This window comes from Phalacrocorax carbo, chromosome Z, assembly GCF_963921805.1.
Source record: "Phalacrocorax carbo chromosome Z, bPhaCar2.1, whole genome shotgun sequence".
Classification (NCBI taxonomy): domain Eukaryota; kingdom Metazoa; phylum Chordata; class Aves; order Suliformes; family Phalacrocoracidae; genus Phalacrocorax; species Phalacrocorax carbo.
In genome coordinates, this window is record NC_087548.1 from 39,844,707 (window position 1) to 39,914,255 (window position 69,549).

Here is a 69,549-nt window from a genome sequence, read left to right on the forward strand (position 1 = left end):
GGAACTTAAGGTAAAACAGGCAAGCTCTCTTATTCATGAGATATATATAACTTCATTTGGAATCACACTGAAAATTTCCTACAGGGCAAGGCTGAGAATTCAAATCATATACATTTTGGATTTGGGTTTTTTGTTTTGTTTGGTTGTGGTTTTTTTTAAAGGGACAGTGCTGTATGGCCATTCACAATGTGTGTTTTGTATTAGTAATCATGAAAACATACAAGCCAAAGATCCATCCATCATCCCTCCATCCATCCATCCATCCACCCACCCTACAGTTATCTCAAAAAGTGGGTTCATTCACACAGTGTGCAAAATGTCAAACTACACACAGAGCAGAGGTATTTTATTTAATTCATTTTTGTGTAAATATTGGTGCTAGGTGGTAACCCATAAAGGAAGCACCCCGCACCGAGACACTACAAGGCATTTATGCAGTTAAATGTGTCAGTCACAGCTAGTATTCATACACCTCAGCTAATAATTGGTTAATTTCTTTCTCGCTTGAACTTAAAGGTATATCTCTCTTTTAATTTACCACACAAACTCAGAGAGTAAGAGACTGTTAGAGGTGGGAGTGTTCCTGGCCTATGAGCATGATTTTTAGTGTTATAGTGAGGATAGTTCACCTAAAAGACATTTTGTTTTAGTTCTTATGAATATCCTGATTAGTTGTTCTCCCTAACTATACACTTTACCACCTGTTCTCACAGAATCACAGAATGGTAGGGGTTGGAAGGCATCTCTTGAGATCATCTTGTCCAACCCCCCTGCTTGAGCAGGGACACCTAAACCAGGGTGCACAGGAACGCATCCAGGTGGGTTTTGAATGTCACCAGGGAAGGAGACTCCACAACCTCTCTGGGCAGCCTGTTCCACTGCTCTGGCACCCTCACAGGAAAGACCTTTTTTTCTCATATTGAGGTATAACTTTCTGTGTTCCAGCTTGTGCCCACTGCCCCTTGCCCTGTCCTCAGGCATCACTGAAAAGAGTCCAGTCCCATGATCCTGACACCCACCCTTTAGATATTTATAAGCATTGATGAGATCCCCCCTCAGTCTTCTCTTCTCCAGGCTGAACAAACCCAAGTCTCTCAGCCTTTCCTCATATGGGAGATGCTCCAGTCCCCTGATCACCTTGGTAGCTCTCTGCTGGACTTGCTCAAGCAGTTGCCTGTCCTTCTTAAACAGGGGGCCCAACACTGGACACAGTACTCCAAATGTGGTCTCACTAGGGCTGAGTAGAGGGGGAGGATGACCTCCCTCAACCTGCTGGCCACACTCCTTTTAATGCAGCCCAGGATACCGTTGGCCTTCTTGGTCACAAGGGCACATTGTTGGCTCATGGTCAGCTTGTTGTCCACCAGCACTCCCAGGTCCTTCTCAACAGAGCTGCTTTCCAGTAATTCAGCCCCCCGCCTGTACCGGTGCATGGGGTTGTTCCTTCCCAGGTGCAGGACCTTGCACTTGCTTTTCTTGAATTTCATGAGGTTCCCCTCGGCCCAGCTCTCCAGCCTGTCCAGGTCTCGTTGGATGGCAGCACAGCCTTCTGGTGTATCAGCCACTCCTCCCACCTTGGTGCCATCAGCGAACTTGCTGAGGGTGCGCTCTGTCCCTTTGTCCAGGTCACTGATGAATATATTGAACAGGACAGGACCTAGTACAGACCCCTGGGGAACACCACTAGTTACAGGCCTCCATCCAGACTCTGCCTGACTGATCACAACCCTCTGAGCTCTATTGTTGAGCCAGTTCTCTGTCCACCTCATTGTCCACTCATCTAACCCACACTTCCTTAGTTTTTTTTTATGAGAATGTTATGGGAGGCTCAGATTCTTCTGAGGCGGGATGTTTCCTTTGATCAGTCTTTCAGCTCTCCTCAAGGATATAGCTGTAAAACAAGTGCTTCCCTGTTTTTCAGTTCTCTTCTCTGGCTGTCCAATTCTGTTTTGCCAAGTTCACATGGTTCATTATTATGGCTTAGCAGAAAAATTTAAAAATTCCATTTTCTTCAGAATATTAGTTTTCTCCCCTTTGAGACTAAGAGACTTTTTTCATGAGTCTCATAAGTCTCACTCCTTTTCAGAAGCAGTATATAATATATTACTATCGTACTACTAATACATCCAACAAATATACAACCATAATTTTAACAAGCTTTGCAACCTGCTAGTAAGGGAGAATCCATGTTTATGTAACATTTTGTTTAACTATCTGATTTTTCTTGAAGCCTTCAGGTCCTGGCTTGACTTGCCAGTTGTTTCATTCAGACCAGTTAGTCATCTAGACTTCCAGTAATGTTTGAGATGTGAACACAATGATGCTTGTCACTTAAATATGTATCTGCACAAACTCCATGACCATGTAGTAACATCCAAATGAAATTACTTTACCCACTGTTATTGTATTATTAGCTATTACATTTTCAAAGGTTATATTTAAACCTAAAATTAAGATTCCCTAACCTGGGGTTTGTAACTAGTTTTAGTAGTGGAAAACATGCAGTCATGCAATTAAAGTGCTGCTATTGTGGATTCTCCCAAATAACTCCCAAATTGTAGGATTTAATTTCCTTTACAGATAACTACTAAATATGTAACTATCATCTTGGCATAATTCGATTAACAACATTTTTCCAAGGGTGTTCTATAACTATCCTTATGGGAAAATAGGCATTTCATCTCTACATACACAAGTCCTTTTCTTAAGCACAGTTCATTGAGGGTCTCTGGTCAATTGAAGTCTAAGATCTCCATTAGCGTGGAGGTCCATTTATCTTGATCAGGCCTTGGTGCCCTTTATAACTATGTATAATGAATCTAGGAATCAATTCCTTCTACCTTAACTGCAGTGTAAGTCTTCAATAGTACAGGATAGTGTCCTTTCCACTTTTCCTTCAGCGGTTCATCTTTCCAAGTTTGTACGTAGACAGTGTCTCCTGGCTGGAACGGGTGGACTGGTGTGCCATAGGGAAGAGAAGCCCTTTGATTTAGACACCCGTGTAGTGAAGACAAAGTCTGTGAGAGAGAAGTCAAATATTCCTTGATGGCAGCCTGTCATCTTCTATGCATTTGTTCTCCCTTGATGTTTAAGAGGTCTGTGGGATATGCCTTCCCATCTACCATCTCAAGGGGGCTTACCCCCCTCCTTAACCCTAGGGGTTATCTGAATTCACAAAAGAGCTAAAGGTAAGGCTTCTATCTATATAAGGTGTGCTTCCTGGCAAAGTTTAGAGACTTGCCTCTTGAGGGTCTGATTCAGCCTTTCTACTTTCCCACTAGATTAAGGTCTCCAGGGGGTGTGTGATTCCCACTTAATCTGTAAAAACTTGAAAATTCCCTGTAATACTTCTGCAATAAAAAGAGGACCATTATTGAAGGAGATGTGCTCTGGAATACCAAATCTAGGAATAATTTCTTTCAATAAAATCCTAATCACTTCTCTATCTTCATCGGTGCGACAAGAGAAAGCTTCTGGCCAACCAGAGGAAGTACCTATAAAATCACCACTAAATATTATTACTGATAACATTCAGGTATCGCTGAAAAGTCTATCTGCCAGTATTCCCCAGGAGTTATTCCTTGTCTTATAAGTCCTTCCATAATCTTCTTCCCAATTTTGGGGTTATTAGCACAACAGACAGTATTTTTTTTTCATTACAATATCTGCTAGAGTTTGCATCTTGGGCCCAAAAATGCTTCTCTTAGCAGTTAATACCATCACATCTGCTCCTGTGTGCATTTCTTGGCACAGTCTCATAAGTAATATAATTTTTTCAGGAACCAAGAATTGTTTCAGTGGCATCACCCACAAACCTTGATCATTTTTGGAGCAATCCAATTGTTCTGCTAACTAGTTTTATTTCTCAACCTATTTTGGTGACAATAGTTCTAAACGAGATCCTGGAATTAAGGCTCCTTCAAATTTTGGCTCCTTCAGGGCTCTTTAGCTGATGAATCTGCTTTTCGATTACCTTTTGTAATTTCACTATTTCCCTTTTGGTGAACTTTATAATGTATTATTTCATCCTCCTTTGGTTGGGAAACTCCTTGCAAAAGTCTCATAATTTCTGTTCCATATTTTATTGGAGCCTCTTGTGAGTTTAATAATCCTTTTTCTTTCCAAATTGCCCCATGTCCATGTACCACTCCAAATGCATATTTGGAATCAGTATATATATATCAACTTCTTTCCTCTGACTCAGTTCCCCTGGCTTGAGTCAGTGCTATCAGTTTTGCCTTTTGAGCAATGTATTACCAGGTAGTGCTCTGTTTTCTAATGTTTGAGTATTTGTTGTCACCCCATATCCAGCTCTGCATTTTCCTTCTAATAGGTAGCTTCTACAATCAGTGAAAAGCGTTAGTTCCACATCAAGCAGAGGCTTATCCTGTAAATCTGGTCTGCTGGAATACATTTGTTCAAAGGTGGTTAGACAATCATGTTGTAATTCATCAGACTCAGAAATTGGGAGTAAAGTGGCAGGATTTAAGTGCAGGTTAGGGAAAGTGTGACATCATCTTGTTCTAGTAATACAGCTTGATGCCTTGCTAACCTAATTGGGGAAATCCAGTGGTGCCCCTTGTTTTCAAGGAGAGATGGTACAGCATGAGCTACAAACACTCTGTGGGGTTTACTGCTCCTTCAGGAAACAATCTCGTAGCTAGCAGCACTCTTCCTCTGCTTCTCATCATACACCAACATGCAGTAATATGGCACTCTGTCCACCTCTGGTGTTAATCCAGTCATAATCCTATAGAGTTGAACTGTTTCAGTTTTAAAATCAAATCTAGATTACAGCAACAGGCAGACCCAGCTTCCATTTTGCAGTCACAGTCTGGCAGATATTTAAAATACAATCTCCATCCTTGGCTGAGACTTTGTTCAATGAAGTATAGTCAAGTGAATTTTTTTAAAAAACACTGTACTGAAACTGCTTGAAGAAATGTGTTGTATAGATATACAACAGAATCACTACAGTATCTCTCTTCTAACCTTGATCTCAAGGTTTTTTTGTTACCTTTTGGAATAATTGTATAGCAAAGGCTGTTAAAGACCTGGAGGCTTCTTTGCAGAATTATTTTGGAAAATGGTGTCATGGCTATCTTGATAATTTAGTTTCTTTTTTCTGACAAGGCTTTTTAAGATAAGAGAGATTCTCAGATTAGCCAACTCCAACTGAAAAATAGGGAGTATGTTTGGTGTTGAGTATAAAAGCAATTTTATGCAAAAGCCCTTTTTTACAGTTCCATGATGTTTGCAATTCATAGAAGCAAGGAAAAAAAAGGAAGATACTTTCCCACCAGCTGAACTCAGCCATCATGACAATCCTAGACCAGCTAACCAGGAAGCACTGTTGCTGCTCCAATTTTGCAGACAGAGCCACACAAGGTGGTATATCTGAGTACACTTCCAGTAAACAGGGTATTTCCCTAGCAAACATCCCTTTATTGCAGGGACCATTTAGAGATATATGTATTAAAGATAATAAAGGTCATTTATAGATGAGATATCCCATTCTTCATACTTTCATAGTGGGGCAAATGACGTGGAGATCAGTCAGTGATCTTTCGCTGAGAGAACATGCACTGTCCATGCTGATGTACATACTGTAAACATCAGAAGTACAGAAAAACAACTTTTGGGGGACTCACTGTCAGTGTTAGGCATGATTCCTCACTGGACAAGCAAACCCAGTATATGTCTCCAAATGAAATAAGTTGGTGTCCATTGCTGGTGGGAGGTTGCTCGACTGGGCTGGGGGTAAAGGGTTCCTTCTGCTGCTGCTTGTCCCCATCCTGCCTCCCTCTGGGCATTACCTCTGTCCTGGCCTTCCCAAGTTAGACTTCCCACCACACTGGTGATCCTGGAGACACTTCTCGGGTTGGGTACAAACTTGCTGGGCACTGACTGACCCCATGCTTCAGAAGTGAGCTGGACAGCTCAGACAGACACGCCACTGAGCTTCATGTGTTGAGGAGCCAGCATACACTGGGCTCCCCAGACACACAGGTGCTTTTGAAAGTCTTAACTTGCATATGGAGAACATCCTTTGGACTTGTTTGGTCTGCTTTTCTCCAGTTTGCTGTCAGAATTGCCATGTAGATAGGATATTAGAGATAATCTGCTCCATTGCACAATGACTGCAGTTTGAAGTGAGGATGAATTATGAGAAGCTTTGCCATTAGCGTCGTGTTATGGAGTAATGGAGTTATTTTTGCAAGGTAATTCTGTTTGGGGAGTTAAGGAGGGAGTAAAGCTGTGAGAGATGACAACCTCAGAGTCTGCGCAGAAGTGGTTACTTAACTTCTAAGCCAAGAAGAGGGAGGGAATGTAGAATTTATTTCCTGAAACTGGCCGGCCCCACTGAAACAATGTTGCATTCTGGTTTGGCCCCACTTCCATAAAACTGTTCAAAGGAATGGGCCTCTGTTAGAAGTGGAACACCACAGGTGCTAATGAGAGTGCTCCTGCACTCTGCAAACAGCAATTGTAAAAGCGAGGAACCAAAGCAGGACCAAAAAAGAATGAATTGACCAAGTCAAGGCTTTAATTTTTTTTAAGGTAGCACAAAAATATATTTGATTTTTTCTAGAAGGTGAAGTTAGACTTCACTTGGTTGTCTGCACAAGGCTAAGAGGGCTGTTTAGGTTTTTAAAGCAAATCGATTGTGGTGCCTGGAAGATTTTCTAAGCCTTATGCATTGACATGTTTGAACTTGTAGCTGTCTTCTGTATCAGGAAAAAATTGCTAATAAAGAAGTTAGTGTCTGAAAATTATGATTAAGACACTTTTAATGAAAACAGTATTTCTGTTTATTAATTACTATCCACCAGCCAAAGGAAGGACTTTCTCTCTTCATGTCCACTCACTCAAACTCTCATCAACTTACTCCTAATTCAGGAGGAAAAGAACTGGTAGTTCTGGTTGAGGATTTTTCTTCCGCCTTTATTCTGCTTGAAATTAGGAAAATCTTCAACTACAATTCTTCAATAGCTGCTTACTTAACTGGGAAATACCTATCTAAAAATTAAATCTTCACTGAAAGTTTCAACCAACTCATGCAAGCAGCAATAACTCCATATTGTAGTTGCATCACCAGCCATTATAAACGTGGCACTTATTACTAAACAACACTGTCACCTTGCTATACATTTTCTTACTTAACTAAGAAACAATCTTGAGAGGAGAACAGAGTTTTCTTTTACTATCTTTTACTTTACAGTTCTTTTTTCCTATCTGATCAACCATGTTAGACAACCAATTTAATCCTAGACCACATTGGCGATAGGCAGGGTCTGGCTGCACAAAATGATGGAAGGCTAAAAATGTAAGTCCAGATATGTGGAGAGATATATTATCTTTTATTAGATAAAAATCTAGCAAATGACCAATACAAATGTCTGCCATTTGAGAAGAAGTCCTGCTGTTATATGTTATGTAAACTGTCAAGAACTTGCAGAGAGAAATGATTTTCCAATGTTACATCCAATTCCTAAAAAGTTACATTAAATTTCTTTACAAAACATGACTTGCTGCATCTTCATGCATTTAAGGTAACAATATTTTCCTCCATACATAGTTTACTTACATGATGGACTGTGCCCCTTACTGCAGTGCCATTTCCAACACAAGAAGAATTGTGGATCAAATCCAAATATTCCTTGAAAAAAGTCTGCTCTCAACATTTAATAGAGACTTAGACACTGACTTACCCATTTTAAAAAGAACTAGGTATATTCCTACTTAGAATATCTGACAAGACACCATTATATTTACTCTGTAATGACAAATATTAGTTTTGCATCATTTTAATATTAATTTTATTGTACATTTGATATTAATACTAGCACTAAATCAGAACTGCATTGTGAAAGCTTTCATGTGTATTTTTATTTCATGCTTTTGATTTGCTCTTTAATTATAAATGCTTGCCTCATAATTCACGGTACAAACATGGTGACATCATCAGTTATGATTGTGACCAGACATTTGATTTTGACACTTTTATGATTTTCATTGTGTTAAAGAAGAGTTCTTGACAGCTGAACATTGCTGGTGTAGCTGATCCTGTCACCACATTTACTGCAGTCAAGGCAAGTGATTCATGAGGTCAATTGTGAACAAAAATGAACTTTCTGCCTGCTATTTCTCCCCTACAAAGTCAAACAATAAAAAAATGTATCATTTGTTTTAAGCAAATCTTAGACTTTACCTATAATGGTTCAATGGCAATTAGCTTTCAACAGAGAAAAACATTAATGCCCACCCCCAAGGTCATGTTTTAAATGTAGAAATACTGTTCTGCTGTTACCATAGAAATTGTTTAAGATCACAATAAATATCATTGGGGAATTGAGGGAAGATTTAACTGATGCCATTAAATTTCATCGTTCATCTGTGCTTTCAGTGCACAAAATACCCTCAGAGGCAAAAAATTGCCAAGCCTCTGTTCACTGAGAGTGTCCTAACAGGGGACCTATGGAATGTTGTGACAATGTAAAGTTGTGTAGACTGTGGCTGTTGGATAACATACGGAGGTGTGGAGAAGTCTGGTCAGCAACAGGAGGTATGTTCTCCCTTTTGGAAACCTTCAGTGCTGCAACTCCCTGAGAAAGGGCTAGGAAAACAGAAGCATGGTTGGTAGCCGTCTTATCCAACTCCTCTCTTCCCACAAGTCTTGCACCATTGCAAGATGGATCCTTCAGCTCAACATTCCTGAGATTTTGCTTCAGGGATGAAGAGGAGTTACAACAGTTCGTTAGTTTGGAAAGAGTTACACCCCAAAATCTACCTCATTTCAGAGTTGACATCTCCTCTGGAACAATAGCCTTTCCACCAAGAAAACTTCACCTCAGGAACATATACCGATATAGCAGCTTTTCAAAGCAGTTTCTGTGTGACCAGTTTTGGCAAGCAAGGTTGTTATCGTTTGTGAGCAAATACCCTCATGAATCATCACATTATAGTGAGACTCCACAGGCCCATGAGGTCTTCTCAGCAGAAGCAAGTTTTGTTCTAAGTTTCTACAACTGCATAAGGCGTCATAGTCAAAATCCCCATTAGCGCAGTACAAAATTTTAAAATGCCAGCTCCAGAGAACTTTAGATTTAGAAGTGAAACTCCCACTGATTTTTGTAGTCTGGATTTGACCCAAGATAAATGAACAATTCCCTGATTCTCAGAAAACTTCAGTACTTCCAGAACAAAAAACTTATGAAGTGCTGTTCTATGAAGTACCGGACAGACCTTTAGTACTAATTAAAACAACATGCTGGTGTGGATCTGAATGCCTTTATGCACATGGCTAACTGCCAGAGATTACCAATCAGAGTATGAAATGAATTGTGAAAGGAATAAAAAAGGAGATGTGTTTTCAGCAGTGGCCAATAAGTAGTTTCCAGATTTCTATTCCCAAGCACTTATGATTGCAACTTGCCCTGCTCATGACCACCCTCATATACAGACTTCTCCAGAACAAAAACATCTGTGAAGTGAAATGATCCAGGAGCCACCAAAAGAGGAAAAGACAAACTACCTGCTCTCTACAAACTCAAATGTCACTCTTTGATTCCAAATATCCAAATCCTAAACATCCAGCATCTTATAGGCATTTTTTCCAGAGTCTTCAAGTACCTAACTAATGAAGAAGACTTTTTTTAAATATAGGCTCAGATCTTTGTTTCAAAGAAAAGAGTTGCTTAGCATGCATTTTACCCCTTAGTGAATACAGCAACTAACTTTTAGTGAGAGGCAAACATTTGATCAGATTGATGCATATGGATCCCCATGTGTTTGCTCATACATTTTCTTACAAATTTGTTCAGTCTGTGCCTAGAAAGGTGTGTATCGACAGTTTTACAATAAGTTATATTTTTGGCACTCAGACCTGAGGTTGCTGCAACACGGAGACAATTCAGAAAGCAAACTCAGAATGCAAATATAATGGGTCTGGCTGGGATGGGATTACTTTCCCTGCAGCAGCCCGTGTGGTGCTGAGCTTTGCATTTAAGACCAAAGCAGTGTTGACAGCATATCTGTCTTTTGGCTGTTGCTAGACAGTGCTCACAAAGGGTCAAGGCTCTTGCTCTTCCACACCCTGTCCCCCACCAAGAAGTAGGCCAGGAGTGGGCAGGAGACTGGAGGGGACACAGCCGGGAGAGCCGACCCAGCTTGGACAACGGGATACGCCATACCATATGACATCATGCTCAGCAATAAAAGCTGAGGGAAAGGAGAAGGAAGGGGTGCATGTTTGATGGTGTTTGTCTTCTCAAGTAACTGTTATGCATGATGAAGCCCTGTTCTCCAGGAAGCAGCTAAACATCTGCCTGCCCACAGGAAGTGGTGAGTGAATTCTTCTTTTTGCTTTGCTTGCATGTGCAGCTTTTGCTGTCTCTTTTAAGCTGTCATTATCTCAATCCACAAGTTTCCTCATCTTCCTTCTACTTTCTCCCAGGCTGCAGGAGAGGGGAGAGAGCAAGTGAGCGTCAGTGTGGACATTTGGCTGTTAGCCAAGGCTGGCCCACCACAGTAAATGAGCAGGTGCTTATTGAGGTGGAATTCAACACAGGAAGCCAAATTAACTCTTTTTCATCTGCTCTTGTTCTCAGATAACTGAAGAGGAGAGTAAAAACTTTGTTAGCCCTGATCACACCTACTTTGAGGTCCTGCCAACTAGCAGCTCAGCGGTGCTCCTGAGAAGCTGCTGGTGAAAAAAGTATTCCTGGTGAAATGTCATTTGGTGGCAATATTTTTAATTTTCAGGCTTCTTTCCCTCTCAGCCACTTTACACCAGCTTTCCAAGACTTCTGAGTAAATTCATAAGCTCAGCTTAATATACGAATGTGTCATCCTTTCTTTGGTGTGATTGATATGTGGTTTGCGCAGTCTTGGGTTTTTTTTTTAATTCACATGACTGGGGGCCAGAGTACTGAATGAGCACTGATTTTTGAAAATTCAGTATTTGCCTGCTTGTGATATTGCAGCTGCAGTTGTGGAGGCCAGGCTGGGAAGCACCGCTTTTTAAGATTTCCCTAAAAGCAGGCTCCAAATTAAAAGCAGAATTCCCACCTCAGGTGTTGGCTCCTCCTGAGCAGCTTGCTAGAAGTGCAGATCATCCTGGTCGCAGCTCACTGCACAGATCAGGGCTAGTTGCACCCCTGTGAGATAAAAGCTGGCCAGACAGCCCCAGGGTATATAAAAAAAGTATTTTTGAGATACCCAGCCCAGAGCCAAGCAATTGCTCGTGGTTTTTAAAGCCATTATCACGATGTAGTGTGAAGCCAACTTCCAAGCCAACATATTCACTTTGTTGTAGTGACACCTGGTGTTGTAAGGAAGCTTTTTCGAGAGAGAAACGTGAGCACATCAGTAAAAGCAGCACCAGAGAGGCTTGCATCTTTGCTCAGCCATTCACCACACATCATTGGCAAGCAAAAGTGCTGATTTTTTTAACACATGGGGTTTTTCAGCACTGTTTTCTTTGTTCCACATTTATTAAGTGAAAAAAGAGCTAACTTCCTTTTTTGTTTAGATTCTTAGTCTACAGAAGGCCATACCTCTTATTTGTACATTGACTATAGAAGTCACATGGTGGGAAGCAAAACCAAATGGGTAAGGCAGTGGAGAAGGATGTAATAGTTTTGGGGTTCTGCTGCTAGTCTCCAGCTGACACTGTAGCTCCTATGACCTCATGCATCTACCCTACTTGATCTATGCAGTATACTCTGAACATCAACTGCCACAGAGATTTGGGGCCTTTACCTATACTGGAGTAGCAAAGCATTCCTGTAAAAAAACCACACACACACACAAAAATACCCCACCCCTCAGTCAAAATAAGTCAAACATGAAGCCCAGTGGACTATCCTGATGTTACATCAGTTAGGGAAGATATATCTAACCACCAATATACTTTACTCAAAACCAGTAATTCAAGCTCCCTTGTAACACTACTTACATTTAGGAAGGAGCAAAGCAGTGCCAGCTGTAGAATAATGCTACTCAGTGGTGGGGCTGTTAAAGCAGTAGCTTTGGGCAGAACAGAGCTACATCTGATAGGGTAACTAATGGTAAGCATAGCTTTAATTAAAAAACCAAAAATCTAACCAAAAATCCCACCAAGTTATAAAGTTAAAGTGATGATAACTCTGTATTTTGCCACTGTGAAGGTCTAGTTTCGGTTCCAGGAATGGGATTCTTAATCTGAATTATTCTTTTCAGGTAATTTCCATTTAGGCCACAGGAGAACAGGTACATTACAGAATAGTTACTGTCTATTACAAAGTTTTGTTTACACTCAGTAAGGCATTCGACACTGTCTCCCATAGCATCCTCACAGGCAAGCTAAGGAAGTGTGAGTTGGAAGAGTGGACAGTGAAGTAGACAGAGAACTGGCTCAGCAATAGAGCTCAGAGGGTCATGATCAATGGGGCAGAGTCTGGATGGAGGCCTGTAACTAGTGGTGTTCCCCAGGGGTCTGTACTAGGTCCTGTCCTGTTCAATATATTCATCAGTGACCTGGACAAAGGGACAGAGCGCACCCTCAGCAAGTTCGCTGATGGCACCAAGGTGGGAGGAGTGGCTGATACACCAGAAGGCTGTGCTGCCATCCAACGAGACCTGGACAGGCTGGAGAGCTGGGCCGAGGGGAACCTCATGAAATTCAAGAAAAGCAAGTGCAAGGTCCTGCACCTGGGAAGGAACAACCCCATGCACCGGTACAGGCGGGGGGCTGAATTACTGGAAAGCAGCTCTGTTGAGAAGGACCTGGGAGTGCTGGTGGACAACAAGCTGACCATGAGCCAACAATGTGCCCTTGTGGCCAAGAAGGCCAACGGTATCCTGGGCTGCATTAAAAGGAGTGTGGCCAGCAGGTTGAGGGAGGTCATCCTCCCCCTCTACTCAGCCCTAGTGAGACCACATTTGGAATACTGTGTCCAGTGTTGGGCCCCCTGTTTAAGAAGGACAGGCAACTGCTTGAGCAAGTCCAGCAGAGAGCTACCAAGGTGATCAGGGGACTGGAGCATCTCCCATATGAGGAAAGGCTGAGAGACTTGGGTTTGTTCAGCCTGGAGAAGAGAAGACTGAGGGGGGATCTCATCAATGCTTATAAATATCTAAAGGGTGGGTGTCAAGACAATGGGACTGGACTCTTTTCAGTGACGCCTGAGGACAGGACAAGGGGCAGTGGGCACAAGCTGGAACACAGAAAGTTATACCTCAATATGAGAAAAAAAGGTCTTTCCTGTGAGGGTGCCAGAGCAGTGGAACAGGCTGCCCAGAGAGGTTGTGGAGTCTCCTTCCCTGGTGACATTCAAAACCCACCTGGATGCGTTCCTGTGCACCCTGGTTTAGGTGTCCCTGCTCAAGCAGGGGGGTTGGACAAGATGATCTCAAGAGATGCCTTCCAACCCCTACCATTCTGTGATTCTGTGAAGTTGCCTGTATTTTCACCTAAAGTTAAGGAAACTCAAACAGCAACAAGGTATCTCATTCCTTGGAGCCTCCTTCCAAATCTCATTTAACATGCCAGAGGCAATAAACACTAACTTGTTGTCAGGCTAATTATGGTAAAGCTGTAGGTTTGTGATTTGGATTCGTTTCCATGCACATTACAGTTGGAGACTGCGAAGATGAAGAGAGGCAGTTACAAGCTGTGTGAACATCTGTATTTCCATACTCACAAGCTCAGTGCAGTATTTATTTCAGTCAGAAGCTTTTTCTTTTTTTTTTTTCCTTCCTTCATCTAAAAGGCATTTTGGACAGACCTGGCTTGGGCATCCTGCCTGACACCCTCAGTTATTTGGCAGAGACACTTCTCTCCGTTTAAAGACTAGAGGTATATATACATTACCCTCCCTTTTGAGCCACACGCTGCATTCTCATTAATGGCAAGAAAAATGTTTTTGCTCAGTGGGGCAACAAAGCACACTTTTAATTCCAACCTCTATAGTAGACAGAGGTCTGGACTGCCACATGCTTGGAGTGGCAGGGGACAAGAATGTTCAGTGGGATACATTTCTAAAGTGTACTGGGTGAGTGCTACAGTCCTCCTTCTGTCACAGCCAGTCAGCTGCTAATGGGATTTTTATAAGTAAGTAATGTAGCCAGCCATCATCTTTCTTTGGTCGCCACAGATGTTAGAAGTTCAGCCATGAGGATGTGAAAGGAGCAACTAATTGGATGTAGTGATCCAAAAGTGTAATCTTCCTTGATGTGGAGAAATCATGTCAGTATTACTTAAATGCAACCCAAACTAATACAAAAACTGGAAAGAGTAGAAAACTTCCTGCTGAAACGCAGTAAAAACAAATAGCTCTGAAGTTCCAGTCACTGCATAGTTTTGAGATGGCTTAATCCTTCATGTAACACTTTCCTAAAATAGGAAGATCTTGGTGTAACAGCATCAGTCTTGCTAGACATTTATGCCAAATTCCTTATGGTCTTTTCAGAGCATAGGATTACAGTTTTATAACATAAAGAATATATTATGTCCTTTCTCCAAATAATGCAGGTACAAGCTTGTTCCATTCTGGGACTAACTTATAAGGAAGACTGAGCCACTACTGAAGAGTTGTTATCCTTTTAGCATGAGATTTTAGCCATTCCCAGAGAAAGACTTTTTAAATCTTTGTCATGTAAGTGATAGTAGATCTGCTGTTGCTAAAAGAATAGATGCAGTCTGGTTTTATAGGTTTTATTTTTCCTTGGAAATGGAAGGTTTGGGGTTATTTTGCATTTCTCTACTATAATAAAAAAATACTGTAGGGCCCTTTTATACTTTTCCCAAGACCTGCAGCTTCATTTCATTTCACATATATCTCACACACATCACTGCTTCGAAGCAAGCGTTTTGTTTTCCGGTTCTGGCATCAACTCTGTCACTGGTACTTGGAATAACCCAGACTAATCTATTGTTGCTGTCAGTCAGATGCTGTAACAGCTCTCATTCAAGCGCGCAACTTCTACAGTTCTACAGTGCAGAACCACACTGTGGGACAAAGAGACAAAATAAGCCTGAAAGGAACAAAACAGTCAGAAGACAGACTAAGGTCTATGAGGAAAGAAAAAAAAAACCAAAACCTGTTACATATGTTGCTTGCAATTACTGATTATATACATGCTACAGGTTTCACTGCTGCTGCATATGCACACTATTGATACTCTTCACAGATTCTTTTTACACGCTATGTCACACTTGCCCACACAGTATTTAGGAAACAGCAAGCATAGTTGTGACAAACTTGAGATACAGAAATGCAAACTGTCCTAAAAAGATTTCAGGTGAATGCTGCCATTCATGAACATGCATAATCCATATATTTTTTGTACAGAAAACATGGTCTGCTGTGTTGCAGTATTAAGAAAAATGTTAAAGTATTTGGTACTGCTTTCAAAGCACTTTTAGTTATGAGACTATACTAGACCCTTTTAATTTGGGTTTCTTAAGCTATATCAAAAGCAAATGAAAGTACAGATCCTACAAAAAGCAAATTCAGGGCAAATCTTAATGTGTTGGATGCAGTCTTCAGCCCGTTTTCAGATCCTCAAATTCAAGCTTATTATTGATGACTGAATTCTCAGTCCTACTCCTAGTATTACTAATAGTTGTTTTCTCACTGACTCCAGCATTTAAAAAAAAGAGAACCCCTGTATGATTTCATCTAAACTATTTTATATCTGCTACCTGCAATATGCCAAGTATTTAATTTCTAGCCTGTTACAAGTGATTTGTCTGAGAACATCCCTAGACAGATCTAACTCATTTCAAATACTAGTGTATTTTCAACTGTTTTAAGGTTTAGGAACCCAACTTTACACACTGACTCTGTGTGATGGGAGCAGGCATGCAGAGCACATACTTTCTCTTTCATATACAGTTTTGTCTTCTAACAGCTTCCAGATAAAAGGTTGGCAGAAGAATGAAGTGAGACAGATTCTGACAGTGTGCATGACCAGCTCCCTAAACATCTGATTATTAAGAATGTCTCCATGCTACTGAGAAGCCTTTCCTCACTGACTCTCTAAGTCAGCCTGATGCTTCCTATAAGCAGAGGTAGTTTTGCATTTCTACCAGTACCCGTTTACTTGTGAGAACTCCTGAACAAAGAAAACACATATAATTGTAGGGCTAGAGGGTTACGAGGTGGCACGCATTTGATTATCTGCTATACTTCCCTCTATTTTCCTTGCTAATGCTATGATTTGCATCTCAGCATCCAAGTACATGCCCATTATAGGGAGAAAACAAGCCATCCGTTTTGTAATGAACCAGTAGTCCTATAAACCTTCAGAGGCTGGTATTATTTTAGTACTTTAGAGGAATAAAGATTAATCAGTAGCCAAGACAAGAATACAAGATCCCGGCCCATGCAAAACTAGAAGTAAATCATTGGGCAATGCTTTTTGTTGCACCTGATACTTTAAAACATTTGACAACAGGACGTCTCAGAGATGCCTGTGAACTTTGACAGGTAAGATCGTTAAGGAATTACACTAGGTGGCAGAACTGTGTCCATGCTGGACTCTCCTCATACTACAATGAGTCAAGATCGTCCTAAGAAACCCTTATATATGGGAATTTGATTTTTCCAGAAACCTGTACAAGTCAACAATGACAAGTTCTGACAGTTCAAGCCTATGATAAGCATTTCCCCTTGTGAAAAGAGAATCATCTTGCATGCCTGCCGACAGTCCATTATCTAATTAATTACTGTCAGTGTCGAGTCACACTAGATGAGAATTGGTAAGACTCCTAAGGGCAACCAGTTAACAGGAATCCAACTGTGTCAGCAGCATCACTGCATCTCCTTCTGCATCTATTATTCTCTTCAGTAATGCACTCAGTAAGGACCCACTATGTTCAGTTAAATTCCTGAAACCCATCAGTCATCCTAGGTAGATCATTTAAACTGCATCTCAGTACCCTGCAGCCATAGTGGTATTATTATTTTACCTCTTTTGAAGTTTACAAATAAAAATTTGTTATTCTTTGTGAAAGAAGACATAGAAACCTTTCAAAATCTCAATTAAAAACTCTAAATATGCAACTATGCTAAAGATTTTCTCAGAAATATCTTTGATGACTTTTGATCTCCTCCCTTTTTTTAAGTTTGTCACCTCTTCAGGGTTTTACTGAAGATCAGGGTTTAAGGGGATTCTGCCCCTGCATAATCCTCTGTTCAACGAGTTTTTCACAAAAACCTCCCTTGAAAATCAGAACTATTGAACTACTTAGAAAAATAATCTTGCTGTAATTCCAAATATGCTCTACCTTCAGTCAAAATTAAACAAGAAACCTAAAATTTTTCCTTTTATTCCCATTAAGAGGTGTCTTCAGTAAAATACAAACTCCTTTTTCCTATAGGAGAAAATGTGCCCAACTCCAAGTTAGCAATTTTGCAAGCTGACTCAGAACCACCATAATACATGGTTTTAGTTGCAGCAATCATTTCCAGCAGGTCTTTTAACAGCAGTTATGACCAAAGACAGAACACTTGCCAGAATAAAAGCTGTCTTCAGAGAGGTTGGATTAACACCAGCCAGCCACTGCTGCAGCAGTGCTTATTCACAGCAAAGTTTCATCAACAGTATTATCAACTGGCCACCTAAACTCTGAACTGAGCATTAGCTGTGTGACATGAAGATGCTAACTTCAGAGGACTTTCTCCGAAGTTTGCAGTTTGCTGTTACACCTTGCATCATCTGTGTGGCACTGCTCTTCCCCAGTACTGACAGCTTGTGTCACCACTTTCAGAAGAGAATCCTTCCCCTTATTTTCTCATTATACAGTTCCTGGCAGTTCCGTGACACATTTTTATACTGTTTCAGGATTTCCTCTCACCTTTGGGCAAAGGGCTAGGCCATTACCTAATTTTTCCAAGTGGAAGAACATTTCCCATACGTATGTCACTTTCAAAAGCCAAGTTCACTTTTGATGACACTCATAGTTTCCCCTTCAGAGAGTCCCTTTCTGAAGCTAACTCCAGCTTACTTATTAACTCCCCTCTTCCCCCACAGCCTGGTCATGTGCAGTATGTGTGTGTGTGAGATACTCCTTGCTCACTCTATTGATGTCAACTGGCAGGACAACAGGTGATGTCACACCGAGCCAGACATCACTGCTGTCCTGTTGGGAGGACTTATCTGTCAATGCAACATGACCTTCAGACCAATATCCAGCCACTTCCAAACATACCGAACAACTTCCTTTTCTAGCACTGAGTACCTCTTGGTGCTTTGCAGCTTCACTGACTCTTCCAAGACAAACCATTGACCCTCTACCAATTTTAAACTTCCAAATTTCTTGGGTTTTATTGGTTGCAGTTAAGTGAAAGAACCAGTATGTTTAATCACAAAACTAGTGGTTTGGCATACAAACAACGTGTTTATAGAGTAGGTGGAGGAGAGAGATGGGTTGTTTGGCTCATCAGTCCTAGCCCTTTATGACTGCTAAGCAACCCCAGAAGGAAACAGAATGACCTGAATACTTGGTAAGCTTTAGATTTTGTCTCAGTGAAAAGCCACAACAGTCACAATTCATCACAGGAACAGAAGCAGAATGTTTTTCAATAGTTGACTGCTAGTGGCTATCACAAAACACTTAGCAAAGATCTCCCTATACAAAAGATCTACATGAGACAAATTGAAATAATCTTAGGGAATCAAATTCTTCAGCAGCAGAAGGGCAGCACAGAAAAGGAACAACAGCAACTACCAAGCAAACAAACAAACAAAAAACCCCAAACAAAAAAACCAGCAGATTATTGGTCCTTAGAGATCATTATGAAAGCATGCTGCATGTAATTAGACACAAACTTACAAATAGTTTAGAAAAGGTAAAAAGGTGTTTTAATGTACAATACAAAAGTGAAAGACAAGTCTAAATAAATAAAAGATAATAAAAGGAAAAGCTTATTCTTAAGGCCCTATGCACAGTGACAAGCACCTACACTTGTCACTGTAAGAAAAAACAGTAAGAGCTCACTGTTCTGTGACTGATTACAAGGATTTTATTGTTGTCTGTTACTGTCAACACTAAATAATCAAGTTGTTCTTTACATCAAAACAGTTCCTAGGCTATTGACTGCTGAATGTCTTAGTACTCCACATCTTGGTAACCAGATTTGCTTTACAGTTAAGGTCAACAACAGCAGCCACAGGGTGGCTATCTCCACGCAGAGGATAAAGTTTCAGTGTTTCCCCATTGAGGGGGAGGAAACAATCCCAGAGCTGAAGTTCCTCACAATTTATTTGAAGAAGGGCGTTTAGGAATCAAACTTTTGCACGCCCACTACTGCAAATTAGGCAGAACACCAAAGCAGACGTGATGTTGTTATGCAGTCAGTAAATCAGCATAGTATATTGTCACAGATTAAACCATTTAAGTACTAGGAAGTACTTCTTCAGCTTTATTTATAGAGGTAGCAGACAATACAGAAGAAATCAAGCCATTCTGAATCCCATAAAGACACTTACTGCAAATTCAGTTAAGTTCTTCCTAGAGCTTAATCCACCTTGAAGTAACTTCTAGAAAGAAATGAAAATCAGGAAGAGAGTAACTATGTAAGCATCATTACACTACAGAAGTGTTTTCATATCAGAGCAAACTATATTGGGTGTGCAGTCAAAGGAAAAGAAAGTGTGAGACCTGTTATGAGAAAGTCTTTAAAAGTCTTTTTTTCTTTTCAAAAGATTGGTAGTAACAAGGTCACAAATTTGTAATGCATGTCTATATATGGTAAATAAGCATTCACTGCTCATGAACTGTACTAGTGATGGCATTTAAGCCCTTTTTTGCACAGAAAAGAAATGACATGCATAAGGGTAATGACCATTTGGTATTTTGACCCTGTTTGGAAACTTATTGACAGAAGTCGCAAGTTACTCCTTCAGCAAACAATTACAGCTGGTTTAGCTCTTCCTTTTTATGACAAGGCTCTGTATTTACTCTAGACTTCCATGTAGCTTTCCAAGTGGCAACACAACAGTCATGTAATACTGATTTTAGAACAATTACACAAAGAGGCTTTATTCCAGAGAAAAAGGAAGTTGTTACATGCATACACAAAATAACTATCCTTAAAGATTCAATTTCTGAATCCCTTCACAAGAAATTCTGCTCTTAATACAAAAAAAAAATATTTATTTGTACAAAACCCCCAACAAGTGTCATAATACACAGTGTCAACATTTATATGCAAGGACCTTAGCTGTCAATTCAGGTCTTCAGAGTAGTTTAAAGCAAACATTGTTTTACCACTTTTGGTTGCATATGGTCTCTCATATGAAAACCTTTTAGATCTCTGTCCTTTCAAAATTCATACTTTTAAACCGTTCTTCAAGTACATCAGAACCTTCATCACTGCCTGTACTACTGAAGTTTGTATCGAAATCCAGCTCATCCTGCAATCCATGGCTCTCTTGGCCATTTTCAGTGGTCACACTCTCAGTTCTGTCTTGTCCTTTATCAATCCTGCAGAAAGAAAGAGGATGTTACCACCACCCACTTTTGGAATTTTTCTTTCAAACAAGAATGGGATGGAAGGTAGAATATCCTACTGGGGATGGAAGGGGGTGGGAGGTGGGGAGGAGGAGAGGGACAATAACTTAAAGGTACTTTCACGTTGAATAGGAAAGATAAAAGACAGTAAAGGAAAAATAGTCCATAAAAAAAAATATGTATATGAACAGTTTGACCAGCTAAGCAACTGCTGGCCAATTGTCACAAACTAATAGTTTAATACAGGATGCTCAGTGAAGAGAGAATTTAGTAAAATTATAAAAAAGAACAAAAGCCAGCTAAATATATTGCAGTAACTGTGTTCAATATCAGCCCTTGTTTAGCTTTTCTGTCCACTAGTAACTGAATCTTCAAATGACAGGCAAATGCAAATGGTAAATTGGCTTATGCGTATTTTACAGTGCTGTATACCAAAATCCATTTCAAAGTGCTTTGTTCCTAAGGAAGATATGCATTTATCCTTTGGTATTAAAATAAAGTACCTTATTCACAGTCTTTTTTTTGGCCCAGCCCCACTAACACCAATAGGTATTTCACCCCTAGTTTCAGCAGAAGAGAGTGAGGGTAATGACTCCTACTGATTCCTGTCAGGATTATTCAGAATATGGCATAAAGTAGAACAGCTTCTTGGCAGTTTCCAAACAAGCTTTATTAAAAGGGGAAGAAACCCTGCAGTACTGAAACTATGTAACCTATGAGCTACTTACGGAATTACTATTTCTTCTTCTTTCCCACATTTAGCACAAACTTCCAGTTTACCAGCACATGGTCGACAAACAATATGATAAGGATCTTTTACAGTCTTCTGGAGGCACTTCACACTGTGAAGAAAAAGAAACGATTAAAAAATATTTGTGGACACTTATTAAACATTCTGTGTTCAAAGACATGGACATACTTTTCAAAAAAGCAACATGTTACAGGCCAATTTCATATGAAACAATTGGTGTTTTAGCAAGCAGCGCTATCAAAATCTTTGCCTGTCTTCCCTTTCCTTTAACTTTTTCAGGAAGAACTATTAAAACAAGAACTGAAGAAGAAACTAAATATAAAAATTCTTGATTATATAAAAAAGTGATAAAAAAAGTATTTCCATGCATTTCAGTAGGTAGTTTTACTTTAAAAGCTACGTAACTTCTTCTGGTTTAATGATAAAAGAAAATAACAATATAATATAAAAAGGAAAATAACAATATCGTATAAAAAGGTGCATGCATTTTACAAACACAAAGCTTTCAATTCAAACACTACAAAGTCTTCCTCTTGAACTTCTCAGAGTATAAACAAAGCCAGTGCTGGACTTCGCTTTCTATGAACACAGGCCTGCAAGGAATTGTATTCCAATTAAACCCAAAGTAGTTATGTAAAGGTTTTTGGCTATTCTTTTTCAAGACATGATAAAACTCTGTAGATTAAGTCATTTCTAAAATGCTATGGATGAACATCCAGCTGACATTTCTAAAGCCTTGTTTCTTTGGATATTTTTCGAGAGCAGAACCCAGGACTATGTATCCCATTTAACACAGCTGTCCTAGAAGTCACTCTTCCTTGGCTCCTCAGGCACTCAAAAGTCTGTCAGGAAAGATTCAGCATACAGTTCTGAAAAGTGAATTTGCAGACTTGGCTAAAACAGGCTGAAGAAAAATATTGTGTTTTTGCATGCTTTATAAGGAGACATGCACTAACCAGCATCTAGTGAAACAGAATTTTTACTTGCTTTCTCAAATCCCATTCTTAAGCACTATCGCCTTCTCCCTACTACCTTCATCCAGGCTCTGCTGAGCTTTCATTATTAAGATGTGCACACCCAATTCCTTAAGAAGCTGTACAAACACAAGAATTGCTGTCGCACACATCTGACAAAAGTAAAGTCTGAACTGCCTAGGGTTTCTGGTCTTCCCTCTCTCCCAGGAAAAAGATACAGTTAGATGTCACTGGAAATACCTACTTAGTTTTGGGGATTTTTTTTCTTCTATGTTCAGTTGCATTACTTTTAAAAAAATGTCTACAGCTCTTCTAAGCTGTGTCACACCAAACACTATCAATGCAAGGTGGATAGACCTTTTTTTTAAAATACTTGTAATAATTAAGTACTTGAAATAAAAGTAAAGTAGGGATAACTTGGGGTTGTACTAACAATCATAATTTTGAAAATCTTAAAAAACTAAAAGCAAGCTGAGGTACAGAAAATTCCTTCATTCCCATCGTCTGTGAATTAAGAATTCATTTTTTCCCCATATAGTCACGCTTTCAATGACTATAATGTGTTTACTTCACCTAGAAGCTTCACCCATTGAAAATCTCCATAGTCTTGTCCCTTCAGAACAGCAGCCCACTCAACCATTCTGCTGCTGTAGGCTGGGCTAGACCATCACCTGTAGAGCTAGAATAGTCTGCAGTCCAATTTACGTGTTCAAAAGTATGATGGAAAACATCACGTATTCTGTCACAAGCAGCTGTCCTGCAATGCCACTTTTTCTATTTCCAATGCTTCTATGATTCACATGCTTTTTTTTCTTCAGAGGTAGGCAGAGAAGAAGCAAAAGAACCACATCCACCACCACATGATTTGTTACAGCTCATTACTTTTAAACAGGATGCACATAGTCATTTGAGAAAGAGTTAAAAAAAGACAAATCCCAACATTATCCATGGTGAATAGAATCTAGGATGTTTACTTTGAGAACCAGTGAGACTTCTACCTAATTTTTTTTCATGAAAGGGTGGAATTGCTTACTAAAACCAAAATATTTGTTGCATATAATTTCATATTAAAACTTAAAACTTCTTACAAGTGGGGGATATAGTATGAACAAAGATTCCTTCCCTTTAACCTACTGAAAAACAAAATAAAATACACCATCATTCAGGAAACTTTACCCATACATTTATAGAACCTCTTCAAGTAGTTCGTAAATATTTCAGAACTATGTAACAGAGAACAACACTCAAATGCAAAGCAAACTACCATAACAAACCTGGCTATATCATACACCACAGCCCAGCTGTAGTTTGCCTGAGTTCAGCATTTTATTATTGAAATGCTGGCTGTGTCTGCAGCCACAGAGGTAAAAACCTTTGCAGCTGAGCAAGTAAGAAGCAAGCAGACAGTATCCACTTCAGAAAATAAAATAATTTATAGCTCTGTGATAAGTTAAAGATATTTATCACCTTTATTATGTACTTATCAAAAAACAGCTAATACAGACCTGTATGCAACAATGCTAAACACTTATTTAGGATTATATTTTCACATACAAAAAGAGATAACATACTAAGAGGTAATGAAATACAGGTATTGCAAACATTTTGCAGGAATTGAGGCCTCAATAATGCTGAGAACAGTGTTGCTGATGAGTTTTGATATGACACAAAATTGAAGCCTTCTCCTCCTGTTTTCTATACTAGTCTTTGTGAAATACAAAAGTTAAAAGAGATGTGCAGATTCCTCTAGTGCTGACTTGCAACAAGGCCTTTGAAAATCATGTTACGACTGGTTCAGGTTTGACTTTTTGTTCAGGAGGCCACACTGACGGTTTTGGAAACTTACAGACCCACAGTTGAAGCATTTTAACAGCAAAGAAGGAAGTACTTGCTTTTCCACTGTGTTTTCTTTTTAGAAGTTTAACAAAAAGAGACTAATGGATTACAAAATTAGTATTGCATATATACTATCATTGCAGACTCCCAATTTGAAGAATCTTATACAGTAGCAGCTACTACTTGTGAGTCTCCAAAACTAGAATATTTTCAAAAAAGTTCAAACTACATTATCAGTGTATTAACACAAAGTATCGTCACTCACCATTTTTTAGGCTTTGATAGTAGTTTGTACTTGCTGAATTTTACCCGCCACTCCAAGATACCTTTGCAATGCTGACACACTCCATCATGAAGCTTAGCATTTATTTTCTGAATAAATAAAAAAAATTTAAAATAATACATTGAAGATTTCCTACTTTTGTAAGTATAATCTTGCTTAGAAAGCATTTCCGCCCATCATGTGATTAATACAGTATTTAGAAAGATGTTTGATATTAAGCATTTCATATACATTTGCTGCTAGCAATTTTCTTTAGTGGAAAGAGTGCTGAGATAGTCTTTTACCTCGACGTAGTCTTCATTGTTATTATCATAATTTTAATGTTGCTAATTGTAGTACTTTATTATATTGTTGTTAATATATTATATTTTTCTCCATCTGTAGAGATTTTACAAAACAGATTTAAGCAGAAATGACCCCTGAATTACACAGTTTTTATCCTAAGAAGACAACTCACAAGACTTTACATTTAATGTATTATTGTTCAAGCACCATTATACTATATACTTTAAGTAGTCTCAGGATTTTTTTCTGAGATCACAATAAAGTAGAATCCACACATTATTTGCAGTCAAATAATTCAATGTCTTTTTTATCATAAACTTCCCTTATGAAAAAGACATTTTTGCTCTCAAGTACCTAAGATAAAATGGTCAATTAAACTATGGTATATCTTCAAAACAATGCAAAGATTATGTTAAGATCCTCTATGACATTGTGTGTTTAGTTTGCTCAGGAATACAAAATGTCAACTGGTCAGTACTATTTGCACAAAAGAAGTTATTTTGAGATGGGAAGTAGCACCAAACCACAGTGTTACCTTAAATAACAAGCAACAAATACTTGTACATTGAACGTACTTTTATTTCTTCTCTATCTAAAAATGTCAGCAGTAACTTTATCTATCATACCAGCGTGCGTATTCATTCAGAACTTTAAAAATAGAAATTTCACAATTTAAAAAAATGCACATAGCCAAAAAAATTATACTGTGCCTTTTTAAAGACAGCTTAAAAATGGCTACAGTATCAAAATTATGTTATTAACATGGCCTAAAACACATCTATTTCTTAGAATACATAAACCTTCATTGGAACAGATTCTGCATTAAAACTGGGATTAGTTTGTTATTCTTTTACAAATGATCACGAAAGTTATTCTATGTATACAGTAGCTTCTGAAGTAATTTCCTGGTTTTATGATCCACAAGAGCTTCTTACTACTCCACAAAGTTCTACTTCAATACACTACACAAACGAACAAGCCTAGCTTTAAAAATACAGTATCTTATTCTGTTCTGAAAAATATATGTGGCAGAGGAAATGCTACTTACAAGCGAGACTATTCTATAGGACTTGTTTTCCATTGTTTCCATTTTTACTAGATTTAAACCATTCACCATGAGTTTTCCCATGGTGCAGTTAACTGAAGGTGTGGTGCTTTTTGGCTGGTTCATTTAAGAGACAGTAAACTTTTTTCAAATGATTGAATACAGACTTGGCATGTTAATAAAAAAAAAAGAAAAGAAAGAAATGAGGTTTTGCAGAATGCTTGAATATTGAATACAGAAAGCTCTGGTTCTGATGTCAGCCATGCATTATGAATTAAATTTTCCAAGACACGCGAACATTTGGCTAACATGGAAACTTTCCGAGAGAAGAAAACCATTGGTAAGTTCTCAGTAGATATCTGTTAAAGGGCTGGCAATTCAAACTGCTGTCAGCACTGACTGTGTTCATTCTTTCAAAACTCATACAATTTGAAGACAAGCCTTCCTTTCAGTGTTTGACTATCACAAAGTAAAGCTCCAAGCAGTATAGCCTGAATAAGCTTCTAATAACCTGAAAATTAGCCTGAACTTCCCAGTTCTCCTCCTTACTCTCCTGATTTGCATTTATTAGTAACTCAGGAGGGGAGAAAGTCACCAACACTGCAGTTTGTATTCCCAGGCTTTCTTCATTGTGATCAATTATTTTTAGTATTTCTAAGGCAGAACCCAACAGACATCAGAAGACTGCTTTCCAAAGGGAGTTACCTTCCTTGCTGAAAACTACCTCGTTTCCAATAATACGTCCTGACATCATGGCTGGGGACTGGGGTCAGGAGCCCTGTTACTAAGTGATGCAGGGGCAGGCTCAGCAATGTGTAATGCACTTGGAATGCAGGCAGCCACACTCAGGACTGCACGTGGCATAAACAGTGCAGAAGAACAAAATAGGAACTACTTCCACCTCTCATCTGAAGGAAATCCAAAGTTTGTCAAACAGGCAGCCTATTATAAATTCTGCTAAACATTTGCTATGGAACAAGGAAATATGCATAATTATTAATGGAGTTTTATAAAGCTCTTCCCCCTTCCAATATGCTCATCATCTGTCTCCAGAATACACAACAATCATATGGTGATTAATTCTTTTTTCTATTTTTATTTTTTATCAAGCAAACTAAAACACAGGCCATCTGAAATTCTGACAATGCCTTTTCATGTTATTCACAGTACAGATCTTTGCATGAAAATACCACCTCACAGGAAGGCCAAGAGACAAGTCAGGTCGTATAAAGACTGTACTACTGGGAAATTTTCACTTTGCTTTGAACAACAAAGTCTGCCTCTTATCTGATGCCTTCATCCCAGAATTATCCCTCCCACTATATTAACACCTTGTTTTACCACTGAAAAAGGTCTTTAGAAGACAAGTAATACACAAGAGGCTCTAAAGTAAAGTAAAGTAAAGGTAATGTGATTTTTGCTGTGCAAGTGAATTACATTATCCACAGAAAGAGAGTGAATCTCTATCAGAGATTCTATCTATCAGATTACTTCTACACAGTCACAACTGAACTGTTCCATTTTCTTGGTATGATCAACAACACATCAAATATCCACAGCAAAGATAAAGAACACTGACCAAAATGCTACCTAAAGAGTCTTTTGACACCAAATTAGGTGGTAGCTACGAAGATCACATTTATGTGTAACTTAAGATCCTGATACAGGCATAAAGATGCCTGGCCTTTTCAACCTAGTCACCCACAGGACCACAAATCTTACACCGGTATTCAAAGAAATGACAAGGTATCTGCTCAGAAGGTAACAATTGAAGGAAAGATGACAGCTTTTAAGTTTTAATTTCCTCCTTCCAACAGACACACATACAGCACAGCCTCTTCCTCCCCTTCAACAATTTCCTGTATTTTTTACTCAGTGTTGGCACTTCAAGTACGGGGTAGTGTAGTTAATCATTAGCTCAGCACATCTGAATAGACTACGACTCTACCGTCCTTCTACCAGGCTGTTGATTTTTAGGAAGTCAACAGAGAATGATGGAATGATGTAAAGCAAGCAAGCAGGGAGGTTTACAGAGTTTAACCTTGACTTGCGTTTGCCTTCTAAGTTTATTTTGCTCAGAAAAAATGCCTGATATTTAGATGTTACTATTACTGAAACAAGTTGGTAATTTACTGTGGTTTTCTACACAAAAGTCACCATTTCCTTTGACCAAAAAAAGGTATCATATCACTTTCAAAAGCAATGCAGACTTGAAGAAGCAAAGCAAGCTGTCCCTAATTAAAGACTTGGATAAGGTGGTTTTTTCAGATATTTGAAATCACCAAAGAACATTTGAGAGTAAGTTCTCCTAACAAACTGGAAGAGAAACTTCCCTGGTATCTCAGTTCCCAGTCAGAGTGCGGAAGTTATTAGTTAAATCAAAGACATACCTCTGCTGCTTACTTTTCCTATTAATATTCACTTTTCAATATCTTTTGTTCATTGCTTAATATTCATATGGTTTCACATATTAATATTTTCTTCCCTTTGCCCATTTAATAGCTTGCTTTCCTTTAAGGGTACAAAGAAACAGCAACCCACACAAAGACCTGAACAAGGTTTGTCACCTTCAATATTCCCTTCCAGCTTTTCTACCCAGCTTTTATGCAGGGAGATAGTTCTCATACACAAAAAGGTGGTAGTGCTTATGGTCTAAATTGGATTTCTTGGTGTGAGAACTACTCTGACAGGTTAGATTCTCTTCCTGTCACAGCAGGTTTTTGGTTTTGGTTTTTTTTAAGCTCATTTCCCTGTTTTGGTCAATAGCTCTTTCCTCTTTTCTTTTGCCACGCTTCCTTTCCTCCAAGGACAAGTGCAACAAGTGCTTACAGTATGCCTATATATCCTCCAAAGCAATTACAGTTATGCAATACAGACACACATAAACAGTCTTAAAGTATACAGTCACAAAATATTCCATGAGCATATCATACACACACTGCCAGGTCAACTGCATTAATGAAACAGCATCATCTGTATGCTCATGTAACCCAATATTAAATAATTTAACAACCTACCAAAAGCAGTTCAGAATGTATTAAGACACATGCACCTACACCTACTAACTTGGCACACAAAATCCCTAGTTTAAGCTAGCATCAAAGCACTCACAAGGAAGGTGTAATGATGAGGTTTCAAAGAAGCCTCACTGTCTGTTTGGAAGTTTCTAATTATGTGTGAACCTATGGGTATTTTGATTTACTGCAAGCAGATTCCTACTACTGAGTACATGCCAGTGGTCTATTCTACCATAAATTAATGCAATGCCAGTGACAGCTGTAAACTTCCTTGTCAGAAGCACAGGTGATGCTGTTTCAATCAACAAGGCTGAATGCAGCATTTCTGAATAACTACACTTCTGTGAGAAACAAAACTCCACAGGATCTCCAGCACACAACTACAAAGCAGAGTAGATCAGTGCAGACTAACAAATGTGAAACTGCCCTACATGACACCAGCTTTTCAAGGTTCTAATACACATTTCACAAGCTGAAATGAAGTCCCCCAAATAGCTTCACTTGCTCACATATTGTATCAGTGATACTTTAAATTCCATTTTCTACACAGATATTTTCTCATCTCTTTCTAAAGAGAAGTATATTTAATATTTTAATCAAAGCCTTAAAGTCTTCTTTACATCCATACTGGTTACCTAAGGATGGCTATAAAGCTAACATTTAAGGCCCTTCCGTGTTTTATTGCTATGGACTTTAAATCACATGAAATCAAAAGCTTAATCTAAGCCCTGTTCCAAATGGCCATCTTAGAGATCAAGATGTTTAGCTTTTCTCAGATCATTGACCATGGATCTGAAAGCATGCAAGTAACGAGCAAGAGAATGTACACACTTGGAAGGACTGACAGTCAACTCCCATCCTCTCCCCACAAAGACCAAAGACACACAAGCGCTCTCTCTCCCCCTCTCCCCTCCATGCCCCTCCCCGAGTTAGGTTACAGTCCAGAACAATTGTTATGCTTGCTCATCTCCCTGCATGAAAGGCAGTAACCCATGCCTGAATGCACTTCTGAACCCATAATAATAGGGGTGGCTACAGAGCAGACCTTAGCCTAACAAGCTACCCTGTGTTGCAACAAGAACAGAAACTAACCAAACTCCAATACTGTTATCTGACAATTCCAGCTGGCTGCTGGTTTATCTATATGTCCCCTCTGAGCTTCAAGTCATGATCACTGACTCAGCATTTAAGCTCTGTATCCATCTGTTCTGTTCCTACTGCCTTCTGACAGTCTTGACCAGAACCTCCACTGAAACAAGTTATTTATCTGTACAGCCAGCTGAAGAAGTAGCTGACATCAACACTATGGTAAAGCAGAGGTTCAGATTTAATAATCTCTGATATTTAGGGTAATGTGGGGCGTACTTAATGAGAGGAAAGAAATGGAGAAACAATCAGTCATTTGGGTGTAAATATGAATCACTTTGTGGTTTACCATCTTATTACAACGGAGTTCTAAATGTTCTCATTGAATGCTGTTTGCTTTCGTCTCTAGATATACTCCAGCTTCCATGCTGACTTATGTAATATACTTTACATAAAATGTATATTCATATAACATAATGTATATTCCTTTGCTCAGTGCCACAAATAGCTGTTCTGGAATATACTATGTAAAGCAAGCACCCATAAAAAAATTTCAAGATTCAGTAACAACACATTGTGTCTCACCCTGTCCTGGCTCTTCCTTCTTCAGTTCATCCTGGGATGAAAGCCTTCTAAGCACTGTTGTAAACAGTTGCTCAAATACAGTAGAGGCATTGTACTTAGCTGCAAGGGTGTCTCACCTCAAGTAGCTTATTCCAGAGTAATGCTGTAGTAAAGACTGATCATTAGAGGAAAGGCAGATGGATCTTTCAGCATGTTCTGCAAGCAATCAGATCTATTGTCTTTAAGATTAAAAAAATGGATGCCAAGTGTCAGACAGAAAGCACAAAACCTTTCAGAAAACCACAAACAACTGGATAACAACTGCCAGCAGGGAAATTACATCAATTTCCTCTGCAGATACTGCTTCACCAAGAGAAGCAGCAGTAATACCACAAATAACTACCTCAACTCCAAACAAAGTACAAGCTGAACTTACTGTAATTAATATTCAACATTGCTAATGCAGTGCACAAATGCAGCAGCATGAAAATTTTAAGCTTAAGAATTCCACAGACTTTCAAGATATAATGTTGCATTAGTCAGTCTGTAAGAATAGTAAAAGACAGGCCAAATACCTTTAAAAAAAAAGCAGTGACTTATAGGAGATCCACCCTTTTTTAGAAGCTCTGAGCCTTCTGAGCTAGTGAGGGGTAGGAAGAAAGAATGCCCCACTCCTGTATCAGACCCTGTGATCAAATTGCTACAATTTTTTCACTTCCATCATCACACCTTAAATGTCTGTGGCACACCTGATCATTCAGGACTACACAGAACAAAGATGCAAAACTATCAACATTCAGCATAGTCTGTATCTAAACTATGACATTGATCACCACTTAAACTTTGTTAGTCTAACTTCTTTTCAGATTTCCCAAATAGCAGGATCAGGCCTAGTCATCACAACAAAGACCCCCATGTACCCCTCGGCACTAGAATTTGCACGACTGTATGCCAAAGGAAAAATGCATCCTTTCCCTTTACCACACATTATCTAACCCCATAATAGGAAGCACCTTCCTCAAGTTTCTTCCCAGTGTTCAGCCATCTCCATGAAGTGACAGGCACAGACAGAAAACATTCGCTTGAAACAGAAAGGAAGAAGACAGAGTCTTAATGCCCACAGTGAATTTTGGCTACATTCAAAAGCTTTAGAAAAAAATAATTATGTATGTGAGTGCCTGGTACTGTGTACCCAGTCCTATACGATATAAAATATATAAAAAAGGGAAGAAAACCACACATGTGGGTATTAAAGGGATTACTTCCGTTACAAAACTGATGTCAGAACTTGGTTTCTCATTGAAGACTTCCTGATAGACCAACTCTCTAGGATATTTTTGTGTGCACATGTTTGTAGAGGCCAAACAAGAAAATATTGTCCTCTCAGGGATCATGCAGTGACTCACACAATAAATAACACCGGTGCTGCTTAGGGCCCAGGAATGCAACCTGTTCAACTTGCTGAACCAGTCCCACAACATCTGGAATTGAAAAAAACAAAAACAACAAACCACAACAACCCACAAAAAAACCCCAAACATTCCCCTCTGGTGCCATAGGTTTAACTTACTACTTTCTTCCCCTCCTCTTAGTTCCTTTTGACAACCCAGTGGGGTTCAGTTAAAGGCATATTGACATAACAGCAAGAGCCCCAGCTAAGCCTCCTCTAGAATGCTCATCTTGTGTTTTGTTTTATTCATGTCTTTCACTTTAGCTTGTAAGACAAAACATCCCACTTTCATGTTGTTACTGCTCAGGCACACTCTTGGTCTTCATCCTCTCCCATACTGCTATTATGGTGCCACAACTACATGCATAGAGCACATACCAAGAATATATGGTAAAACACCACCTTTTCCTTGCTTACAAACAGACAACAATGGTCTTTTGTAACAATAGTGTGAAAATATTGAAACATGATAACATGCATAGCAAAAGCATGGTAAAACAGCTAAAGATGCCTTTCTATGTAACTACTTGGAAAAGCCCCTTAAGATTTTCTTAAAGCTGTAAAGTAAACCTGAGTCTTTTTTAAGCTGTCTCAAAAGCATGTGAAGTGCAACTTGATATTTGTATGGATGATGGGAGGAGTTGTTCAAAATAAATTCTAAAAATGTCAAGATGTCTGAAGCAACACCACGTGGTCACAAACTTTGAAGAGAGCTTTCAAGAAGCCAGATGGATAATACCACAGGGAACATTCACTTACTGCACTCACTGGACAAAAGTAAATGCTTTATTTCACTCTTCCTCTTGATAATTCTTTGGCTTAAGGAGGGCCTTTCATGTTAATAAATATAATTCAAGTGTCATATAAAGTGTTTCCTTATGCAATTGCCGAAGAGGCTTATGGGCCACGTGACAGCTGACTGAAGTGGCTGGTTATGGATCACAGAATGGTAGGGGTTGGAAGGGACCTCTGGAGATTATCCCGTCCAATCCCCCTGCTTGAGCAGGCACACCTAGAGCAGGGGGCACAGGACTGTGTCCAGGCAGGTTTTGAATGTCTCCAGTGAAGGAGACTCCACAACCTCCCTGGGCAGCCTGTTCCACTGCTCTGCCACCCTCACAGTAAGGAAGTTTTTCTCATATTGAGGTGGAACTTCCTGTGTTCCAGCTTGTGCCCATTGCCCCATGTCCTGTCAGTGTGCACCACTGAAAAGAGTCCGGTCCCATCCTCTTGACACCTGCCGTTTAGGTATTTATAGGTATTGATGAGATCCCTGGTCAGCTGTCTCTTCTTCAGGTTGAACAATCCCAGGTCTCTCAGCCTTTCCTCATAAGAGGATTGCTCCCTTAACACCGCGGTGAACCTTTCAGACAGACCTGGGCCAAAGGTCTCCCCACCGCTAACATGAAGAGGTTTCCACCGCTGAACGACTCCCGTTTGGGATACCGAAGCTCTCCGGGACCGCCGGCAGAAGGCCGCGCAGGGCCAGCCCGCCGCTCCCGCGGCACCTGCGCACCCGGCAGGCCGCGGGGTACGCCTTCGGCACCAGAGCCCTCCGCCGCTCCGTCTCCACTGCCACCCTCCCTCCCGCCCGGCACCCGCGCCCGCCAGGCAGTGAGCTGCGCGGCCCGTCCCGGCCCAGCGCTCCGCCGATCTTGGTGGCGGTCCCGGTGGCAGCCCCACTGCCTACCTTGCACCGGGAACTGGTGTCATACTTGTCGTTCCTAAAGGCGCGCGCGTTCTGATAGCGCTGTGGCCTCGTGCGCGACACGTTCCCCCTCTCCGAGCTCATCCCCTGGGCAACCAGCGCCGGCCCCGGAACCACTCCGCGCGCCCCGCCACACCTAGCCCCACCGCCTCACCATTGGTCCGCGGCTGCTGTCTGTATAACCCCTCCGCCCACAGTGGTTCGGTGCTTCTTCGGTGCTTCCCGCCCATCCGCCTCAGGCGGAGCCTTAGTGGCCGGAGCGGCGCTACCGGCTGCGTCCTCATTGGTGCGTTGTGTCCGGCGTCCGGCCCCGCCCCGCCGCCCCCTCGGCCGCCCCGGCAGCCGCCAGATCCGATGCAGTCGCTCAGCGAGGCGGGGCCGGTACCGCTGCCCTAGGCCGCGCGGGGAGCCGCTCTCCCGGGCCCGCACCTTCTCCGCCGCGGAGCGCGGTGCCGAGCTGCGGGCACCAGACGGACTGACTGACAGCCGCCCGCCGCGCCGTTACTCAGCACAAGCGGCACCCCCTCCCCCCGCCCGGCGTTCCAACCGGCGGAGGTTGGGAAAGTGCGGGGCCGCGCCCGCGCTGCCGCCGAGCGGAGCGTCAGGTGCAGGTACGGACTCTTCTCCACGGCAGCGGGGGGTGTGCGGGGATGGCCGAGTTGTGGGGAGGAGGCTGGCAGGGAGCAGCAGCGCTGCAGCGGCTTCTCTTCAGCGAGGGACGCGGCGGCGGCTCGGCGCCTCGAGCCCAGCCGGGCGACGGGGTGGCGGCCCACCCCCGCTCCCGGTGCCCCGGCGCCGCCGCCGGAGGGGTGTCGGCTGCCCGGGCGGGGCCAGTCGGTCCCGGGTCGGTCTTGCCGTGGACGCCTTTGTCCGAGGAACAGGCGCGCTGGCTCGTTAAAGGCTTGTTAAATTCTGGCTCTCGAAGTGGAGCCGGGTCGTGTCTTCGCGCCCGCGCCGTTGACTTTTTCAGGTACAGATACTTGAAGAGAGCATTTACTTCTTGCGAGGCTGATTTAATGAATTTCTTCAGCTCCTGCTGTTGATGGAGGGAGTGACCCTGGCCTTAAAATTGATCTCAGGTGTTATCAATTTAAAAGTTTAAAGTATTTGGCCAGAAGGTAGCTAGAAAAATACGTGGCTGCGGAAACCAAAATAGTACCAGCTGAACCACGACCGGTTTAAAAGCGTAGCTTCTTGTCGGTGACTGGCTGGGGCGGTGAAGCACCGGATCGATGTGGCCGAAACACAGTCGGAGGTTTCGGCGCGGGGGCTTTAGCAGAACAGTCCGCGGTGTGCAGGGTCTTGCTTGGAGCATGCAGAACTTCATGTAATGCGGCTTAATCCCGCAGCTGCCTGTCTGGGATCTTTGGAGGGGTGGCTTGTTCTTTAGGTGGGAAGGAGTGGTGAGATTTTTTTCACTTAGCGTTTCCTGCATTCCCCTTCTTTTTTTTTTTTTTTTTTTCAACTGTGCCAGTAAGTTTTCCGGTACACCAAGTAACCAGAGGAAGAAGAATGTCTCTATTATAAAGCTTAACTTGTATATACTGCTAGAATTTGTGAGAACAGTAAAGCTGTTTAATTGTTTGAAATTAAGTTTTGGTCCCATCAGGCTTCTCTGTTTTTTATGTAGATTGTTTTGCTCTTTGCAAACTACCTTAAAGAGTAACTCCACAGTATTTCTTGGCATGGCTTTTTCATTACTGACTAGACTTCCTCTGTTTTCTTTTCTGGACCTACTGTGTATTCTTTCTTAATAACCCTTTTATATAATACTTAATCAGACACTGAATTTTTTTCACTAAATATTTTGCTGCTTTAACTGTCAAAGTAGTTTGAGGATGTTCATATCCTTTTGTTACCATTTTTAATGTAACGCAGATGGTGAGTGCTTCAGCAGTGGCTCGAACTAGTTTTCATTGCACTGTGCTCAATGAAAGGGTGAGGGCAACTAGAGTTTCTTGCTTCAGCAATATATAATGAAAAATGAAGATTAAAAACAATAAAAAATCAAGCAAAAAACCCCACCCAAACAACAAATAAACAAAACCCCAAACAATTTTAGCATCTTGCCTGTTACAGTTAGAGCACCACTAAAATTTACAAACCAGCAGCTGTATTTACAACTTTGACTTTGTTCGTGTGAATAGTTCCTGTGAAATAGGTAATTTAATTTAAATACACAATTAGAATAATTTAATGTTAATATAAAAGATAAGTGTTGGGCTTCTGAGGCCTATACACAGTGAAGTACTCAAAGGTGTGAATAATAGGAGTCACTCTTGTTATGATCTGTAGACGTAGGAGGGCAGGGATAATTGCTTATATGAAAGAATTGCATTTGTGTTATACTGAGAATCACAAGATAAATATTTGAGGTTTTCTTTTGGATTAGATAGACTTCTTCCCCATCTCTTCTCTCAGCCTTAATGAAAAGGTTAATTGCTGAAGAGTGGATTGAAACTACTGCCTGTGGGCTGTTTTACACTTGTCATTTTCTGTGTTACTTTTTATTCATAAGAGTGTTAAAGAGAAATTTGACAAATGATCTTGCCTTCCTTTTAAAAGCTGTCTCAGAAGGGCTGGGTGATGCCACTTGGGTCTGTGTTATTTCTTAGCCTTTCTTGGTCAAATAGTAGAAGTTTATCAATTTTCCACAGTTTCTTCCTCAGATTTTTCCTACTTAATTTATACAGAAAATACAGTATAATTTTAAAGGATAAGTATTTTTCTCTCATTATGTTCTTTGTGTTGTTAGTAATTTTAACAGCATTAGGAACTGTGTTTGCAGAACAGCACTGGCTTCGTTATTAGTACTGAAATGACAAATAGAAGGTGAAATAGTTATGTTGTTGGGATGAGCGCAGAGATTTACATCATACATGCTCAGAAGGTGTTAGACACTAACTTAGGTATTCACAACATAACTTAGGCAAATGAGTCCCATTGAAGTTATTTGTCTGTACTTGTGCTTAAGGTAAATTTGTGGTCAGTTTTGGTTTTGCCCCAGTTTCAGTAAGAGTCCAGATAAAGCTTACATTAAACACATCTGTTATTAGAGTGATTTTTTTTTAATGCAACGTCACTTGTGATGCCCTGTTCACTTTCCATAAATTATATTTTAGACTTAATAAAATAATTGGTCTCTTAAGACTGTTGATCTCCAAAGCTTTTACCAGGGCTGGGTGATGCTAAATGAAGGGGGGTTTGTGACTTTTAATTTTTACCGTAATAACTTCCGGCTGGATGAATCATTAGGTAATCATGTTACACATTTTCTAACATTAAGAACATTAAAAAAACACTGGGAGGTGGGGGGGAGGGTAACATTAAGTTTAATCCCTCATGGAAATATCTGAGCAGTATACCTTTTGAGGAAAGGTAATGCCTGTTTAGTTGAAGTCAGATTATGACATCTGGTAGCTAACTACTAGGCTGAAATGCTGATTCAGTTGAACTTTTAAACAGTGATATCAGAATTACTCTATACACCCTGGGGACTCTCTCACATCCTGGTTCCATTCCAGATCCGGAGGTTAAGAACACTCATGTGAATACAATGAATGACAAACAAGTTCCAGTATAATGGAAACATTGTTCGCGTTTAGTTGAAGGTATCCTCCTGCGGAAATTCAGTAGGTGTTTTGTGTCAGATTTGTTCGGTTAACCATGCTAGGGATCTGCTGTTTTTCTTGGGCTTTCTGACAGAAGCAAGTAGCAAGTATTTGTTTTAAAGAAGAGAGTTGTTGCTAGCCATGATTTAGATGGAGAACAACTGTGGAATCAGAATCTTTAGTTTCAGTAGACAGTTTCCATTGGATTAAATGGACATTATATAAATTCTATGTTACAGACTAGTATAGGGCAGAAATAATACTTTAGCCATGGTCTTCAGCATAAGTAATTTGCCATATGTGGCAACAGCCCATTTTTAGCACATTTAAGCTATCTTGGGGCGCAGTACCACCTCAGCTGATTAACTGTGGTTACTGCAGTACTGCCCTGTATGTAAATTCCACAGGCCAGCTTCCAGTCTTCGGAAATTATTTTGACAAATAGCAAATATTTTGTGAATTAGATCATATTTGTAGTGTTGCTGGGCTGTTTATAGTTACAAATAATGTAAACTCCTGTTTTAATTCTTTTTGACAAGTGGATTAGGAAGCAAGTAAGATTCTGTAGCTGTCATATGGTGGAATAGAGCGCAATCTGCTATTTCTGGGCAGAACAGGCTATTTATACCTCACTTTTATGTGACCAATTTAGAAAATACATACCTACAAAATATTTTTTCCTCACATAGAATAAATGGTAATATCTAGCTTTGGCCTTCAGCTTTTCTGAAAAGGTGAAAAAACTTACTTGAACAGGTAAGTTTAACAGTTTTTGATAGAAATAGAAGTGTGGTTGGATACTGGGTCATAAGCACTTCTTGCAAAAAAAGCCTGTTGAGGCATCACAGCAGTTTCTCTGGGCTGTGAGCATGAACTTTTGACATAGAGGTGAAAGAAGTGGCTCTTTCGGGGCTCACAGCTATAAGAGAAGTAAAGAAGGGGATGGGGAAAGCATTGAGTTTTTCCTGTGCTTAAGGCAGCCCAAGCCTTTTGCCAATCCCTAGACCTCTTCCATAGACCTCTTCCACTTGTCCTGGCTTGCAGGTTAAAATTAATGTCCAGATAATCTCACCTGACAGGGAACAGATGAGCTATTCCAAAATTGAGTGGCTGCTTGTGCTAATGACATAAATACATGAGGTTGTTGTTTCTTTAGCTGGCAGAAATATGGTGATTTATTCAAGATCTGCATTTAAGAGACAATCTACCTTTTTATGGGAGGTCATCAGTGTACACTTCTTGCCATCTCCTCTAAATTGGTAGTGTTGGTCAACCATATCTAAGAATCTGTGGTTCTCATTTATTCTGAAGAAAACTAGAGGCTTGGGGTGAAAGTACTTGGCTGTAGCAGCCTTGGCAAAAGACTGGAGTTTTTGTGCCCTACAAAGAGGAGTAGTGTTCCAAGAATGCTCATGCTGTTTATCTGACTGTCTTGCTGTGCCTGTGTTGACTACTCTGTAAGTATACTCTGTGTAGCATTGTATGCAGTAGGCATTCATAGCCTACCACAGGGAAGAGAACTTTCACACATCCAAAATACAGATAGTTATTCTTTGATCTATATTCACCCATATGTACAGCAGTGTCCTTAAAGCTTTTCTGAAGATCATAGGATCATTAAGGTTGGAAAAGATCTCTAGGATCATCAAGTCCAACTGTCAACCCAACGCTACCATGTCTCCTAAACCATGCCCTGAACCGCCATGTCTACACATCTTTTAAATACCTCCAGGGATGGCGACTTCACCACATCTCTGGGCAGCCTGTTGTAATGCCTGACCACTCTTGCAGTAAAGAAATTTTTCCTAATATCCAATCTGAACCTCCCCTGATGGAGCTTGAGGCCGTTTTCTCTTGTTCTGTTGCTAGTGACCTGGGAGAAGAGACCAACACCCACCACACTGCAACCTCATTTTAGGTAGTTGTAGGGAGTGATAAGGTCTCCCCTCAGCCTCCTCTTCTCCAGGCTAAATAACCCCAGCTCCCTCAACCACTCCTCATAAGATTTGCTCTCCAGACCCTTCACCAGCTTCATTGCCCTTCTCTGGACATGCTTCAGCACCTCAATGTCCTTCTTGTACTGAGGGTCCCAAAACTGTACACGGTATTCAAGGTGCAGCCTCACCAGTGCTGAGTACAGCAACATGATCACTTCCCTACTCCTGCTGGCCACGCTATTCCTGTTACAAGGCAGGATGCTGTTGGCCTTCTTGGCCACCTGAGCACACTGCTGGCTCATGTTCAGGTGGCTGTAACTAGCAACCCCAGGTCCTTTTCTGCTGGGCATCTTTCCAGCCACTCTTCCCCAAGCCTGTAGCGTTGCATGGGGTGGTTGTGACCCAGTGCAGGACCTGGCACTTGGCCTTGTTAAACCTCACACAATTGGCCTCAGCCCATCGATCCAGCCTGTGCAGATCCCCCTGCAGAGCCTTCGTACCCTCGAGCAGATCAACACGCCCACTCAGTTTGGTGTCACCTGCAAACCTACTGAGGGTGCACTCAATCCCCTCATCCAGATCATTGATAAAGATATGAAACAAGACCAGCCCCAAAACTGAGCCCTGGGAGCACTGCTTGTGACTGGCTGCCAACTGGATTAACTCTGTTCACCACAACTCTCTAAGCTCGGCCATCCAGCCTGTTTTTTACCCAGCAAAGAGTACACCCATCCCAGCCATGAGCTGCCAGCTTCTCCAGGAGGATGCTGTGGGACGCAGTGTTAAAGGCTGTACTGAAGTCCAGGCAGACAACATCCACAGCCTTTCCCTCATACACTAAGGCGGGTTGCCCTGTCATAGAAGGAAATCAGGTTGGTGTGGCAGGACCTGCTTTTCATGAACCCACGCTGGCTGGGCCTGATCCCCTGGTTGTCCTGCACATGCTTGGTGAGCTCACACAACATGAGCCACTCCATTACCTTTGCTGGTACTGAGGTCAAGCTGACAGGCCTGTAGTTCTTCGGATCCTCCTTCCGTCTCTTCTTGTAGATGGGCATCACATTGGCAAGCCTCCAGTTATCTGGGACCTCCCCTGTTAACCAGGACTGCTGGTAAATGATGGAGAGTGGCTTGGCAAGCTCCTCTGACAGTTCCCTCAGTTCTCTCAGGTGGATCCCATCCAGCCCCATAGACTTGTGAGTGTCCAGGTGGAGCAGCAGCTCATAAATTGCTTTCTCCTGGATTAAGGGGGGTTTATTCTGCTATGTCTTGGGTCGCTAAGTCCAAAACAGCCTCCAACCACCACATCTCCCGGCACTCTTTCTCTGTTGTGAACAGGAGATCAAGTGAGGCACCTCCTCTGGGAGGTTCACTTACCAGCTGTGTGAGGAAGTTATCTTCCACCCGCTCCAGGATCCTCCTAGATTTCTTTGCTGTGTTGTATTTCCAACAGACATCTGGTAAATTGAAGCCCCCCACTAGAACAAGGGCAACTGATTGTGGTACTTCTTCCAGCTGCTTGTAGAACAGCTCATCTACCTCTTCATCCTGCTTGGGTGGTCTATAACAGACCCCCAGCAGGATATCTGCCTTGTTGGCCTTCCCCCTCATCCTTACCCATAAGCACTCAACCTTATCATCAAAGTTGCTAAGCTCTATGCAATTGAAGCACTCCCTAACATACAGAGCCACCCCATCACCTCTCCCTCCTTGTCTATCCCTTCTGAAGAGCTTATAGCCTTCCATTACAGCAGTCCAGTCATAAGAGTCATCCCACCATGTCCCTGTGATGGCAGCTAAATCATAGCTATTCCGCTGCACAATGGCTTCCAGCTCCTTCTGTCCATTGCCCATTCTGCATGCATTAGTGTAGATGTAGATGGTTTCACCCCCGACCGTGGCATGCCACCCCTAGGTTCCTCTCTGGTGGGCCTAGCTACATCCCAGATAAATTTATCCCAGATAAATTTATACAGGCATGAAAACTATGCATGTATACAAGTTAGAGGACAAACTTTGAAATATGATCTAAATATCACCAAGTATTATAGTAAGCTGTAAGATATTCTTGTTGGATTACCCAAGTATTTCTGAAATGACATGGGACTGTAGACATCAGAAATCAGCTTGGTTTTGTTCCCATTTGTCAACTTAGATCCAGCAGTCAAAACTGGTACATGAAACTGTAAAAGTGTTTCTGTGCTCGGTGGCCTACCAGGAACTGAGCTTGAGACCTGTAGATAGATTTGGGATGAAAAGGTGGTTTAAGTTGAGATGAAGCATCAGATGCGTTAAGACAAGGAAAGCAGTATAAATGCTTATCTTGGGTGTGCTGGTTTTCAGCATGGCTTTTGGCAGACTTCATCATTCCTCCTACCTCTGAAAAAAAGTATTGTCATGACAAAGGATGATTCCCACCCCCTTCTCCCTGTGTACATTAAGAGGACACAATGCTTGCTTTTCAGGGCAACTGCATCTTTACCTAGCTTGCTTTATGTGTATGTGTCTTTTTACTTTTTTCCTCTCACCACTTTGTTAATCAATGCTTTGAATTAGTAGTATAGATTATAATGATTTGCCAAATATCTGTGATTGAGCATTTGGTTTGGGGTGTTTTTGTTAAAGCATGGAATAAGAATAGTCATATCATTAATATAATCCCAATTCCTATCTGCAATACAGGAAACCTTAGCTAATAATTTCTTTGAAGGGTTTGGAAACACTTATGTAAGCCAGTATGTGGAGCAAGGAAGAGTTTAGGGCTGGATTTAAGTGTACTGAAGGTCTACAGTGTTTGCTAAGCCAGCAGAAGCATCTTGTTTTGCCTTCTAAGTTTTGACCTTTTATACTGCTGATACTGCTTGCAGGAGCCCATAACTCATGACTGCAATATATATTCTCTGTATTTAGGAAGCACTGTAGTGATTTTTGGCTGCAGAGATCTGCATAGCCGTAGTATCCTCCAAACACTGCAACATATTTTAATTGTTCTTTATAACATGTATTTGTCAACGGGATGAACACTTCTCCAAATGGCTTAAGATGAGGGGCTTCATTTCCTCCAAAGAAAATCCAAAACTCATGCTTATTCTTTTCCTGGGTAATCATATTTTAATCTCTCACAGGGCTTTAGAGTTATCACTTTTCTTTAATAATACGCTATTTTAAAGTAGCTAATAATAAAAAACAAGCTATTGTATAAAAATCTGCATATATATTTAAACTGTTTTGTTTAATGTTTCCACTAAAATTACATATTATTTTCTAGAGAGGTTAGGTTTGCGTTTTCCATGAAGTTTTCTTTTTTTTATATATAGGATTGTAACTAGAAACTGATACCATTCTCTCTTCTTGTTTCAGACTAGAAGATGAATAATCTTTCCTTTAGTGAACTGTGTTGCCTGTTCTGTTGTCCACCATGCCCAGGGAAAATTGCCTCCAAACTAGCATTCTTACCTCCTGATCCCACGTACACACTGATGTGTGATGAGAGTGGTAGTCGCTGGACTTTACATCTCTCAGAGCGAGCAGACTGGCAATATTCTTCTAGAGAAAAAGATGCCATTGAGTGCTTCATGACTAGAACAAGTAAAGGTAACAGGATTGCCTGTATGTTTGTGCGTTGCTCACCTAACGCCAAGTACACGTTGCTCTTCTCACATGGAAATGCTGTTGACTTAGGTCAGATGAGCAGCTTTTACATAGGACTGGGTTCACGGATTAATTGTAACATATTCTCATATGATTATTCTGGATATGGTGCAAGTTCTGGGAAGCCAACAGAGAAGAATCTGTATGCTGACATTGATGCTGCTTGGGTGGCTCTTAGGACAAGGTAAGACATTAGTTGCCATTTTTCTTTTACAACATGCTTTTCAAATGGTTGTGCTTAATCTGCATTGGTAGTTTAAACAGAAATGCTGTATTTTAGGATTAATGAATTCATATCCAAGCTGATAGGTGGTGCCTTATGCTGAAGGCATTGTCAGTATTGATCAGGATCAGTATATAGTAGTGATATACTAGAAGAATTGAAATAAGATGAAATTTAATACGGTATGTTTCAGTCTTGAATGATTAGAAGATAATCCTTATTGTCACAATTTGGGATCTTCTCAGCTGGAAATATCAGAAGATAGGAAAAACCTACAATAATTGATTCCCCAGTAACTGAGCCACTGGTGTGATATGGGTGAGAGAATATGCAAGTTGGTTTATCAGACAATTCCATCACCTACTTCTTTTGTAGGGAGGGACGAAGCTGGAAAAGCTGGTATAAGAGAAACCTGGTGAGACTGTCTTTGGATTTCTGTATGGTATTCAGACCACCTTTGTTTCATAATTCAGACCAGCAGCTACAGCATTTCCAGAGAGAGCTTTCTATATAAAACAAAAAGATGTTCTATCATAGCAAAACATGATGCATGGGAGAGGTTGTAATTGATCTATGTAAATACATGATGGTGGGAACAAAAAACCAGGAATTTGAGTCAGTGGTGTTAGCTCACATAGATTAAAACTGGACAAGAAAAAAATGCAAATTGGAAAAGGGCTGTTTCAGCAATTTCTGTATTCTAAACCTCTGGTTTTAGGGAGATAAAATAGTAAGATGAAAGACTCTGGAGCCATTCTGATACAGGTGAGGATCCCAGGCCCCAAATAAATGCAGCACTGAATACCCACTTCTCACATTTGAAAGTGTTTTTCATCCTGGTTTATTCCATTTAGAGGATTATTCTTCTTGTGTTCCAAGTACCCAAACTACAAAAAGATTGTCTTTTAAAATACTATGTGATTATAAGAATAGATGTTCACCAAAAAAGCTCCCATCATATTGTGTATTTTTGTACCAAAAAGATGTGAAAACCTGAATTTAATGTAGAGCAGCATGTTATTGGTCAATCATTGCAACCTGAGCATACTGTTTAATTCTCTAATATCAGAGATGTGACTCAGAGTAAGGGCATGTGTAAAGACTCTTTAAATCACGGAACCTTGTAATTGTCACAGTGAATTTAGAACTTTGTTGATGTAATGCTAACTATTTTCTGATTACTTTGGAGCGGATTATCCCTTTTAGTGCGTATTGCCTTGCATTTCCTTTACATTATATCAAAGGTGCGATACTTTTTTTTAAAAAAAGCATATTTAATTCATATATTAATGTAGGAGGAATGCTTATTATCATAAACCTCATACAACCACAGGGGACAGGTATTCAATCTCATATTCAAAAATATGCATACTGTGTTGTTAGATTAGGTTTTTGCATTTCTTTTGATTACAGTGTAAAGTTGAGATATAACTAGACATCTACTCTGTTAGCCAAGAGCTGCAACAGGTGTTGACTATGATTTGTAGTTGATAAGTGATCTGGAAGATAGCCACTTGGTGAAATACCCAGTAACATTGTTCACAAACCATATTATGTTTTTGGACAACATGGAAGACAGTCTGAATTGCTTAAATGTACCAGAAAATGGAAGAGAACTAGATAGTGAAACTTAAATCATTTGTTTATATCAGTTTACAGGCTCTGTTTTATGAACTAATTTGTAATTATTGTCTTTTCTTCCCCTGATTAATTTTTGATTGAAAACCTAAAAGGAAATGTGATTGCAGCTTGAACTCTTGCCTCTGTTCTTGAACAGTGCAGTTTGTACCTTTGCCAGTCAAATAAGATTGTTCATTATCATATCCCATCAGAACATGCCCTTTGCTGAACACACATTGTCGGGGGGAACTCTAAATACGTACTCCATCTATCCACTTTTTCCCTCTTCCATACAGGAATGACCTCACCTCAATCCCATGTGCTGTCTGCATTTATTTTTTTTGTGTGTCAAAACCTCCTTTAGAAATTGATAATTCTGTAGAGTGTTTAGAGCTTGAATTGGTCTGCCCAACTTACGGATTTCACAAAAGTGGACTGAATTTTTTCTGTTGCTTAAAAAGTTGTTGGTTTTACTAGTTTCCACCATGGTACTTTCAAGAACTTTCCAACTGGCAGACCTGGTCTTGTCCTTGTATCTGAATGCTGAATGTAACAGGGAGAATTTCAGCACGTGATCTGGATATACTGGCTCACCATTTGGTTACTAGCCTATGGTATTCTCTTGAGCCCTGAGACAGTGCTCACATGCGTTTAAATACTGGACCAGTATGGAGCCTCTGAGCGTTTGCAGCAGCATTGCTTCACTTTTCTAGCATAGCCTGCTCTGTCAGTGTTACATTGACACCATCTTTCATGTCTTATAATGTAAGTGTTCTACAAAAACTAATTAGGCAGACTGTTTGCAGGACAGCTGTAAGTTCTTTGAAATTTACGTTGATGGGATGAGAGAAGAAAGGGATCCTAGACTTCTAAACTGTGCCTCACAGATTGTGATGGGGCGAAGAAAAGAATGGAGAAGTTACGTTTGTTGGAGGTTGATCCTGAGAAATGGGATCACAGAACTCAGCATTAAAAGGTGTCCCTGGAGTAACTGAAATGCTGATGTGGACTTCATTCCATGGTCAACCCAGCTGCTAGTGGTGGAGACATGTTAGTATTTTTTACATCTTGGAAGTGCAATCCAGATGGTCATCTGTAAGTTGGCACAACTGTCCAGTGCAGACTGGACACCCAGGGTGAAATAGTCTGGAACTAGTATTGAGGCTAATGGTGAGGTTGGTCCAACACCAACTTCTTGAAAGTGGTTGCTGTAAAGGTATGTGAATATTGCTATACATGTAAATGAATACAAAAAGATAATTTGGCACCATATTAGAAGAGGTAAACAGTAGATGCAGACTCTGAATTGTGTTCCTGTTCTTTACCTGCTTTGAGTATTTTAACTGGAAGCAGTAGCTGTACTGTGGATGCTGACTGTGGAAGAAGGCAAGGTGATTCACTGCCATCATGTTTGGGAAAGTTGTGCGTTATTGCATATTCATGTGCATGGGACAATATAAAAGCTGCAAGTGAGGACATTCTTTTTCTGACTGTCATAGCTACAAAGTGTTGAAATGCCAGGAGTCATTTTGAGATACGCCTATTTTCTGCTGTCCTGGTCTCTGAAGGTCTTTGATGACACCCTAACAGGGGTGGAAAGGTTTAACCAGCTTCAGGCAAATGCGGGGCAAGTGGCACTTGCTCAGAAACCTGAAGACTTGCCAGAGTTGCCTCATGAGCAGATTTAGCTTTAGGAAGCCAAACAGCCTTTTCATTGTTGCTTATCATGGACTGTATAATAACTGAAAAATTGAAGGGTAAATCTCACCAACAGACTGATGTGTCAAAGTGGACAGAATGTCCATACTTTGAACAGCCAAATATAGGAATAATATGAAATCTGTCTGGATGTTGAAGGAAAGTATTCTTTTGAGAATTCACAAACTATGTGTTGTTTTTTTTTTTTTCATTCAAAAGTAGGGGGGTTATCGGCTAGAAGATGAGGTACCTTACCCTTGAATATTCGGAGAGAAATTGAGCTTTTAGTGAAATTGATAGGGAAAGGTAGCTCAATTTATTGTGAAGAGAAGTCTTGCCAATAAAACAAATACACCAGTAGGATTGTAAGGTTTAGAAAAGGCCATGCCATCATGGGAGAGGCAGAGGAGGTGCAGTTTGTTGATTAGTGCATGTGTGGTCAATGGGCTTGCCTCTCATAAAACATAGTTGCCTAGCAATGTTACATCTTGTATACATAAGAAGGGGAATATGCATCTGAGTTGAAGGGCTGCATGCCCATGAATTTTATTCATGGCCTGAAATGTCGGTAGTTAAAGGTGCAGAGGTTGTTCATGCCCTTCACCTTCTGCAATTTGCAGCTGTAATTTTGTGTGTTATGTGCCTGATGACAAAAGGTTCTGAAATGTTCTCTGAAAATTCCCTCAGGATGTTCCACCTTGTTCTTTGTGCCCCAAGCACTGCTGTCAGTTGGTAAATGCCTGTGTTGCAATAGCTTTACAAACAATAGCCTCTCTAAGAGCATCCATTGGACCTCTTCATTAGTGTGAGCCTGAGAGGTATTACTGAAAATGTACACTTCTCAGGTTGATTTTATGGACATCTTATTTTATTATTGTAAAGTGAGCAAGTCTTCTAGATTAACAGCAAGAGTGCAGAAGTGAAAAGATAAATTGCTTTGTCTACTTTAGGTATATCAAGGGCAAACAGCAGGTTCTCTAAGAGCCTGCAGGTATAGTATGGTAATTTCAGCTGGTATTTTGCTGTTGAAGGTAACTGAAGCTTAAAACAAGCAAACAAACAAACAAAAGCAAAAAAAACCAAAACCAAAAACCTACTCATTACAGCCAGACATGCATTTTGTAGTTTGCACATCACACATCATGTTAATGTGATGTATATCCAATTAAAGTATATAATATGGTGAATATCCAGTGTAAGTCATGTATGATGTAGATACAATTAAAGTGTTCAACGTATGGTCAGATGGGGCTTTGAGCAACTTGATTTAGTGAAAGATATCCTCGCCTATAGTGGAGGGCTGGACTAGATCATCTTCCAACCCAAACTGTTCTACAATTCTGTAAAAAGAAAAAAAGGAAGAGGGAGGAGTGGAAAAAGAGGTGGACTGCCACTAGGATAAGTGTTTAGTAAAGTGCAGAAGAGGTTTTGTTACGGAGACAGAAATATAAAGGAAGCGGTGAAAGAATTTCTGCTAAAGCGCATTGTTTCACAATTTGTCACAAAGGGGAAAGAAAGAATATTTCATTGCTGTTTAGCATTCCTCTTTTCCTGCTAGAAGCTGAAAACAATGAGGCAAGAGTGTTCAGGGTTGCCTCTTTTACAAGAGACTATCTATATCTGATCAGCATATGTATGCTCACAGAAGAGTGTGCTGGCTTCATTAGTTGCCCTGTGTTAGCTTGGGCCCTGATTTTAGGTAGGGAGTGGCCTGATGGTACAGTTACCATGATTTATTGGCTTGCTCCTTCCTTTAACCCACCAGTGGCATGTCATTTATTGCCTGGCCCTGAAGACAGCCAGCACAAAGGAGCAGAAAAATAGTTGCTCTCTTGCTGCCAGAAGAGATTAGTTTCCTAAACAAATCGGTGAAGCGCAGTGAGGAGCAACATGTGGCTGAAGACACAAATAGGAAAGTGGTTCCCTTCTGTTTGGCAGTAGCTTAGCTTCATAGTGACATTAACCTGTACCTTTAGCGTGACAATAGGGCAGAAGTTTGTGAGTGTTCAGACACTCTGTGTGGATGCTAGCGAGCTTTTGTCAACAGAGGTAGTTTAGTTCTATGTAAAAACTGCTCTTCAAGTTCCTTGTGCTTTCCAGGGTGGTAGCCTGGATGAATCAGGTGTTGAAAGGAATTGAAAACTCTGTTGCTGTGGGAAAGAGGAAAATGTTGTGGGTAACCTTTAAGCTGCAGAAAGTATCTATCCAAATTTTATGCCAGGTTCAGTCCAGAATAATTTGTCCCTGGGGAAGAATGCTTTCTCTGAGAAAGTACATTTGTGCACAGCTTCTTCAAAGACTTTTGTTCCAAGGTCCTTTCTGGTCATACTGGCTAAAAATAAACTAACAAACCCCCAACAAACTGAAGGCCTGTCTATTCTGACACAAGTTATCTAAGATTGCTTGAGTAGGCAATGGTGTTTATGTTATTCCTTTGATCAATGTAATGAGCTTTCAAAGATATCAACAGTTTTTACAGCATGTTTTTGAGTTATTGTCACCAGAACAGCTACTTATAGTGTATGGCTTTGTAACTGTCACGTTCCCCTTCCTCAAGGTGGCCTGCAATTCTAAGGCACTGATTAAGAGAAAAATATTACTGCCACTTTTTCTGTTGATCTGACACATCCTCATTTGGGAGACCGGGTATGCAGTCAACTAATAATTTTCTGCCAAGCTTTTTTCAAGCCAGAATATTCAAAAGTGTGACTACCTTGAACCACCACTTCTGGTGACTGGCCTCACTATTGTAGTTTCCAGACTGCAAAACATTGTTTCTGGAGGGTGCTATGGAGGCAATCTGTTTGGCTGAGATCTGCTTTAATCCAAATATAGTAAATGCTTTTCTTGGATTACTTCTTGTAGCTAATATCTAGCTATTGTTAGGCTGAAGGATTTTGATCCAAAACCAGGGATAATAATAATGAGAAAATATGCTCCAAAATATACTTCTAAGTTTTGCTTTAAAGTTCTGTGCAATGGCCTGCATAATGTAAAACTGAATACCTGAGGAAATGTGAGCATTATAATTTGCAGGGTTTTTTTTATTTGAGAACTATGTTATGTCATAATGTGCTGTGCAAACTCCATGCCATACTAACTATGCAAATAGCCAGGTATCAATGCAAGTTTTGTCCAGATTATATGAAAGGGATAGAAGGCCACATTATACTTTTAGAATGGACAAATGTGACTTGAATTATTTGAATTGGGAGATTAATTGTAAAAGGGCAGGCGCTAGGCTGTTCTCAGGTGTTTCAGAAGATACAGAAATACTGAAGACATTTGTTTTGGTTTCAGAGCTTTAATTGTATTTTTGTGTGTTGGAAATTTGAGAAAATCTTAAGAATGTTTGAATTTTTTTATTCTCTGAGAAGTGTTGTGAGGTGGAGGGCTTGCCTGTAGTTCCAGGCTGACGATTGAGTCTTAGTGTTTTAGAACTCTTAATTTGATTATGATCCTAGAAACTCTTTCTAGGAAATGCTGATAGTAATTAAGTAGTCATGAAACAGATTCTATAAATGTATCTGTGCCAATACTTTTAGAGCTTTTATGTTTTACTCTATCAGAACACAATTTAAATAGATGAATAATTAAATAGACAATGTTAACTGTGGATAGTGGATTTTAGCCCCAGTTTAGAAAGCTTACTGGGGTGCTTAAGGAGTTCTGCTAATGATACTTACATATTAGTAATACTTAAATGTGATTTTGTTTTTCCTGAAATCTCCCTAGATTTTTTTTAATTAATGTTTCTTATGTGGACATGTTTTCTGGCTTATTGAAAAGTACTTGTAGAATTTTGGTTTTTGTTGGTTGGTAATTTGATTGTCTTGGTATATGTGAAACATCTTTTTTCTAATGGTCCTGATTTGAGGTTTCTAGAGTCTACTAATTTTAGCATTTGACCTGTAGTTACCACACAGTTATTTAGCCATTATAAGATACTGGACAATTTTTCATTATCTGTTTTCCTGGCTTTGCTGGAGGTATGCAAAATATACTAACTTGAGAACTGCTTTGTGAGTATGGACGTTGGTTGTCAATTTGGCTTTGACAGAAAAGATGCATGCATTTATTGTAGAGGATGTTATGGTTGCACTTTCTTTCACTTCACCTGAAAACAGTTAATTGTTGGTCCTGTTAGGATTTTAGTCAGTTGGCAGACATTAAACTTGCCTCATGCTGTTCCACAGTGGTGTTAGGCTAGCCTGCTCTAACTCAGAAAGCTGAACAAGCTTCTGATAATGCATAAGAAGAGTGTTTGATTGGGTTTTTTTGGTTGTTGTTTTGGGGTTGGCTTTTTGGCTTGGTTTTTTTTTTTTAATGCAGTGAAATATCTCTTCTTATTTGAAGTACCTTCTTTCACAAATAAGTTAAAAAAAGGTACTCAGATAGATACACTTCTGCAGCCTGAACATGTACTAAGAGTACTATGTTAGTATAGATTGATGTATCAGCAGCTCACTTACACTGGCAGGAACAGTGCCCACAGCAGAACGTTCTGCTTAGAGGCTTTTCCACTGTGACTTGGGAACGAGCTACTCTTTGTATCTGCTCTAATGCAGAAAAATATATTAGATCTTACTTGTATAAGTGTTAACTAGATGTTTCATTACTCTTTTGTTTACCTCAGTTAATTACAGAAAAGATGAGTGTTTTCATCTTACTAGGAGGGAGGCTTTAACTTTAATTTTGTGGTGCTTATTGGACTGTCGTAACTGTGGGTTGGGTATTCCTCTTGCTAGCTTGCATGTCAACTGTGGTAAGAAAGAAGCATCTCAGCTACTACATAGAATGCTTAATATTCTGACTACTGTCTGTATAGACATGCTTTAGGTCCCACTAAATTGCTTAACAATATTACTGGCTCGCAGTTCTTATCACGTATCAGAAGATGAAAGTTGAGCAAATTTTTGCAGATTTGACTATGTTCCACTTGATGATAACCACTGAGCTAGTAAAGCTCTGATCGGTTTTCTGTTGTACGTCCACTAGAGTTACCAGTAAAGGCTTTCGACTGGTATACAAGTCAAAACACCATTCACAAATCCATATTTAAAAAAATAAAACCATGTTTCAGTACCATTCAGGCATAAGGCAAAAAAAATTACTGCAAATACAGACTAAATTGCCCCTTTGAGTCAGGAATGTTATAGAATATAATTGTTTGCTCTTCTACCAACTCCTGTTTCACCATTGATCCTCTTCTGGAAATTTTCATTTTCAGAAATGCTTTTTTTGCTTTGCTGTGTAGTTGCAGTGATGTCTGTTTCACTTTATATGTCACTTCCGTTAACATTTTTTATTTTCTAGGTACGGAATTCGCCCTGAAAATGTGATTATATATGGCCAGAGTATAGGAACAGTACCATCTGTGGATCTTGCTGCTCGGTATGAAAGTGCTGCTGTAATTCTTCATTCTCCACTGACCTCAGGAATGCGAGTAGCTTTTCCTGATACGAAGAAGACCTATTGCTTTGATGCATTCCCAAAGTAAGTTGTGGGATTTTTCATTCTGCATGCATTTTCTCTGTTACAGAAGTTTCAGAATAGGGAAGCAAGCAATATGGCAAATTCTCTGAAATTTCTTTCAAAGGTTTAAAAAAAGAGCTGGAGACAAAATCAGAATGAATAACAACAACAAGGAACATTTGATTTGAATGAGTTTTACAGAACTTTGTAAATCTTCTAGGTTTTTCACATCTCCAATGTTTTCAGTGGGTATCTGTTAAAGTAGTAGTTAGTTTCCTATATGCAACGCCTTATATTGCTAATTCTGTGAAGCCGTTCTAGTCCAGGGAATTGTTAATCTGGCTGGCTGTGAACAGAGTCTTTTGCATATGTTACCATAAGTAGCAAAGACTGGAAAACTAAGCAGACCTTAACTGAAGGAAATTCCTCTCATGTGTTCCAGAAATATGCCACTAGTTGGCCATTACAAACTGGTACACTTGTCTCAAAGGATTACCTGCATCTAACTTCAAAGACTTTTTTTTCTGCTTAGATGGTCAAACTTCTCACTTCTGGCAAGCACTCTTTTAATGAAAAACTCTGAAGTAATATATTCATCAGTCCAATGACACTGATTTTTTTTTTTTGAAGTGAACATGGTAATGAATACCACTTATAGGGGGATTGCTCTGTTTTTAGATCCTAATAGTTACCAGTAGTGTTTTTTCCTTTTCTGTGTATCTTTGTTTGCTACTGTAATGGCTTCAAGGATGTTGATAAGGACTAATTTTTTAATGATTAAAACAACTTCAGAATTAAATGGTTAAAACTACAGTGTGTAATTAAAAAGTGAAATTAACAGTCTAGTCCTTCAAAAAGATTTAATAAAGCTCACTGTGTTCATAGATATAATTTTTTTTTTTACAGCATTGACAAAATTTCTAAAATAACATCTCCTGTGTTAATAATCCATGGGACTGAAGATGAAGTAATTGACTTTTCACATGGACTAGCATTATTTGAGCGTTGCCAGAGACCTGTAGAACCACTGTGGGTAGAAGGAGCAGGCCATAATGATGTGGAACTCTATGGACAATACCTTGAAAGATTAAAACAGTTTGTGTCACAGGAACTGGTTAACTTGTAATTTTCTTTGTATATTTTCATGTTTTTAATTTCACTGCTGAACTGCATGCCTTGATAAAGACATAACATAAAACCTGAAGGTTGTGTTTTCAAATCATCTTGGTTGCCTTCATTAAATGTACAGGTAATGATTTGTCAACATAATTAATGAAGGTTTTAATGCCAGTATTATAAACTGGAATTACATGATCATGCAGGCAAGCTGGGCAGTTCATACTACTTTCTGTAAGTTTTTTTTCCTTCTTAGATGTATAAAAAATATTCACAATGAGTACTGTATGAATTTAATTATATAAAATCAAATGCTGTAAAAGTGTTGCCAAATGCTTTAGCATATCAAAAACAAGTTTATAAATATTTTTTAAACATCTCAAAATGTACTGTGACTTACTTTGTTGCACAGGTGTAAATTAAAAACCAGACTTCTAAGCAGTTGTTCTGTAAAAATGTAATAGCCATGAAATCTGAACAAATACTAATGTATGTAATAAGAATAGACAGTCACTGGAAATTACCCATGCCCTGTTATAGGGGGAGGGGGTCAAAATAGGTATTTTTTCCATATTTTTCATATCTTTTGTGCTTAGTTTTACTTCAGTTGTTTTGTTCTTGTGTTGTCCCTTAGCTTTCAGGTTAAACAAATTTAACCACTCATCTTCTCAGCAGTCCTAATCTTGCTGAAATAATGCCACAAGTTGTCACTGTTGTAACATAATTATCATTCACATGATTGCTACTGAGGCCACTAAGTACTTCAGTGAAACCAGTAAGACTTTTAGAACATAGAAGGCTTTGTGGACAATATAGTTTTAAACATTGGTTGCCTAGAGATCTAATATTTCATTAGAAAGAATGTGGAAGTTTATCCAACTTTGTAATAAACAATTTGCAAGTTCGCAGTTGTCTGATCAGGCTTACTTTTGGATGTTTGGTGTAAAAGCTTATTATTTTTTGGGTATTGTACGGAAATTTTACTAATAATGCCTGGGTGGGGTGGGGGGAGGGGCAAGAAAAGAATGTTGACATTTTTGTATTAACTCATAGTAAAAATAAACTTTGTAAGTCGCCTTTCCCTTGAATGCATTTGCTTGAAGAAAAACTATGAAAAATAAATTTAATTATGTAGCCTATTTGTAGACAAAATAATACTCCAACAATACACACTGTGCTTCTAATTTTAAGGCCTTATGTAGTTTAACTGTTCTGCTTGTTTTTTGTGATTGAAACAGTTGTATACTTAAATGTAGCTTCAAGTATTGTGAAAACTTTTAAGATGTGTTGATTAACAGTAAACAATATTCTATATACTTGCTGTTCTTCCTTTCTTTTTTTTAAAGAAGTAGCAACAGTTGCTTGCAATATCTCAAAATAATAAGCAATTCCCCATTTACTCTAGGAAATCAGTAACCCATTATTATGAATTGTCAGCACATTTCTTCATCAGCAACTACTGTTCTCATCCTCCCACCCCTGTGCCTCATCTTGCTACTTCCCACTGTTCAGCATGTAGGTTTTCTGCTGCAGAGCTACTTATAAACCTTACTCTGTAATGAATTCAAATTTAGCTTGCTTTGAAATCATCAGCGACTTCTTGTCTATGCTCTTTGGTTTCTTAATTGAATAGAAAAAATTTTGAATTTGTTCTCAAGCAACTGGGTTCTTGTTTGTCTTTTTGATCAAGTACGCTTCACTGTTTTCTGAACTTCAGATTAGTATTCCAGCACAACAATATTAAAGATTTTCATCCTAATCCAAGATTGTGCAATTGGAAGTGTGCTTAAATAGATATGTAACTCGGCTTTATTACACCATACTGTATGCACAGTTTGATTTCATTTTCTTACTACCTTCCAGCCACTATCTCTGATTTAGATGGAAATTGTTACCATTAAGTGTTTAAGTGCTTCCCTTGTTATGAATGAAGTCTGGTTTAAAAGTCCTCTTCAGAAATTCACAAGTAAAGAAAGTAGAACTGCAATGATAAGAGATACAGATTGGCTGATAGTGTGGCTGATAGTACTGCAAATTGCAGGCAAATGATCAAGTGTCATCACAAGAACTATCTGATTGTGCTGGGGAATATTATGGCACCCTGTAATTGAAAAGACAGAGAAGGGGCATAGCAGTTTTGCTGCTTTTGTTTCTGTGTTTTGTTGAAGCAGAACAAAAGGCCTCACTGACAGTGTTTTCTCTTCAGTAGAGGCAGCTGTGCTGGATTACATTGGTGAGTCAAGGCTCTGGTCACTTTGGGATCACTTATGCATGGTTAATCATTGCCAGTTTGTTCTGATTTGTATTTTACACCTAGATTTTTCAGAGGAGTTATTTAATGAAGAAATTAAAACTGGTTTTAGGCACAGCCTAGCTTGAATTGCGAGTTGTATTATGGCAACAAATTGTTACCAACATAAAGCAGCTCTGAGCTATTGCACCTAGGACGAAAACATTTGACACTGTGGTTGTCTTGTCTTTAAACCATCATTTTGGTGAAATTGACAATGGGCTGTTGTGTTATGTTATAAATGCAATTGTCTCACGATAAATAAGAGTTGATTCAGCATTCATTAACAAGACAATGTCTGTATTTCAGGGAAAAAGAAAAGAGCATTTTGTGAATCACGTGGTCTCATTCCTTTTCTTTGAGACAAATACTTGATAGTAAACTGTCTTTTTCAGTTCTGGAAACCTTGGCAAATCAACTTTTAAAACAACTTCATTTATGTAACATGAGATTACCTTGTAAAGGTGGGGTCTTTTGGGACATGTTTTGCTGTCTTATATTCCAAACTACATTTTTTAAAAAATTTTAAAAGCCTCCCCTCTCTTTACTGTCTGCTTGTGGCAGCAAAGAATTCTACTTTATGTGCAGTTAGCTACTCTTACTAACTGATTTCAAGCTTGCTTTCCTTTTTAAGCTTTTTTAGTGAAAAATAAATGTGCATGTTTACTTTTGGGGTCTCTTAATTGGATAACATTGTGCAGCAGGGCTAGGTACTTGGTACCTCTCAGTATGGAATATTCCAGGTCCTAGAGGCAAAACTTTTTCTCACTATACAGTAGGCATTGTTAATATCTTAAACACTATTTTCCTTATTTTTGTCTTTGAGAACCAGAGGAAAAAGCATACTACGTTAAGTAGTGGGCTTATTGTTTGAAAGCAGCTTTGGAGAAAAGGAGTTGGGGACCCTGGTGGACAACAAGCTGACCATGAGCCAGCACACTTACAACAAAGAAGGCCAACAGCTTCCTGGGCTGCATTAGGCAGAGACTTGCCAGCAGGTCAAAGGAGGTGATCCTTCTCCCCCAGTCTGCACTGTGAACGGATACACATCTGGAGTGCTGGCTTTAGTTCTGGGCTCTCCAGTGTGAGGAGGATATGGATGTACTGGAGCAGTAATAATCTATCTCAAAATAATCAGAAAACCTCAAAATAGTTTTGCTGCCTAGAAGAGGTTTTGTGGTTGGTAAATGAGGCATCATACAAATGGTTGTAATTTTAATGTTTCATTTTCTAATTATTTTGCGTACAGAAGACAAATCATTTTCTATCCTTTAGCATTGAAGAGAAGACATGGAAGAGAGGTTATGGAAGATGAGTCAGTTTACCTTCCTATTATGCTAGAAGCTATGCACATCTCAAGTACATAGTTGTGCCAGTCTCCTCCTAGACCATAGGGTATATTCATATGAATGGAATCAGGCTGTTGTATTTGGGCATTTTTTTTCTTCCAAAACCACAAAGCCACAAATGTTTTTGCCCAAAGTTTTCATCTGGAGTCAGGTAAATAGTGGATTTACTATATTGTTCTAAAGCAGAATTATACCAAAGATCCAAATGAGTCTTAAGCTAGAACAGCATTTAAGTCATTTGATCAGTAACTCATTTAGTACCTCAAAGAAGTATAAACGCAGTGCAAGTCTTTCTCAAGCACCTTAAGCATTGCAAAGATCCTTGGTTGGGCAACTTGTCTGCTTTTAAAGATCGTACAGTCTAAGTACACTTGAAATGTAAAGGGGTCATAAGCTATTCTTAGGAGAGCAAGAAGAGTGTGGGCTCAAAATCACCAGCAGCTTTGTCAGATCACTACTGATTTGGAGGCACACATTGATGCATTGTGATTTTGCCCCAGATGTGGATTAAAATAAGTTTGCTAGGTCCAGTGGGTAGATGCTGCACACTATTCAGCGCAGGAACAGAATTGTGCTGGCCACTGGTTTGAAATGGCCTCCGAGGATGGTGCTATTTTATTATGCTAATGGCAATGTTTTAATTCATGAGGAGCACATTTACAAAAGATTTGGGTAATAAAACCTAAGTGCTGACAAGAGGCACTGTGGGTTTCAGACCTTTCTGCTATCCAAGATGGCATGTGATGGTGCCAAACATACAGCTTACTCATTTATTTAGTATTTGGCCAATTCTTCTGTAGCGTGTTGTACAGAAAAGGGCAAAGTATAGCATGGTTTATTGACCAGAGTCCTGTTTGTGTTGTAGAGTCATTTATAGTTAGCAACAAGCTTGAATAACAGCCACTACCTGTCAGAGGTTTTATGGCCACTCAAGTGGTGTAACACTGACAGTATGCTTGGACCCATAACAGGAGAATAAATGAAGAGTAAGTCTTGAAAAAGGGAATGAGTTCCTATTCTGCTGTAGTCATCATAGCAGGTGTGTAATAGATAACCTGTTGTTCTGTCATTTATGAGCCCTAAACAAAAAGAATTACAATCATTCCAAAAGTTAGGATGATATGTAGGCTGTATTTCATGTGTTTCTCTGTAGTCACAAAACAGAGGGTTCGCTTTTAAGTAAAACTTGAGATTCACATGTCAACAGCTAGAGCTCTTTAGACAGAAGATGTCTTAAGGCATGATAAACCCATGAGGACTGGCAAATCTGAATATGCAGTTCTGGAGGCATGTCCAGAATAATGCAGGTAAAGTAAATGTTAAATCTAAGCAATGATGCAGCTGTAAGCTAGACCAGGCTGTTATAATGCGTTATTGTCATGCTAGATTTTCACTTAGTGCAGGTAAGGAGATGCATTTTACGTAAGGCATTGTTCATTAATAACAAAATCACATTGTATTTTTCTATGACTCTCTGATCTGTGACATTTATGCTTGCTTTCTACAGAAATTTGCATAAACAGGTTTGTTTACATGGGTGTTTGAAGAATAGCTACTTCAGAAAACAATCATATGAACAAGAGTGATCATGTGTGAAAAAAGTGTTACGACTCATTTCTGATTATTGCTTTGTCAGTGTTCAACAGCTTTTCTAGGCCACATTGTCTCTCTCTTTCTGTGTATGCTATGTGAGGACTTGGCCACCCATGAGAATGTATGTGTTTAATAGTAATTTTGCTGTTCTTTTATTTAAATTTTATTACTTGTTCTGAGTTGTAATTAGTACTGTATGACTTCGGCGATCAATTAGATTTTATAAGTAACCAGGAATCACCAAAATATAGATGTGTGTGTGTTTAAGTATTTTATTAATATTTTTAAATATACACATTTCCATATATCACCATCAGTGCACAGAAGACTGTTAGAAATATAGCTGTTGTATAATGGTATAGATTCTTTGGAGTCAATCATGTGATCATTTATGATAGCCAAGGATTCTTGTTCATAGTGAATTATTTAACTGGCTGCATTGCTTTTCTGTGCTTCATTTTTACGGTTCATAGAGGTTTTTTTTCCCGTTGCATAGGTCTAATTTAAGAAGCAATTTGGTTATGATGGTGGGAGCTGATCCACTCCATTAGGCTTCCGTGAAACCATACAGACATCTGTTTCCACATCTAAACTTTGTATTATTGTAGCTTTCTTCACTATGTAGGCTGCATGTAGAGCAACAGGATACGGGTGCACCATAAATTTTTTACTTAAGCGAATGTATGAATTTCTTATACGTCAGTTTTTCTGCAATAACTCTGTGACCTTACCCACACTAAATGCAGGATTTCTTATGCTTATTTCCTTTAATTGTATCACACTTACACATGAGTCAGAACATGCAAACAAATCAGCAACTAATGCACAATAAACGCTTTCCATGCAGTAAATTCTCTTAAAAGGTGGCCTAGTGTGTCAGATAAGTTGTCCATCAGTCCCACTATTCTGTCTGCAGCAATGATAGTTGGAGATGCTATTTAGGAAGAGCTTGCAGACCTGAGTACTATCTGTTGTCAGATCTTCTCATAATCCACTGGCATGTTAAATTACAGAACTAGAAATGTTAAAGGGTACATCCAAAACTATGCCCTTTAATATCTGTTTATCCTTTGTATGTGAATTTGTTTATTCCCTTTTTGAATTTCTTGATACTGTTGTCCCATGGCTACAAATCCAAGAATTTCATTACTCACTGTAAAAGAAGTACTTTCTTTTCTCTCTTTTAAATCCATTTCCTAAAAGTTTCACTCCCAAATGAGTGTCCTTCGTTTTGTGTTTGCAGGATTTGGTGATCAGTTCTGCCATCATCTTACCCCTAGCAGATTTCAGCACATTTTTGTTTGTAAAGCAAGTGCTTGCCTTTCCTTAATCATTTTGCTATGTCCTGTTTGAGAAGCAGTAATTAGAGTGCACAGAGAAACTGCATTACTGAAAACATGTGTCTATGTTTTCAAATAATCTGATAAAGAGAAGACCCAACATGTATAAATATGGAATGTAGCACTTCTTATACATTATGAATCTATACTTCTGTAGACATATTTTTATTGATTTTTGAGACCATTAGCATAGAAAGGGAGATGACATTTATGGAGAGTGGTGCTGATATTGTTTCTGCAATGGAATAATTCAGAAAAAACATTGTTAGCATGAAGTATGTCAAAAAAGAAAAACATTATCTCTAAAGCACTTAGTTCCTTTTTTTTTAACATAGTTAAAGCAGTAAAACCATGCAACAGCATATGTTTTGAGGACTAATTCATCTTTACCTTGTTAGTAAAGTTATCTGATATGAACTGTAATACTTTGATGTGATATTTTTTACCAAAAGTGTGCGTATACATTGATCATTCCTATACTGACCCTTTCTTTTAACTCTAGAAATTTTTCTAAGAAAAAAAAATATTAAGTGCCTCAGTATCTACGTTAATATTTTGTGGTTTACAGTTCACTTTAACTGATAATTTCTTATGTATGTTGAAACACCTAGGGTAATGGTTTTTTGAAAATTGCAGCAGCAGGGAAGTAACTAAATAAATAATCTCAGACTTCAGAGGCTTTTGAGCACTAAGTCACATGTTGCTAGACTGCTTATTGTATTGATTGCTGCCATAACAATACTCAAATTCAAGTAGTGTGCTCTGGCATATAATTGGCACCTGCGAATATAGGAAGTCTTCCCTTGAGCTTTAGTTGTCTTGTTCTTCAGCTGCAGCTCTCTGATGGGCACATGCCTGTTTCAGGCTGCAGATTCTTACCTGCTCCCTTTTTTCACCCTTGCACTCTGTCTAGCTATCCCTGTGTTAGTCTCAGTGCTTCATAAGCCAGTACCTCCTCCCAGAAATCTTCCAACCTGCTGCCAGAAGTGGATGAGGCTCAACTGGCTGCATGCCGTATTCTGCATTTCAGTGGCATAGAGGACCTCAAACAGTAAGAGACTTGTTGCAGCAACTGGTCAGCTATTCCTGATTCATAAGGGGGAGATTGCCAAGGGAAAGGGCAGCCGGAAGGCTAGAGGAAACAGAACACTACAAAGGCATGTCTCTACTCCCAAGTATTTCTCTTCTATCTTGCTATAGAAAAAGAAAATAACAGGAAAGAGAGGATGTGGGGAAAATAAAGTCCCACTGGGGAAAAGAAAAAAGGTTAAGGGGCGGGGGGAGGAAGTAGGCAATGGGAAGGCCCAAAGATGGGTCTGCAAATCAGATAGAAGGGGGTTGTGGTTAGGTAGAGGAGGGCCAAAAAAGTAGAATGAGACAGAGAAAGGGGAGATGCTGGGAGTATAGAGAGATTATGATAGTTCTAGGCAAAATGAGAAAAATGAAAAATCAAAAGAAAGGAGCTAGGAGCTTTTGTCTTTATAAAATAAAATACTTTTGAAAGCAAAATGTAACTAATCTAAATGGGATTGAAGAAATTAATAGATAAAGAAGTGCCAAATATAATGAAAAACAGAGGGGAAGAGGAAAATGGAAAAATAAAAGGAAGTGGAAAGGGGGGAGGCGTTGAAACGTGCTTTGTCGCATGTCCTTGGAGAATCAGTTTATTCTGATAAAAGAATTTACATGTAGCAATTGCACATTCTCTGCTTTTATTCATTGATACTGTTACTGTACTAGGGCTAGACCAATGGTGTCCAAACATTTTTGATCATGCATCTCTATCAGTAAAACATTTTTGAGCATTCACCCCTAATAGATATATATTTATTTATAATTTTTATACATGTATTGTACTATTATGTACATTATAAAACACACACGAACCCATAAACTTTTTTAAAAGCATGAAATACAGATAAAACAATATTTTAAAAAATCTTTTATTTATTAATGGCAGAAAACCCATATGGTCCTGTACCCCAATGGATTGTCTTGCGCACACCCTGGGCTGTACTCCCCGCCCGCCACACACACACTTTGGAGACCACTGGGCTAGACCCTAATGCAATGCCTAAAGCTTCATGGTGAGCTCTCTCCAAACCTATTGCTGACATTTCTGATGGCCTTGATGATATCACAGGGTACAGAGCTGACTCTGCTCTTTGTGACAGTGGAATCTAAGTGTTTCCAGTACTGCTCAGGAACAGATCCTGATATAGCTAGTTAGGACAGTCAAACTCAAATATATAATCATTCAGTCTGACCACACTTGAATTTTCTAGGTTCTTGGCATCTTATTTGTACCATCTACTAGGATGAAAATTATAGCTTTCAAAAAATATGCATGTCTTTCTTACTGAATGCAGTTTCTAGTCCTGCTACAACCAAATTAGTTCTAAAAGTATTTGCTAAAGACATTGAGAATTTTATTCTACTGAAGGGCTTTTATACTTTTCTAAGATTCTTTGCAAAGTAGGATCAGTGAATTAAAGTGAGTTGTGTAAGTCCTTTGAATTAGACCTGAAATCATGCTTTCAGCTGCACACATAAGGTTAGACTAACTGCTTCAGGGATAACTCTACATGTGCTGAGTCTTAATTTTCAATTGTATTTAATGTAACACATTAATGTGACATTCAAAACTTCAGTAATAAATCATACTGGGCTTTCTTGAGAAGGGTAAGTCTGCAAACACCTGCCATTGTTTTGTCATCTTCCCATGTGTTTTCCTGTGGAAATTCATGTAACAAAGGTTATGGGAAGGCAACGGCTTTAAGAAAATAAGCATAGAGTTATATTTAAGGAATACTTACTTCTGTTTAACAACATTTACATTTAATTTTCATAAAATTCATTTTCTTATGCCTAAAAGCAGCAATTTCAAGCAGTAACAAAAGGCAAATGATGATAGTGAAACAAAAGTATGCTAAAACAATGGATTATTTAAAGGTATTTTTAGATTAGATTACAACTGAAAGATTTCTAACTTTCTTTATGCCCTTTGCTGACACATACCTGAATTACCAAGTGTTAATACACCTAACATGCTAGGCTGAATAATCCTTGTTGCAGGCAGATTACCTGATACAGTCTTCAGTTCAACAGAAAGGCTCTGGGTTTGAATGCTTTAGGAATGTAGGAATTTATGCCAGCACAAAAATCAGCAAACAAGATTACCCTCTTTAGATGAATTTATAGTTATATTTCAAATACGTACCTGCAGTTTAATGGTTTTTTTTCTGACTTCCTTGTCATTTTACATACTTTCTTGAAAGAGTCCATCAATGGTTTTCACTGTCCTTGTTAATGACTTAAGGACCAGAATGGATAGATCCCAAAAAGAAGTGGGTTTGACCTTTCTGCTGAGAATATCCAATAAGACAGTAATATCCAATAAGACAGTAAATGTTACAGAACAGACATAGGTTTGCATAGAATTAGGCTGACAAGATTGCTTGTCTTCTGAATGCTTCCCCACAGTGGCATCAGGCAATTCTTCTGCGCTTTGTTTTTAACTCACTTTATAAACACAAATCCGTCATTCTTTCCATCTCCTGGAGTACTGGTTGAAGTTGACTCAAAGGTAAAAGTGTCTGTATCCTGTTAGCTGTCTGCTACCCTTTAATTAGTATTTAATGACTGCACTGTTTGTGAGACAATAGTGGCAGAATGATAGGAAGACAATACTGCATTGTGAAATAGAAATGATATTATCAATGAGATAATTAAAAAAAAAAATTTCCAAATAGAATGCATTCTGTAAAGTTTTATAAGAGACCTGTTTCCCTGAGAATGTTTATGAGTCTTTTCACCAAGGAAGAACTAGTGAACTCAAGTTCAGCCCAATCCAGTATATTAAAAACATATGTTGGACCACAAAAAGTCCTCAGTTTATCTCTCTCCCTCAAGACAAGCTAACCCAAGCCTGGACCTTTTGATTTACCTCCTGCATTTTGAACCTGCAAAGGACACACAAGTTATATTGCAAAACTCCAGTTTCAAAACAGAAGCTAAGATTCTGATGTAACCATAGCATTCTAGAGAGAATAGAGAGTCTAGTGACTGTAAGGCAAACATTTAATTAAACTTCAAGCTAATGAAAGAGACATGGGAGCTGACAATACCAAACATGCTTGAGTTTGCACTTTGCCTTATGTGCTGTTACTTGCAGGACCAGTCTGAGATTCTGTATGCTGGGGCTTGAGGGGTCAAGGACGGGTGCCTGGGTTATAACTGATGGGTACCTTGGGGAATGTGATGGGGAGATCACACCTTTGGCCTCTGTGGTTCCACAACTTCTCTGAGTTTAGGCCATTTGTAAACCAGAGGAGATTTCAGTTCTGCAACTGGAAGATTCAACGAACAGACTTCCAGTGAAGTTTCAGGTGTTGTCAACTGTATATGAAAAAGTCAGCATTTTATTGGCAAAGTAAGAAAGAAAAAGCTTGCAGCTGCCTGCCTTCCTCATTGAGGAAACATTTGAAAATTTAGCTAGTGAAAGGGACACTGTGTATACCAGGATGTAAGTGACATTCTTTTAAAGGGAGGAAGAAACCTCATTCTCCAGGCAAGCAATTCTGGACAGCAAGTATCTGTTCCACTCCAGGTTTGGATTGGAATATGGCACCAACTAACAGTGACGGGGAGTTATCCGCCATACTAACTTAGTTTTTTTTCCAACCAGGAGCATAGTAATTACTGATATTTCCCTTTAAAATGTTGTTGTACCACTCAGCAATCTCTGTCATTAAGTTGATACGCAGTCCATCCTTTGAAACTTAATTTAAGACCTGCAGGCTTTCCAAGACAGATACTAAGACTGCCTGAACATATTGGTATATGATCTCACAAGAAAATTAAAGACACTAAATTGTAAATACATCAAATACAGTAGGATCTCTTTTTTGGGGGACAAGAGAGAAGTGGTAAACGAAAGCTTAAACTTTGGAGACCAAATCCTTACATTTCAAAAAATGTCATTTTTGGCTAATAAGCCTTTAGTCTTGTATTTAGCAACATGTCACTGAATATTTGCTATAGAGGATAGATGGATCAGGTAGTACTGCTTCAAATTTAATTATATTCAATGAGAAGAGATCTGAAATAATAGTATGCAAAGACATTTGTGTCCCTTATCTAATTTTAATGAATTATCTCTATATCAAGCCAACGGTTTGCATTGAGGAGGTTGTTTTAAAAGTGAAAGTGATTTCTGTGCTGTCTGGCTTCCAGACAATTTATGATTTATTGTCACATTTCTCTGATTCTAATAAAGCTTTCTTTCCCTTTTTTTTTTTTTTTTGTGACAGACAATACAAATTGTGAAGCTAACTAGAGGGAAGCTGTTATCAAATATGCAAAATAAACAGGTAAAAGCCTTTTTAAAATTCTTTCAATTAAAATGACAAGCCACAAAGATGAAGCTACTGTATAACTGTGGTGGGTTGACCTTGGCTGGCCACCAGGTGCCCACCCAACCACTCTGTCCCTCCCCCTCCTTGACAGGACAGGGGAGAAAAAGTAACAAAAGACTCGTGGGTCGAGATAAGGACAGGGAGAGATCACTCAGCAGTTACTGTCATGGGCAAAACAGACTTGACTTGGAGAAATTAGTTTCATTTTTTACCAACCAAAACCAGAGTAGGACAATGAGAAAATAAAAACTAAATCTTAAAACACCTTTTCCCCACCGTTCCCTTCTTCCCAGGCTCAACAGCTCTCCCAAATTCTCCACCTCTTCCCCCTGAGCGGCACAGGAGGATAGGGAATGGGAGTTGCGGTCAGTTCATCACACGTCTCTGCTGTTCCTTCCTCCTCAGGGAGAGGACTCTTCACACTCTTCCCCTTCTCCAGTGTGGGGTCCCTCCCACAGGAGACAGTCCACCATGAACTTCTCCAACGTGGGTCCTTCCCACAGGCTGCAGTTCCTCACAAACTGCTCCAGCATGGGTCCCTCCCATGGGGTGCAGTCCTTCAGAAACAGACTACTCCAGCGTGGGTCCCCTGCAGGGTCACAGGTCCTGCCAGCAAACCTGCGCCAGCGTGGGCTCCCCTCTCCACAGGTTCACAGGTCCTGCCAGGACCCTGCTCCAGCACGGGCTCTCCATGAGATCACAGCCTCCTGGCACATCCACCTGCTCCTGTGTGGGGTCGTCCATGGGCTGCAGGGGGACAACCTGCCTCACCATGGTCTTCACCACAGGCTTCACCAGGTGCTGCAGAGTAATCTCTGCTCCAGTGCCTGGAGCACCTCCCCACCGTCCTTCTTCACTGACCTTGGTGTCTGCAGGGCTGTTTCTCTCACATATTCTCATTCCTTTCTTCCAACTGCTGTTTTGCAGCAGTTTTTTCCCCTTCTTAAGTATGTTATCCCTGAGGCGCTACAACCACTGCTGAATAGCTGTGCTTTGGCCAGTGGCAGGTCTGTCTTGGAGCTGGCTGGCACTGGCTCTGTCAGACATGGGGTATCTTCTCACAGAAGCCACCCCTGTAACATCCCAGCTACCAAAACCTTGCCATGCAAACCCAATACAATAATTTACATGTAGGAATTGTTTTTTATCTCCTGAAAGGCCTATGAATTGAAACAGTGATGTCAAAAGTGTTAGACATTAGATAACTGAAATGAAGTAAAATAACAAATGTCTTGATAATCTCCATAACTCTGTAATAAATAATCCTTTGTATATAGCAAGAGTTTTGACCTAAAAGTATCTGTAGCTTTGGGAAACAACAGTATCCCACTTGCCTTTTGGTTAGCAGGACTGTGACTGTCTAAAGGTTCCCACTGCTGCGCGCTTCAAGGATAGGACACAAATTTTCCCAGTCTGGCTTCTTCTTCTGACGAGGGGTACTCAAGAACACCTCCTTTTCTGAAAGTGTAAGTAACTCTCATATGCATTTACATGTTTGTTTATGAAGTTCAAGTCTTGACCCCTTTGTTCTTAATTCCTTAGTATTAGAGCATGAATCTGGTTCATGTGCAGGTGGAGGTTTAGTACATAGCCTTCATGAAGCTCATCCCTGCAGCAGAGGCCAATAAGAAGCTGCTGCATTGCTTAGGCCTCACCTGAGCTTTAATCTGAACCCATGGAAAGGTCTAATCATTGTATTAGCTCAGCACCATTGGTGATTCCTTATACTTATAAACAATGTAAATGTATGGTAGGAAACACCATGTTTAGTGGAAAATGTTGGCAAAACAAGTCTTGTAGACAGGCTGTGTGATACCTAAAGCCAGCAGGACCTTGTCTGGTCAATGTCTGTTCCTGTGCAGCCATTACCTCTGATCCTCTAAAGCCTTGGCTGTGTGGGGTTTTTTGTAGACCCCCAACTGTAGCATTGTTTTTCCCAGGGCTTGGCTTAACTTACAGCTAAAGTTTTCATCTCCATGAAGTCTGTGCTCTAGTTCAGACATAGAGAAAATTGCTTTGCAGATATTATGCTATCTGTATGCTCAGCCTGAAGTTTCAGCTGAGAAATTATTGTCTAAGAAATCTTTGCTGTCTGAGTTTTGGATGCATTACATACAAAATTGTATGTTCCCAGCTGTAGCCTTTTTTTCCTGCCTTTTTTTTTCCCCCCTCTTGCTCCATGCAGCTTGCTCCATGGAATATTTTGGAGGTAGGACTTAGCTATAAAATGTTGGTGTCAGTCCAACATGTACATCTGGCTTGCTTAGTAATTGTGCTTCTACTGCAATAAAATACGCAATAGGGGAAGGGAGTGGAACCAAATGCAAGAGAGAAACAATAGGCTGGTAGCAAGAGAACTTGAATGAAGATTAAGGGGTCAGCACAGAAGAACTTTCTGGATCTAGTGATACCTACCCATAAGTGTATAAAGAATGGCAAGTTTGCACTGAGGACACTGTCTTGCTTTGAGCATGTTATATACTTTATTAGGTATTTTCCTGGTGGTTTTTTTCCCCCTCATTGTTTATCTAAAATTAAATGGCAGTGTTTGAGGAGACAACAGGAAAACCATGTTCTATTTTCTTAAAAGAGATGGTGCCTTGCAAAGGTTATCATTTTTGCATTGTCTGTTTCTATTTTGTAACTGATACAGAATAGGAATGTGCAATTAATTTAAAGGGCAGTTCTTAAAAATTTACTAATCTGATTGTGGTAGTGTATAGTACTTACAAATTGTTGGGAAATCTTAAGTTTATGTACACAATTACGGGCTCTAAACAGTTACTGTTCAAAAATAAGGTCTTGGCATTACAATAAATACTACTAAGCAAACATTAGCACAATATTCAGTGGTGGCCAACTTATCAAGACTTTAGAGATTATTTGGGGAGAGAAGAGAATAAAAAGAAAGCAGATTTTTTAATCAGAAGTGCCCATATTGTGGAGCCTGTTGCAATTCTGGTTCTGTCACCTTTAAAAAAAGGTGTAGGAAAATTGGCAAAAGAGCAACAAAGATGGTGAAATATGAAACAGCTTCCATGTTAGGGACAAAGAAATACATTTTGTTAATATGTTTAGATTGGAAAAGAGATTAGTCTGGGAGAATGGACATGGAGGAGGTGAATAAGGAATGACCATTTCTTTCAACATAAGAACTATGGGGTATCATATGAAATGAGTAAGTAGAAGCCCCAAGTCCAACAGAAAGAGGTATTTCTTCTTACAAGAAGTGGTTGTGCTGCAGAACTCCTTGTCACAGGATGTCATGGATGCTAGGAACTTATGAAAGTTCAGAAAGCAACATTATTTTACCGGAAGCTGGTCAAAAGAAGTGTATCAGCAGTGACATAGAGCTGCAAATCATTGGAAGATGGGAAAGTAGTCCACCAAGTGTTGATGCGCTTTCACCTCAAGCTCGTGTTTAGGAACTGACTTTGAAAAAGTGGTATGGTTTTTAGGATTATTGAATATCTCAACCTGAACTTCCAGTTGTTTAAGGTGATACATGTTCTGCAGCACTGCAGATGCACCTCTGGGAATTAAAGGATTAATTTCTTATGGGCAAGCAAATACTTCTTGTTTTTACATTTGGCTGTCATTCATATGAGACACTTCAATTCCTGTTTTTATGTAAAAAACAAAAGGTCAGGATGATATCCTATGCAGGCAACCCAACAGATAACTTTTCCTGTAACAGCGATTAGCCTTTGTATTTGTTCTTTCCCAAAAGGAAAAAGGTTCAGTCAGCCATTTAGTGACACGCTGTGTTGACAGGAAACTGAAAATTTACTGGAAACAAACCCCTTCAGTCTTACGTATGCATATGATTGTGTTGGTACAAAACAAGGTAAGCAATATAACTGCCTGATTCTACAATATTACTGAAAAGTATGTCAAGTGTGTTTTCACTGAGTTTTAGAGAAGTTTTTATAAAGTAGTGTAATTTTGAGGAACATGGCCTGAATGCATATGAGAGTTGAGAGCCCAAAGCGTTGTAGAAAGAATTACATTAGCAAATCATCCTGTCCAAGAAATGTCTTGCAGTGTCTGATGGTAAGCTCTGTGTCAAACTTAGATTTAATGCTACAGAAATAAAAACTGCCTTGGAGTCCTAAGGTTGCAATTCACCTGTTATATTTTTCAAAGACACAAAAAGTATTCCTACCTGCATATGTTTCTTCTTGGAGGAAGAGAGTTACCAGCAAATACAGGTTTTCAGCACTTTTCACATCTGTTTTTGGCAACAGCCTAGAAGCATTATAGCTTTGCTCTTTCTCCAGAGATATTTATTAATGCTTTTTAATTATGTAATATTCCTGAGCATTTCTACTTGTGAAAATATTTGTACTGTCTCTTCGATCAGATATGTAATAAATAACCATAAAAGCAAAGCACTTAAAATCCATTTCTCTACAGTGGAAGTCAGACTTTCCATCTTTCTCCAAGATTAAAATAACACAATTTTGTCATTGTCCTGGTTTCAGCTGGGATAGAGTTAAATTTCTTCATAGTAGCTAGTATGGGGCTATGTTTTGTAGTTTTGCTGGAAACAGCGGTGATAATGTGGAGATGTTTTAGTTGTTGCTAAGTAGCACTTACACTGGTCAAGGACTTTTTCAGCTCCCCACGCTCTGCCGGGTGCACAAGAAACTGGGAGGGGACACAGCCAGGACAGCTGACTCAAACTGACCAACAAGATATTCCATACCATACGACGTCATGCTCAG

At 39.6% G+C, this 69,549-nt stretch overlaps 2 protein-coding genes across 3 annotated transcripts; one reads left to right on the top strand and one right to left on the bottom strand.

Annotated features, from left to right (window-relative positions):
- Positions 1–19,375: 19,375 nt before the first annotated feature.
- On the bottom strand, positions 19,376–33,624 carry CZH9orf85 (chromosome Z C9orf85 homolog). The gene is made up of 4 exons (XM_064439585.1): positions 33,485–33,624; positions 24,330–24,436; positions 21,232–21,345; positions 19,376–20,476 (listed from the first exon to the last, which is right to left on the bottom strand). Exons 1-4 carry the CDS (start codon positions 33,584–33,586, stop codon positions 20,299–20,301), a joined length of 501 nt encoding a protein of 166 aa, XP_064295655.1. The 5' UTR covers positions 33,587–33,624; the 3' UTR covers positions 19,376–20,298.
- Positions 33,625–33,823: 199 nt separating this feature from the next.
- Positions 33,824–54,147, top strand: ABHD17B (abhydrolase domain containing 17B, depalmitoylase). 2 transcript variants are annotated; one of them, XM_064439584.1, is made up of 5 exons: positions 33,824–34,113; positions 42,411–42,644; positions 42,732–42,885; positions 51,559–51,738; positions 52,624–54,147. In XM_064439584.1, exons 2-5 carry the CDS (start codon positions 42,419–42,421, stop codon positions 52,841–52,843), a joined length of 780 nt encoding a protein of 259 aa, XP_064295654.1. In that variant the 5' UTR covers positions 33,824–34,113; positions 42,411–42,418; the 3' UTR covers positions 52,844–54,147. The 2 variants fall into 2 exon arrangements, with proteins under 2 accessions (XP_064295654.1, XP_064295653.1); XM_064439583.1 differs by having other exon boundaries at positions 42,411–42,885.
- The last annotated feature ends 15,402 nt before the right edge of the window (positions 54,148–69,549 follow it).

What these genes read in the sequence shown, in the direction of transcription:
- CZH9orf85 (XM_064439585.1), bottom strand. Translation starts at nt 33,586, where the DNA reads ATGAGCTCGGAGAGGGGGAACGTGTCGCGCACGAGGCCACAGCGCTAT. An exon ending in ACACCAGTTCCCGGTGCAAG is followed by an intron (nt 24,437 to 33,484) that starts GTAGGCAGTGGG and finishes TTATTTATTCAG; the next exon opens with AAAATAAATGCTAAGCTTCA. An exon ending in CTATCAAAGCCTAAAAAATG is followed by an intron (nt 21,346 to 24,329) that starts GTGAGTGACGAT and finishes TTTTCTTCACAG; the next exon opens with TGTGAAGTGCCTCCAGAAGA.
- ABHD17B (XM_064439583.1), top strand. Translation starts at nt 42,419, where the DNA reads ATGAATAATCTTTCCTTTAGTGAACTGTGTTGCCTGTTCTGTTGTCCA. An exon ending in TGGGTGGCTCTTAGGACAAG is followed by an intron (nt 42,886 to 51,558) that starts GTAAGACATTAG and finishes TTTATTTTCTAG; the next exon opens with GTACGGAATTCGCCCTGAAA. An exon ending in TGCTTTGATGCATTCCCAAA is followed by an intron (nt 51,739 to 52,623) that starts GTAAGTTGTGGG and finishes TTTTTTTTACAG; the next exon opens with CATTGACAAAATTTCTAAAA.